The sequence below is a fragment of the Oratosquilla oratoria genome, chromosome 1, assembly GCF_046742065.1.
Source record: "Oratosquilla oratoria isolate Oo_2021 chromosome 1, ASM4674206v1, whole genome shotgun sequence".
Taxonomy (NCBI): domain Eukaryota; kingdom Metazoa; phylum Arthropoda; class Malacostraca; order Stomatopoda; family Squillidae; genus Oratosquilla; species Oratosquilla oratoria.
The window spans coordinates 32,294,407-32,366,495 of record NC_134777.1 but is presented as its reverse complement, the minus strand read 5'-3'; the positions used below and the strand labels follow the sequence as shown (position 1 = coordinate 32,366,495).

The 72,089-nt window shown below is 38.4% G+C and overlaps 1 protein-coding gene across 10 annotated transcripts; it reads right to left on the bottom strand.

The window, feature by feature from the left end:
- Positions 1-31,689: 31,689 nt before the first annotated feature.
- Positions 31,690-57,329, bottom strand: LOC143032590 (palmitoyltransferase ZDHHC3). Of its 10 annotated transcripts, none has more exons than XM_076197458.1 (7): positions 57,180-57,329; positions 56,344-56,438; positions 56,099-56,215; positions 48,187-48,479; positions 47,774-47,995; positions 45,565-45,777; positions 31,690-33,948 (listed from the first exon to the last, which is right to left on the bottom strand). In XM_076197458.1, exons 2-7 carry the CDS (start codon positions 56,405-56,407, stop codon positions 33,790-33,792), a joined length of 1,068 nt encoding a protein of 355 aa, XP_076053573.1. In that variant the 5' UTR covers positions 56,408-56,438; positions 57,180-57,329; the 3' UTR covers positions 31,690-33,789. The 10 variants fall into 10 exon arrangements, with proteins under 10 accessions (XP_076053573.1, XP_076053578.1, XP_076053588.1 ...); XM_076197463.1 differs by lacking the exon at positions 57,180-57,329 and adding an exon at positions 56,769-56,784; XM_076197473.1 differs by lacking the exon at positions 56,099-56,215 and having other exon boundaries at positions 57,180-57,327.
- Between the last annotated feature and the right edge of the window lie 14,760 nt (positions 57,330-72,089).

The following is a 72,089-nucleotide window of genomic DNA, read 5'->3' as shown; positions in this document are numbered from 1 at the left end:
CTGCCCATATTTCACATTTGTTACAGTTTCCTGGCCAAACACAACACACCTGTGCTTTGTCAGGTCCCCTACTCTCCCAACATGGCTCCATGTGACTTCTGGCTTTTCCCCAAGCTGAAAATACCCATGAAATGAGTGGAATGCAACAGACCAGCTGCATACCATCCCAAAAGAGGTGTTCCAGTGCTGCTTTCAACAGTGGCAGGATCGCTGGGAGAAGTGATTTGGGTAAATTTGTTGTATCTGGATATGAGTATTTTTTGTGAACAGAGGTTGGATACTTTTTGAACAGACCTTGTACTTCCTTTACCTTTTTTCTGCCACTTCCCCTACAGCAGCACCCACATACCTCCACAGATAATACAGGTATTATTATACTACAGAAGAACTGTAAAACATTGAATTCATTAGATCACAAGCACCAAGCACAAGGCATAAACTCAGTATCCTCAAACATGACAGCATGATGATGGCAGCCAATATAATGTGTGGCAGCCTCACAGAAATTATGAGCAACTAGTGCATGTCATGAATAGGGGAATTTAGGATTTCATACAGAATCAATCAATCTGTCACTCCAGGTCTCTTGCAGGAGACCCACAGCTCCCAGGTAACTGACAACACTCACCAAACTGGCCCATAAGTCACTCAAGGAAGAAATATTGTATTGCTGTCTAGGTATGGGTAAGGTGGGGCACACTAAGATAAAATGTTTAGTGACTTTTGTGTGTTGGTAGTTGCCTCTGTGGTCAGACCTATTCTGTGTTTACATACTCTTAGTGCTGGATGATGACCTGAACACAGTCATGCTAGTGTGGTTTTTGCTTCTCTTTGGATAAATTTTTATGTGGTGCCAATGTCTGGAGGGATTTGGAGAAGTGTTTGGTGGTCAGTCCAGGAGTGTCTGTTTTGTGACCTGGGTGCGAAGGCATTTTTGTATGGACATGTTGTGTGGTGCAAGTGGAAAGCTGTTGTAGCTGTCTGATTAGTTTATTGCTGGTGTAGTTTCTATGTTGCCTTCAGTTGATTGTGCTCATCTGATGTAATAAGATGAGCAAGTATGGCGGAAGGCTCTTGCATAAAACAGTGTACTTATAACTTTTATATTATGTTCTATGGTGAGGATTTCAGTTTTGTATGCAGAACTGGTTCAGTTGGTTTTGGTACATCCTGTTATCATTCTCAATGTTTTCATTTGTTTAGTTTATAAGGTGTCTATGTTATCCTTATTGTTGGGAACCATTCTCTGGAAGCATAGTTCAGTATTATTCTTATGAAATGTTTATAGATTGTGATTAGTTTCCTTCTGCTGTTCAAAGCCTGTGCCTGAGACTGATTTTAATATACAGTGGACTGTTGATTGACAAGTTTAATTCATTCCAGGAAATCACTAGTTAACTGAATTATTTGTCAATTAAATCTAATTTTCCCATAAGAAAAAAGTAATAAGATTTATTGTATTCTGGACCTTGAAAATATTGATTTTAGAAATATATTCCCATTGAAGATAAGCAGGTTCCTTTGCATAGTTAAAGTTAAAACACAATACTTAATGAGCTAACACAACGAGCACTAAACACTGAGAAGCAGGTGGGAGCAGGGTTGCCAGAACTGCCACATTTGTAACAAATTTGTTACAATTTATTCTCTGTGGTGAATTTTCTTATACTTGTTACAATGGTGTCATACTTGTTACTATTTACAATATTTGATAATTACTAAAATAATTATAAACATAAAATACTTTCAATATAATCTGTTATATTCCAAAAGTCTGCTAAATACTATCAACTGCATGAAATGCTAACCTCGGATGGGAGTGAGTCACATTTTGTATACAAAGAACCTAACATAGTCTCCTTGTGATTTGTTATGTAAAACATTGGTCATTAAGAGAGTATTATTTTTTTTTTTTTTTGGGGGGGGCCCGGTTATGTGAATCCCTCATTATGTGGATCCTCTATTATGTGAGGTGCTCATAAATCGAGGTTCATTTGTATTTAATTATTCTTCACTAATTTTCACTTATATATATATATATATATATATATATATATATACACACACAAGATTAGAATTCTAGAATTTTGGGGTTGTTTTCCAATGGAAAGATTTGGCTATTCAATTTTACTATTAGATGTTTCTTTCATTTATGGTTGTCTACAGTATGAAATGTTACTGATGATTTTTAGGGGAAGGGCTCCATTGTTCAAACATGTCTTAGTAGGCTTGGATGCTTTTCACTGCTATTTTGTGGTTACTACACTAGGGATTATCATCAAATCACTTGCATACATGAGCCCTTTGATGTTATGTTCTGAGTCTGGTGTTGGGAAATCACTTGTACAGTCTTTTAGTCCCAGAAATTTGGTTGTTTTGGGTTCTATACTACTGGCTCTACACCAGCAGTTCCCAAAGTGAGGAGTGGAGAGTTCTGAGGGAGGTGGGGTGTGTAATTTTGATTTGTAAAATACATGTTTGTTTTTAATCTTGCTTCAATTTGCTGCATACTATATATCAAGAAACAGGTATTTACCTAGTTTTACCTTGTTGTATTATACAGGAGGGAGCTATGTTCATGGTGACCCGTCTCTGTATCTTTCTCCATCAAGTTTTTTCTTAAAATCTTGAATAGTGTTTGCACATACTGTTTCTTTATCGAAATTATTCCAGGTATCCAGTACTCTGTGTGGGAAGCTATTTTTTTTTTTTTTTTTTTCCAGATCTCTTCTATAGTTATCCTTTTTGAGTTTCTTTTCGTTCCTCGTTTTTCTCTTGTCCCATTCTAGTAAATCATTCCTACCTAGGATTTCCATTCCTTTCATGATTCTATAGTCAGCAGATCTCCTCTTTCTCTTCTTTGTTACAGAGTTGGTAATTCCAATTTGGGCAATCTTTGTTCGTATGTTAATTTGGAAAGAGTTGGTGCCAACTTTGTCATTGCTCTTTGTATTTTTTTTTTTTTTTCTTGTTACTGTATACTCCAGTTTTGGTCTTATTAGTGTAACTATTATTTTTTTAATCATTTCCTCATCAAAGTAGTCAAATGCCACTTTCATTGACCTTAATATGTTGAAGGTTTCTCCAACTATTTTGTTGATATGTTTGTCTGGTGTCATGTCTTTGCTGATTATTACTCTAAGGTCTCTTTCCAAGTTCACTTTTTTGACTTCTTCACCAATTTTATAATTTCTTGATATTCTGTTTTTACGTTTTCCAAACTCCATTATACTACATTTCTTGATATTGAAGTTCACTTCCCACTTTTAAGTCCATGTCCAGATTTTGTCCAGGTCTAACTGTAGTGATTCACAATCCTCCTCTGTTTGTATGTTCTTTAGTGTTTTTGCGTCATCTGTGAAGAAATTCATATAACACTACTCCTTCATCCATGTCATTTATATATATGGGAAACATGATTGGAGCCAGTACTGAACCTTGCAGAACACCACTTATCATTTCTTCCCAATTTGAGTATTTGTCTCTAATTACTACCCTCATTTTTCTCCCAGTCAGGAAGTTTTCCATCCATTCCAATAATTTTCCTCCGATCCCACCAATTGATTCTATTTTTCTTATTAGTCTCTTCTGTGGTATCTTATCAAATGCTTTTTGTAGGTCTAGAAAGGCACAGTCTGCCCATCCATCCCCTCTCTTGTAATATTTCTATTAGTCTCAAATAGAAGCAGGCCAGGTTTGTTGTACATGATTTTCCTTGTCTAAATCCAAATTGATTTGGATTCAGTATAGTTTTTTCTTTCAGATGTTTAACCCATCTACTTTTGATAACTTTTCATATATTTTTACTACTGTGCTTGTTAGGGAGACTGGTCTGTAGTTGGTTGGATTTTCTTTGTTTCCTCCTTTATATATTGGTACAATATTTGCATTTTTCCAGTCCTGTGGTACCTCTCCTTCTTTGAGTATCTAATTATATTGTATATTTTATCTGTTAACTCCTTTTTGCATTCTTTCAGTATCCAATTTGCAATTCCATCCAGACCATGTGATTTTCTGACATCAAGGTTTTTTATTTGGTTGCTGATTTCCTTCTGTGTTACAGTTATTTCCTTCACTGGAGGGTATTTCTCTCTCTCTATTCCCTCACATTTAGGTGAGTTCTCAATTGTGTGTGTGAGTGGGAGGCACTATGAACTCACCTGGAAAAGTCTGGGAACCAGCTATGAAGTTCGTTAGCCATTTCTTGTTGTTGTCGTCGATGTTTGTTTTTATGATTTTATTTGAAAGTATATGTCTAGGAACTTATCAAATGTCTTGTTGATATTTACTGATACCATAACCATTCTTTCTGGTGGCACTTTCTTGTAAAATTCTTTCAGAACTTGTGTGATATCTGTGAGAAGTGTGCTGGAGGAGTTGACAAATGTAAGGTTCAATGGAAGTTGTTGTTCTTCAGATTTGTAAATGGCAGACTAAAGCATAGAGAAGGTAAATAAAAATTGAAAGCTGAAGAAGTAGTATATGAAGATGCAAGAATGCAAGCTGAAATGAAAGCCTCCAGTCAGTATTTAATAATGGATTAATAGTTTGAAGGAGAAAAGGGTGTGGGAAAGGAAGAAGTTATGAACAACATAAGAGTGAAGGTACCAATAAAATGTTTAAATCACTCAACAAATTGGAAGTGAGAAAAGACTCAGCCAGATGGGATATTAAACTGGATACTGAAAGTGTAGAAAACAATTTATGAATAAAGTACATGAACTGATAGCATGTTCACTGAAAGACAGAAAGGTGCACTGGACTGGAAACCTGCAAATGTGATATCAATAGTCAGAGGATGAAATAGGGAGGTACTTATAATTACAATCCCTGACTCAACTAAAACACCTGCACTGATGGACTAATGATGAATACCTGCATGTGATGCTCCTGCAAAATGGACAGCAAAGCTGCCCAATATTCAAAATTTGTCAACCCCCCTCAGCTTCATCAGGAGGTGCAGTCCTGAGGGGCTGGGACTTAATCTCCAGACTGGGTCCAAGATCTCCATCAACTTCAGCTGAATTTCTTACATTTTTTCACATATGGAGAGTTGACAACTGGCGACTGTTCTCCTCTCCCTACAACTTTCAGCTTGTGGCATGGAAACAGTCCCACACTAATACAACAAAGATAACAGTCCAAAGTTTCTTCCAGAGATATATTGGAGGTTTCAAGGACCATTGCCAGCCAGTATGGGGCTGCAGACTTTCCACTTAGTAAAATTTGAGGCATTGATTGATACCTGTACTGAATCAATGCCATTCCCAGCTGGTCATATTTGTTTTTCAGCATATGACCATTCTCACTTCAGTGTCCCTGCAACTTATGGTGTGTCCTGAATTTACATAGCAGCATACATTATGGATGGTCTATCACTGTCATTTCATTAAAGTTTCAAAAGCATACACAATCAATGAACCCCATTTCCCCAGTGTTTGGTTTCTATGTACACAAAAATTATAAAAAAAACAACATAAAATAATAATAATATATGTATATATATGTGTGTGTGTACATATATATATATATATATATATATATATATAATATATATATATATATATATCTATATATATATACACACACATATATATACATATATATATATATTCAACAGATTAATTTCAGGACTGAATGAACTTAATGATTACCTGTTAGAAGAAAAAACAGACATAATGGGAATTGTAGAGACTAAGGGGGGAAATACCATCCATCCATGTTGGGCATGGACTATACAATTACTGGATTAAAAACAGAGACAAGAAACAGGGAGGAGGATTCATGTTCTTGGCCAAGAAAAACTTGAATGTCACAAAAATTGCGGAGGGCAAAAGTAATGTAGAACTGATCATGATAAAAGTCAAAGACAAGAACATGAAAAGCAGAAAGTTTGTGGTGACTTATGTGCCCCCAGAAATGAACGCTTGGAAAGAGAATGAGCATACAAAAATGCTAGAAGATACAAGGCAATCATTAAATGAGATACTAATGGGCGGGGGTAATCTGGTAATTATGAGGGACTTCAATTGCAAAGAAATTTGTTGGGAGAACATGACAGTGAGAGAAGATTTGTGGGGTAATGTACTACTGGACATGACCATGGAATATACAATGACTCAGTGGGTCAGTGAAAACACCAGATACAGAAATAACAAGGAGCCGTCGAAACTAAATTTAATATTTATGACAGAACCTGAAATTGTGGATAAAATCCAATACAAGACACCAATTGGAAAGAGTGACCATATACTCATTGAGACTGAACTAAAGGGAGAAATATACATGGAGAGAAATGAAAAGCATAGGAAAGGAAGATTGATTTACAACAAAACGGACTTTGCAAAACTAAAGAAATTCTTCCAGAATGCAAACTGGGAAAAATTTTACATGGAAGAGACAAAAGAGGAAGAGAAATGGGATACCTTGATGGATAATTACAATGAGGGGGTGAATAGGCACGTACCAAGACAGAAGCTAGAGTGTACATTAAATGCTGGTTCAAAAAAAAATGCAGTGAGGCAAAAGATAGAAGGGACAGAGCTTGGAAAAGATGGAGAAAAGATATTAAAAAAAAAAAAAAAAAAAAAAAAAGGAAAATGACAAGTTTATATAAACTATAGAAATGAGTATGTTAAAGTAAGAAGAGAGGAAAAAAGGAACCATGAAAAGGATATTATAGATAAATGCAACGAGCAACCCAAGCTATTCTATTGATATGTGAATGGTAAACTTAAAAACAAACAGGAAATGGTGAAACTATGCCAAGAGAATATAGAATACACAGAAGAATTAGAAATGGCCTAAGTCATGAATAATCACTTCAAATCTGTCTTCACTAGAAAGCACAATATTGGGATGAAGGAAATGAAAGACGATCTCCCCACATGAGCGAGATAACAATAACACAAAAAGAAATAATGGAACATCTATCAAACCTTGACGTCAGGAAATCACATTGCCCAGATGGAATTGCAAATTGAATTCTAAAAGAATGCAAAGAAGAACTAACGGACAAAATACATGACATAGTAAGTTGCTCACTTAAAGAAGGAAAAATACCAAAAGACTGGAAAAATGCTAACATTGTACCAATATATAAAGGAAGAAACAAGGAGGAACCAACTAACTACAGGCCAGTCTCACTAACAAGCACTATAGCCAAAATTTGTGAGAAAATCATCAAGAATAGATGGGTAAAACACCTGGAAGACAACAATATAATAAACCCAAGACAATTTGGGTTCAAACAAGGAAGAACATGTACCACAAACTTGATATGTTTCTACTCAAGATTAAACATAGTGCAAGAAAGGAATGGATGGGCTGATTGTGCCTTCCTGGACTTACAAAAAGCTTTTGACAAAGTACCACACAAAAAAATTATTAAAAAAAAACTGGAACATATAGGAGGGATACAAGGGAACCTACTAAAATGGATGGAGGACTTCCTGATTGGTAGAAAGATGAGAGTAGTGCTCAGAGAAAAATATTGAGGTTGGAAAGAGGTGATCAGTGGAGTACCACAAGGATCTGTATTGGCTCCAATAATGTTTGCTATTTATGTGAATGACATGGATGATGATGTGAAATGTTACATGAGCTTCTTTGCAGATGACACCAAACTGTTAAGGAAAGTAAATACTGAAAAGGATTGCAAATCACTGCAGGAAGACCTGAATAAGGTGTGGAACTGGAGCAAGAAATGGGAAGTGGACTTCAATATTAACAAGTGTAGCATAATGGAGTTTGAAAAAACAAAAACAAAAATAGAATATCAGGACAATATAAAATTGGAACCATGGAGGTAAAGAAGATTTGGGTGTAATTATCTCAAACGATTTGTCCTATGATAAACAGATAAACAAAATTGTCGGAGAGTCCTACAACTTGCTAAGATCAATAAAAGTGGCATTTACATATTTGGACGAAGAAATTATTAAAAAAAATATTGGTCACACTGATAAGGCCTAGACTAGAATATGTGGCGACATTGTGGTCACCCAGTACCAAAAAGAATATAAAGAAAATAGAAAGAATCCAGAGAGCAGCCACAAAAATGGCACCTGCATTTGCAAACTTGTCATATGAGGAGAGATTGGCTAAACTGGAGTTACCAACTCTGGAGCAAAGAAGAGAGAGAGGTGACCTACTGACCATCTACAGAATCATGAAGGGCACAGAAATACTCAATAGAGAGGACTTGTTAAACTGGGACAAGAGAAGCACATGAGGACATGGAAGGAAAATAAAAAAAACATAGCTATACAAGAGATCTGAAGAAAAAGTTTTCCACATAGAGTGGTAGACACTTGGAACAAACTGGACAATGAAATAGCGTACGCAAAAACCATTCATGAGTTTAAGAGCAAACTAGACACTGCAAGATACAAAGGCAGAGTTTGGGAGAGTATGTGATAGAAGAAAGCTAAAGATAAATGTGGGTAAAAGTAAGGTGATGAGATGTACAAGGGGTGAAAGTGGCAGTAGACTGGAAGTGAACATTAAGGGAGAGCGACTGGAGGAAGTGGATAGTTTTAGATACTTGGGTGCAAGTGTAGCAGGAAAAGGTGGAGTGAAGGTGGAGGTAGAATGTAGATTGAGAGAAGCGAGTAAATGCCTTGGTGGTTTAAAGAGTGTAATGAGGAATAGACATTTGGGAATGGATGCGAAGAGGAGACTGTATGAAGGAGTGATTGTGCCAACAGCACTGTATGGGGCAGAAACGTGGAACATAAGAGAAGAAGAGAGAGGGAGTTTGAATGTGTTTGAGATGAGGTGTCTGAGAAGTATGGTGGGGGTTACTAGGCTAGATAGAGTGAGAAATGAGGAGGTGAGGAGGAGAACAGGGGTGAAAAAGGATTTGGGAGATAGGGTTGATGAAAGAATATTAGGATGGTTTGGACACATGGAAAGAATGAGTGAAGAAAGGCTAGTAAAAGAGGTATGGAAGGCAGATGTGGAAGGAGTGAACATGAGGGGACGTCCTAGGATGAGGTGGATGGATGGGGTGAAGGGGGCTTTGGGGAAGAGGGAAATGTCTGTTGAGGAAGGAAGGGAGAGGACGGAAGACAGAGGTGAGTGGAGAATGGTTGTATATGGATGATGTTGTGACTGCATGAGGAGGAATGGGCGGGGAAATGGGGGGTGGGGTAGTATGTGTGAGTAAATTTTGACGCAGCCCGAAGGGATTTCTCCCCGTCCTCGCCTTATATGCAAAGGGGGACGGAGAGGGGGGGTCGCCGATTAAATGAAGCGGCCTCGCTGTGGATGTACTGTGTCTTGCGACACTGCTTCTGACCCAGGGCGGTGGGCAGGGTGCAGGGATGACCCGTCATCCAGGAGGTGCTCAGATGAGAGGAAAGGTGGGAGGGGTGTGGAGTGTATTTAGGGATGAAATGGGTGGGAGTGTTTTTATGCCTTTCCCTTTTTGGCTACCTCCCTTGGAAGGGGGAAAAAGCCTTGGTATATGTATGTATGTATGTATGTATGTATTGTATATGTATGTATATATTTGTATCTGTAATATGTGTTTTTATGTGTATATATATATATATATATATATATATACACATATATATATATATATATACATAAATAAATACATATATATATATATATATATATATATATATATATATATATATATACATTTATATATATATATATATATATATATATATATATATATATATATATATACATATGTGTATATATATATATATATATAAATATACATATATATATACACATATATATATACACCTATATATATCTATATATATATACACATATATATATCTATATATATATAAATATATATATATATATATATATACATATATATATATATATACATATATATATATATACATATACATATACATATATATATATATGTATATGCTTATATATATATATATATATATACATATATATATATATATAAAATCACATAAAGGAAAATGACACTTCAGCAGGTTCACTTGCTGATTCCCAAAGATCATGATATTATTGATTCCTTAAATGATATATGTTTGGAATGGTGTATGAGTGAAGAAAGCTACATGTAAACATAGGCAAAAGTCAATTGATGCGAGGTAAATTGAATATTGATGAAGGTAGGTTGAATGTAAAAGGTAAGAGGCTGGAGGAAGTGAGGAGTTTTAAGTATATGAGATCATATGTGGTAGTGGACAGAATAGAATTATGGAGCAAAGTAGGCAAGTGAATGTCTGGATGGAATGAGAACTGTTATGAGCAATATGTATTCGAGATGAATACAAAAAAAGAGGTTGTATGAAGGAGTGCCTATACCCACAACTCTTTCTGGAGCAGAGACTTGGTGTATAAGAGAGGTAGAGAAGAGTATGAACGCTTTTGAGATGAAGTATTTGAGAAATATTATAAGTGTTACAAGACTGGATAGTTTGAGAAATGTGGATGTGAGACAGTGGACTGAGGTGGAATGAGCTGTCAGATAGAGTAGATCAAAGAGTGCAAACATAATTTGGGCATATAGAAAGAATAAAGAAAGGTCTAGTGAAGTGTGGAAAGTATATATTGATGGAATGAGTATGAGAGGATGAAGGATGACGAAGAACATCTATCATGGGGGAAGGGAGAGAGAGCATAATATAGAAGTGAATAGAGGGATTCCAAACTTAAAAAGATGAAAGGGCCAGAGGGGATATTCTAATCATTTTCAGAAATAATTTTGAACAGATGAGTGGGGCTTCCATACAATGAAGCAGTGGGAGTAGACCAGCTCTGTCAGGCCTTGCTGTACAAGACCTGTGTCTCATCACACTGACATTGACCCAAGCAGTGACCAAGGAAGACATGGATGACCCTTCATCCACAGGACGTAGAGATGGAAGGGTTGTTAAATGGATTCTAATTATGTATGGAGTTGGTGTGTGATTTGACTAGACTATTTCCCTTGTAGGGGGAAAAGGTCAATTGGTATGTACTGTATATTGTTATGCAGTTGTCCTCTGTGGTTCAAAGCAGCTTGCCCTCAGCCAATTGGCACACACAACACGAGCTTCGCTGGGACGAGAAAGCCTGCATATCTGAAAGGAGCGAACATGAGGTACAGCTCTGAACACGACAACGGCAACCAATCAGCGTGCAGGATGCAAGCTGCCCAGGCCATCTTGAACCTTGCTCACAGGTACATTTGGGCCACAAGAACTTGTCAGAAGCACTCATTGCCTCAGAACCCAACAGAGAACCTCTCTCCACTCAACACCTCAGAACCTGAAGGAGAACCTCCCTCTACCTCTTAACTCATTGCCTTAGAACCTGATGAAGAACCTCTTTATGCTCATCACCTTGTAATCTGACAGAGAACCTTTCTCCATGCATTGCCTTGGAACTTGACCTAGAACATTACTCAACTCTCTTGATTGACTGGCTTGGAACCCAAAGATGAACATTACCTCTCCCAGAAGTTGTCTATCTTGCCATCTCCCCAGAGCTGCAATCATGACCTTACAACCTCTCCATATCTCTCAGCTGCCGAGGCATGAACACTGAGCCCAGCAGCCATCTCTTTTTCTGTAGCCAGAGCTACCATTCGCTTTCTTTTGCAAAATATTCTCAGTGCTAAACCCCTGGCTAATCACCAGTCAAGCCACAGTCACATAGGTCACACATTCTAAAAGAGATATCAGGCACCTAGGCCTTCTAACTATAAATACAAACCTTCATCTTTTCCAACATTTGCCTTCCAGCTTGGCCCTACCCCACATCTCAACCTTCCTGAAATCTGGCGCCCAGCATGGGGCCCAAATCCTAATATATGATGCCCAGCATGGGGCCCCTGCCAATCCAGACATACATCTACACATGCATATTAAGGTGCCCTGAAGGAAAATTGTATGTGCAGCATGGTGGTATTGCAATGGGGTCACCCCAAGGTGTCCTTTTATCTTAAGTCTTCATGTCCTGAGATCAAGGATTTAACATTTTGTGATTGAGATGTCAAACCACAACTGTACTGTAGGTACATAGATGACACCTTTGCACATCTAGAGAGCTCCTTGAAAAACTACAACATTTATTCCAGTAGCCTCTTAGAATATGTTTCTTGCTGGCCTTCTGAATGGTTACTGATATCCCTTATGTTATGTCAATGGATGGGAACCAGAGTATATCAAAGATCTCCAAATCTTTTTCTACTTTATGTATTCTTGCTAATTTGCTTTTTTGTAGTTTATAAATGTTCTCTTGTATAAGGTTTTATTTTTCTTTCTGTGGTTACTTTTATTAGGAATTGGTCTGAGGAGAGGTCATGTGTTTGTGATACCAATGAAGTATATTTGTTGAATATTTAGTGTGTTTTTGTGGAGTGATTTTTGGGTGGGTGTGTTGACTATAGCTCCAAACATTTGTGTACAGCTTTATGTTGTTGTTGTTGTTGTTGTCGTTCCCTAGACTGTCTGTCCGAGCAGTCCCGTCTCCCCAAGGAAGGCCACAGCCGAAACTGGGTTTTCCCACAAATCCTTTATAGAGTGTATGTTGTGTTGTTTGCGTGCATGATTGTGTATAATGCAGTCTTCCATTATGTGTTGTATGGTATGGGGTGAAGTGTTACATCCTGGGCAGCTGTTCACAACACGGTCGTCCAGCCTCTTCCGGTAGCTTAGAAGTGCTGGGTGGTGACCGCATCGCAGTCTGGCCAAGTGGACTCTGTCCTTACGTGGGAGAGAGGATTCAGAAGGGTGGATATCAGGGGGTCTGGCATGCAGCAGTGTGTTGTCTTTCAGTGTGTTAATGGAGCGGTGAGTGATATGATTATGAATATGTTTACGGAGGCTGGTATTTGGTGGTTGTGGAGGAAGAGAAGAGAGTATCTGTGTGTAATAAAGGTCTTTGGGTGTAGTTTTAATGTTTCTTGGTGTGTGTGGGTGTTCTGCTATGTAGTGTAGCGGGTGTGATGTGTTTGTGGTGGCTGCAGCAAGTGTTTGTGTGCCTCTCATGTCGAGGTGGTCCTTGACTTTGAGGACTTTTGTTTCATGGTGTAAATGGTCTGTAGGTGTTGTATTTGTGCAGCCTGTAATTGTTTTTAGGGCTTTGTTTTGTATGATTTGAAGGGTGTTGTGGTGTGTCTCACTGAGATTAGGAGCCCATGCAGGACTCGCATAATTCATCACTGAGCGTATGCATTGTTTGTATATTGTTATATTAGTTTCTTTGTTTTGTCCAAATGTTGTTCCAGTGATTGACTTAAGTGCGTTAAGTCTAGGTGTGCATTTGTTTTTTATGTTTGTGAGGTGTTGTTTGAAAGACATGGATGTATCGTATGTTACACCAAGAATTTTCGGTGTGTTTGTGTGTGGTATTAGAGTGTTGTTGATGTAGAGATGAGGTATGTATTTGTGTTCTTTTGTCCAGTTGGTGAGAAGTGTTGCTGTAGATTTGGTTGGAGCTATTTTGAGTCTGTTTGTGATGAACCATGTGTTGAGTGTGTCAAGGTAAGGCTGGATTATTTCTGCAGCTTTGTCTGTGTTACGATGTGTGCATGTGATTGTTATGTCGTCTGCGTAGGAAGAGATTTGTATTTCTGAGGTGTCTGGCGTGGGTAAGTCATGCATGTATAGATTAAATAATGTGGGGGATAGAACTGAGCCCTGTGGTACTCCGTTCTTAATGTTTCTGATGTGCGATGATTGGCCATTATATGACACATGAGCATTCCTGCCTGCCAGATAATTGGCCAGCCATCTTTTGGTGTTATTGTGCATGTCTGTGTTATATATTTTATTTGTTAGGTTGTGGCGGGGGATAGCATCAAAAGCTTTACTAATGTCCAATGTTATAAGAAGTGTTCTGTGGTGGGGCCTATCTGAATTGATGCCATCTAAAATTCTTTGTGTGAGGTTTGTCAGAAGAGTGTTTGTGGAGTGTAGTGGCCTAAAACCGTGTTGTGAGTCAGCAAGGGGAATATATGGTGTGACAAGTTTAAGTATTAGGCGTTCAATGACTTTAGAGGGGGTGCAGAGAAGTGTGATTGGGCGGTGCGATGTTGGGATTGTTGGGTCTTTGTTCGGTTTTGGAATGGTGATTATTTTACCATCCTTCCAGATGTCGGGTATAGTGTTGTGTGAATAGCTGTAGTTTGCAATGTTTGTGAGTGCGTGTATACCTTGTGGTCCAATGTGTTTTAGGTGGATGTTGCTTATGTTATCAGGGCCACAGGCAGATGAGTGCTTGAGACTATGCATTATGAGTTTTGTCTGACTGTCTATGAAGGGTGTATAGTCTGAGTCTGTGGGAAAGTCTTTCTTACGTCGAATGGTGCGTCGGTCGTCAGGGTGAGATGTAAGATGGCTCGTCTGTGCAAAATGACGTATGAGTGCGTTTGCTTGTTGTCTGTTTGAGGGTAGATTATCTGTTGTTGTGATTATTGCTGCGTGAGAGCGTGTAGTGTTAGTGTTGGATAGTGTGATGCTGTTGAGTGTTTTGTACAATTTGCTGGTGTTTGTTTTGTGATCAAGTGTATTGATAAAGTTTTGCCAATTTTGTGTTTTTTGTTCATGTATTTTATTGGCAATCACAGTGTTTAGTGTTTGTATTTGGTCTGCTATGTTTTGAGGGATAGGTGTGGGGGTATCGTGTTTAAGTGTGTCACGTTGTCTGATGAGGCCTTGGATTTCTGGTGTGAAGTTGGGGTTGTGTGATTTTCTGTTGCCTCTAGGGATGTATCTCTTGTCTGCGTTTTGTATGATTGTATTAAAAGCGTGCACAGCATTGTTTATGTTTGTGATTGGTGTACTGTTAAGTGTTTCAAAATGTTGTTCTGTCTCTTCATTAAAGGCTTCCCAGTTAGCTCTCTTGTAATTGGTGTAAGTGTGTCTGTGGCCAGCTGGGGTGCATCTTGTTTTGGTGGTGATGATGATTGGAAGGTGGTCAGAACCAAGGGCTCCGACCACTCTCCATGATGTTGTTGGGGTTAGGCAGGGGGAGCAAAAGGTGATATCAGGAGAGGAGGGAGTGTAGAGGGCTTGGTATGGGATATGTGTATGATTATGCGTGTTGTTCATGATAGTCAATGAGTCGAATTGAGTCTGTATATCAAGCCCTCTGTCTGTGTCAGGGTTGTCGACAAACCAGGCAGACGACTTGGCGTTGAAGTCACCACCCATGATCAGGTTGGGGATTGAGGTTAGTTGGCTGAGTTGAGGTCTGAAGGTGTTTGGAACTGTGGGGGATGATTGGGGGGGAATGTACATGTTAACTATTGTTAGTGTTGAATTGTTGCCTGTGCGGATACGAATGGATTGGGTTTCTGTTGTGTTATCTGTGGTAGGGAGGAGAATTTTGGTTGTGGCACTTGTGTCCACAAAACAGATGGAATGGTGGATCAGGGTGATGAGTCCACCGCCATTGCCGTCAGTCCGGTCTTGTCTGATGGTGGTGTAATTATGAAATGATGGTGTTTTGTGTGAGTGTCTTAATTTTGTTTCTTGTAGAATTGCAATGTGTATGTTGTGTTGTTTAAGAAAGTGTTCAAGTTCATGTTTTTTAGTGTTAATACCGTCAATGTTGTGTTGTAATATGTTGATGTTGTGTGTTTTGTATGTGTTGTATGTTGCCGTTTGGGGTTGAGGTTGGGGTGGTAGTGGGGAAGGTGTAGGATCGGGGACAAAGGAAGGGGAGTACTAATCGGGGGTAAGGGCAAAGGGAAATTGGGAGTGGGTAAGGGTGTTGGCTGTGGTTGGGGAGGTGGGATTGGGGTTACTGGAGGGCAGGTAGAACATGTCCAAGTGTTTGTGTATTGGTTTGTGTCAGCAAGTGTTGTACAAGTGAGGTGGGCCCAGTTTTTGCACATATTGCACTGAACTGAGCCCTTTGTCTGTCTGCTCGAAGTAATGGGTTTAGAGCATGTTGGGCATGTGTATTTTGTGGTGGGCCCAGGATTGCTCTCTACATCACCGGCTAAAAGTAGAAGAAGAGGGGTGATCGCCGGAAAATGACCCCTCAGTGCAGAAAAAACGTAACATTGTGTGTTGGAAAAAAAAGGATTGTGGTACTCCCCCAGGTAGGCGTAGCTCCTCCTTGGGGATCGGTGCCATCTGCGTAGAGCTGATGGCCAGGGGTAGTTGCTGCTGATTGGCCCCCAACTTTTGGGGTTGGGGGGTGGTCCCACGACATAGACGTTGCAGCTCCAGGACCACAGCTTTATGTTGGCAAGTGTGATGCATCCAATGCATTCAAGATGTTGTATGTGTTGTCTTGTTGCATGTATGTGTTGCACTTGATGGATGTGTGGGAAATTCATAGGTTTTGTGCATGTAGAACATGTGTATGGGCATGATTTGGTTTCTGTGTCATCAGCTAAAAAGAGAGTGTAGGAGGGCAGGCACATAAGTACTGACCTCCATATGTGAGTAAAGATATTTGAATAAAATTAAATAAATAAAATAAAATAAAAGATGGGTAGATGGATGGGAAACATTGAGAGTACAGAGTAAGTTTCTGGGCTTGTCTTCATTACCAGGTAATGTCCCTTTGGGGTCACACCTCCTTATTGAAGCTGGGATGGTGTGTCACCTTGCAATACGATGGCACTGGGGTCTTAGTGAAGGGCGAGATCCTCCATCAGTTCTGTCTTCTCCCAGTCTAAGGAGTAACCTTTTGTAGGCATGATATAATATCACAATATATATATATATATATATATATATATATATATATATATATATATATATATATATATATATATATATATATATACACCAATGGCTTTTGCCCCCTTACAAGGAAGGTAGCCAAAAAACAAAGGAATACAATCCACTCCCACCAATTTCATTCCCACATACTCCATACCCATTCACCCCCTTCCCTCCCTCTTATCTTGGCTCCTCCTGGATGAAGGGTCATCCCTGCATCTCACCCACTCCCCTGGGTCAGAAACAATGTAGCAAGATCATTTAATTTAATTGGTGACCCCTCCCTCTCCGTCCCCTCATACAGAAAAGGAGATGGGGAAAAATCCCTTTGGGCTGTATCAATATATCATTCACACTTACTCCCACACCCCATCCACCACCCACTCCCTTCCATGCATCACAGCATCATCCATACACAACCAATCTCCATTCATCTTTATCTTCTGTCTTCTCCCTTCCTCAACAGACATTCCTCTCTTTCCTAATGCCCCTTTTACCCCATCCATGCATCTCATCCTTGGCCATCCCTTCATGTCATGTTCACTCCTTCCACCTCTGCCTTCCACATCTTTTACTAATGTTTCTTCACACATTCTTTCCATGTGTCCAAACCATCCCAATACTCTTTCATCAACCCTTTCTCCCAACTCCCTTTCCACCCCCCACTCTCCTCCTCACCTCCTCATTTCTCACTCTATCTAGCCTAGTAACCCCTACCATACTTCTCAGGCATTTCATCTCAAACACATTCAAACTCCTCCTATCTTCCTCTCTTATGTTCCATGTTTCTGCCCCATACAGTGTTGTCGGCACAATCACTCCTTCATACAATCTCCTCTTAGCATCCATTCCCAAATGTCTATTTCTCATTACACTTTTTAATCCCCCAAGGCATTTACTTGCTTCTCTCAATCTTTGCCTCATTTATTTTATGCTTTACTTCTCTTTATGTACATACACATATACATACATACATAAGACACAATATATATATATATATATATATATATATATATATATATATATATATATTATATTATATATATATATATCAGTAATTCATCCCATATACAGATTAACTGGGCCACAGAGGACCCAGACACAATTTTTTTAAGTGCAGGAACACCTGTACTTATTTTCTGGATCTTTGCAGAAACCCCTCCATGACACCCAACTAATATCAAACTAGTCACCAAGAAACAAACTGTCCTAGGCTATCCCTTACAGTATTCAATGCATACCTTTATTCATCACGGCGTGGTAAAGGAAGCAAGTTGAAGGGCCTGGATGAGGTGAAAGGGAGCAAGTCAAATATACAGTAAACTGCAAATATAAAAATATGAATATAAAAGAAGATTGTTGAACATACTATAGCTCAACATAGCTACATAAATATACAGGCATAGGTGCAGAGGGGATTGGTAATGATGGGAGTAGGAAACAATTGCCGAGAGAAAAGGAAGACAAATGTTATATACCGTAGTACTTTATAAATCAGTGATATTATTTATCTGCAGTGATTTTGTTTTGAGAATAAATTTCACTGGAGAAAAAAAATAATAATAATAAAAAAATCTTGCAAAAATATTTGTTTACATATAAGACTAGAATAAATCCCAAGAATTACTACTGACAAATCAATCTTGTTGGAAAATATATATATATATATATATATATATATATATATATATATATATACACATGAAAAAATAATGAATAAACAGAATTTCATGATCATTCATGACTCTTCCTAGACTGGGGGTCATTGGGGTCATCACATATGGTCACGTGTAATGTTTGTTTGAAAAATATGCTTAAAACATGCTCTGAACATTCTTTTTTTTATCATAAATTTCACTACAGCATTACACAATTCTCTGCATGACAATACAGGATGGACTGCACCTGTTCTGGACAACAGCTGTTAGGCAGGGTGACAGACTAGTGGAAAGTGATGCGAGTGCTACATGGTTAATTCAAATTGCTCATTACTCTTGTCAGCCTTGTAGGTGTGGGAGATGGATTGAGATCCAGACAGTGGCAAATACTAGGTGATCTGGATATGGGAGGGAAATAGCTGTCAATCACAAGTCCAACACATGCACGTCTGGCAGCATTAGCTGTCCGACGTGCGATGTTGCGTCATAATAATCGCATTATAAAAAATAAAGTCAGTGCTCAATCGTTCGTTCTCTTTCACCCGTGTATTTTGATAACCATAGAAAATATGATGAAGCCAGTTTAGAGAGAATGAAAGTTACGAAGGTATGACTACAATAAATATAATCAAGATGGCGACATCGGCATCATCGAGTACCCACTTGCTCCTCATACCGCCTATGTAGGCGTCACCGTATGGAAGTGGTTAAATCATATTTGAGAATGATGTCCGGCCAAATCTTCTTCCAAGCCAAAATAAGGGTTCTCTTGGTGACCTCCTCCCATGCCTTGTCAATCATCTTGAGGCAAGCTATGATGTGGAAATGGTCTTTCCAAAACTCTCTGGGAGTGAGATTGGTCCCCTCAGTAACTTCAAAGCAACACTCAAAGAGCACTTTATTGTAGAACTTCTTAAAGTTTGAGATGATCTGCTGGTCCATAGGGTAGTAAAGAAGTGGTGTTGGGAAGCAGGAACTGAATCCTGATTAATTGAAATTCATCAAGGAGGTCATCTTCTAAACATGGAGGACGGGCAGGAGCGTTGTCCATAACAAGCAAGACATGAAGTGGCAGATTCATCTCAAGCAAATATTTTTTCACAGAAGGACCGAACACCTCATTGATCCAATCAGCAAAAAAGTTACATGTCACCCAAGCCTTGCTGTTGGACCTCCACATCACACTTAGCCTGCTCTTCTGGATTTTACACTTTTTGAAGGCTAGTGGATTTTCTGAATAGTAAACAAGCAGTGGTTTCACTTTTAAATCATCACATCCATTGGCACAAAACAGCAGTATAAGACACTCTTTCATTGGCTTGTGACCAGGCAATGCCTTCTCCACTGTTATATAGGTTCACTTTGGCATCTTCCAGAAAAGACTCATCTCATCACAATAAAAAACCTGCTGAATCCACAAGCTTCCTAAAGTCGCTGATGAAGTTCTCTGTTGCCTTTGTGTCAGAGCTTACTGCTTCACTGAGCCTCACAATGCTGTGGATGCCAATTCTTCTTTTAAACTTCTTGAACTACCCACAGCATGCCCTGAATACTTCTTCATCTGTTGCTGCTCCTGGCATTTTCTTAATGAGGTCGGCAAAAATTACTTTCATCTTCTCACATATGATGCTCTTGTTAATAGTGTTGCCTTACATTTGCTTCTCATTGATCCATATGAGAAGCAACCTTTCAATATTGTCAAGAATACATAGCTGTTGCATAGATATTCTTGTCACTCCCTTTGAAGCATCTATCTCCTTAATCTTGTCCTTCTTGAAGATAACGCAAACTGTTGATGCAGTCCGATTGTATGTGCATGCTAGGTCAGCCACGCTCATACCTCATTCTCCCTTCTCAATGATTTCACATTTCACTTCTCTTATCCCTGTCTTCTTATGTTTTTTCCTCTGGGGGCATTCTTACAAGGGTTCAATTTTGCACTAAAAAAAATGATTGTCTGAACACAATTTTGGAAAATGTATGATCACACACAACACTAAGATGCTGGTGGAATGAGTTTTTTACCTAGTTGTATTTTACGGGACGAGAGCTATGCTCGTAGTGACCCGTTTTCATATTTCTCCACATCCAGTTTGTTCTTAAAATCATGTGCTAAACACAGATTGATAGCCGAGCTTCCCAGTAATACAAACAAAACTTTCACTTCCTATACATATGATACATGTCCAACTCCCATAGTTTCATACTGAACGTATATAACAAATTGATCTGTGATGTTATTTCATCACTAATCAATGATCATATTAATATTTGTTTCATTTCCAATTGTGTTTATTGATCCACTTAGTCACCACAATGCAATTATTACAATATGGTTGGAAAATATCCAGAATTGCACCTGCAGAACAATTTTATTACAAAAACATGTTTTCTACTGTTTTGGACAATTCTAAGACACTTATCTTCTATATTTTCATCGAAAATGTCATATTTTTGAGTTATGCACCTCCCATTTACAATTATACTGGTAAAACATTCAATTTTTTTTAAATAGAAACAGGGTTTTATACAACTTTGGATGATTCTACAACTCTTTAGTTCTATGAAATTTGTTAAAAATGCCTCATTTTCGAGATATGCCATCCCCTCCCCCTCACAATTTTGGGAGTGAGAGCCTGGGAGTTGGGAATCTGAGGTTTTGGGTGAAGTAAAAGATGAGTGGGTAATTCTAATCTAACCAACTAAACTAAACCTAATCTAGCCTTCCCAATTCCACACATGCATAACCTACCATTCACCATGTTCAAATTTAAGACAGGAGTTGCAGCAGCCCTGTAGGATAAATGTTAATTGGCAGAAAGAGTCCTGTGACACTCATGGTTACATACGATTGGCTATAAAGAAAACATGCATATATTCAAAAATGCACCATTTAATATGGAAATGCCATTGAAGAAAAAATTCTTAGAATACTCCAAAATAATAGATTGTCATGGTTTTATAATTGAATTTGCTGTGGGTGCAATACTGGATATCTTTTATGCACTCGTCAGCTGAGTTACTTGAAAACTACAAAATTTACTGGATTTTAAGAAAATGAAAATCAAGACTCCAAGGTCAAAATAAAAAATCCAAAATCTAGTAGAAAATTTCAAGCAGTGCCAACACTGGGCGAGAAGCAGAAAGGAATGAGCTAGCCATGAGTTACAAGGTGATGCTCCTCATGACTCATGGCTAGCTACGTAGAAAGGAGCCTTCATGTCAGGCATACAAATCATGAAAAATCACTTGTAAAGCAAAATGTCGCTCATTAAGAGTATTTTTTTTTTTTTTTGCTCATGTGAATCACTCATTACGCGAGGTGCTCATTTAGCAAGATTTGACTGTATGTGTGTGTACATATATATTCATATTCATACATAATTATATTGTATATATTTATACATATGTTGTTTGTATATATATATATATATACACACATACATACACCAACAGCTTTTTCCCCCTTACAAGGGAGGTACCCAAAAAACAATTGCATGAAATCCACTCCCACCCATTCCATCCCCACATACCTACTCCACTCACACCCTTCCCTCCCTCTTATTTTGGCTCCTCTTGGATGACGGGTCATCTCAGCATCTCGCCCAATGACCTGGGTCAGAAGCAATGAAGCAAAACACAGCACAAGGCTACTTCATTTAATTGGTGACCCCCCCTCTCCATCCTCTCATGCAGAAAAAGAGATATATATATTTATATATATATTGTATATATACATACATATACCAATGTATACATCCCCTTACAAGGGAGGTAGCCAAAAAACAAAGGCATAAAATCCACTCCCACCCATTCCATCCCTCATACTCCACCCCTCCCTCCCTCTTATTTTGGCTCCTCCTGGATGACAGATCATCCATGCATCTTGCTTACTGCCCTGGGTCAGAGGCAGTGTAGCAAGACACAGCAAGGTCACTTCATTTAATCAGGTCCCCCCTCTCCATCCCCTCATGCAGAAAAAAAGAAGACAGGGAGAAATCCCTTTGGGATGCGTCAAAATATCATTCACACATACTCTTTCACCCCATCCCCCCCCCCAACTCCCTTACATGCATCACACCATTATCCATACACAACCATTCTTCATCCTCCCCTATCTTCCATCTTCTCCCTTCCTCATCAGACACTCCCCTCCCTCCCAATGCCCCCTTACCCCATCCATCCATCCCACCCTTGTCCCATATGTCCCATGTCTGCAATACTTCCCAGTGACTTCCTGTCTGCCCTGTCATGGGCCTTATTTAAATCCAGGGGCACCCAAATGTCATCCCTGCCTTTTCTTGGAGCTTTCTCACTTGTCTGCTTTGCCACAGGGATCTGATTCATGCAACCCCTACCTGTCCTAGACCCACACTGTTCCTTGCCAGTTGCTCCCTGTTTCTCTCCTGGTCCCTCTGGGGCTGCTGCACTCACACTTGTGTGTGTGTGTATGTATGTATGTGTATATATATATATATATATATATATATATATATATATATATATATATATATATATATATATATAATATATATATATATATATAATATATATATATATACAAATATATATATATATATATGTATATATATATTATATATATATATAAATATATATATATATATATGCAAATAAATCACAAAAACACGATTCACAAAATGTGTAATAAAATCACAAATATATATGTATATATACTTACATACTCAAATGATTATATGCCCCATTAGATATTGTAATAATGAAATGCTTAAACTTTTGATGTTAGATATAGTGAAAATTTTAATCACACACACAAAGCAAATACAATCTTGGAAAAACAAATATCATAGGTTTGAGGATTTTTTTTAAGTAGACTAATATGAATTCATGAACAGACATCCACCACTGTGTGGAAAACTTTTTTTTTAGATCTCTTCTATAACTATCCTTTTTGAGTTTCTTTTCATGTCCCCTTGTTTTTCTTTTATCCCACTTTAATAAGTCTTCTCTGTCAAGGACTTCCATGCCTTTCATGATTCTGTAAATGGCCAATAGATCTCCTCTTTCTTTTCTTTGTTCCAGGGTTGGTAGTTCTAATTTAGACAATCTTTGTTTGTATGTCAATTTTGAAAGTGTTAGGGCCATCTTTGTCATTGCTCTTTGGATCCTTCTCTTCTTTTGCTTTTGTAACAAACTAATTTCTCATTAAGGGTCTTTGAGCTTTTACCCATTTCCAGTACTTTACTTTCCACAATTGGATTCAGGCATATATGGTCTAGATCTTATAACAATTAGCAGTCTCACTCATCTTTATTAATTCTATGATTTTTACATCATCTGTAAACATGTTTATGTAGCTTGTCATACCATCCATCATGTCATTTATCGATCAACAACATTACAGGTGTTAGAATTGACCTCTGCAGGCCTTTGCAAGTCATCACCCTCTATTCTGACATCTTACCCTTCACTACTGTTCTCATGTACCAATCTTTCAGGAAACCCTTTATCTATTGGAACATCTTACCTCTATGTCCTCCAATATGTTAGAATCGACCTTTGCAGACCTTCGCAATTCATTATCCTCTATCCTGACATCTTATCCTTTACTATTGTTCTCACATACCAATCTTTCAGGAAATCCTTTATCTATTGGAACATCTTACCTGTAAATATTACAATATGCTCCGATATCCGCAAAATTAATTGTGAAATATCTTGTCAAATGCTTTCTCTAGATCTACATGTACACAGTCCACCCATTCCTCTCTCTTTTGCAGCCCTCAACCATTCTTGAGCAAAAGGTCAGCAGATTTGATACATAATCTTCCAGTTCTAAAACCAAATTGATTATTTTGTGGCCTGAAGAAAATGTGAGAAGAAAGAAAATGAATATACAAGAATTTGAAGAGAAGATGAAAGAAAATTTCAGGCTTTACTAATAAATACAAAAATAAACCTCAACTACTTTACAGGTTTGTCAATGGTAAAATGAGTTACACAGAAGAAATCTCTAAGCTAAAAGTGGAAAGAAAACTATCAACATGCATCAACTCAGGTTGAAATATTAAACAAGTTTACAATCACAGGTAAATGACTGTGGAGAAGAGTGAGGAAAGAAATGTTGGGTTAAAAGATATAAAGGTTAAGGGAGTTTATCAACTAATGGAAACATTAGATAATAGACAATCTCCAGGGCCTGAAGGGATTTGAAACTGCAGCAAACAACTGGCAGAAAAGTCTTATAACTTAATTATGTGTTCATTACAAGAAAGGTCAGTGCCTCAAGATTGGAAGAGGGCTAATGTGATACCAATTCATACAGAGGAAATAGGGAGAAACTACTGATCAATGTCACCGACTAGCACAATAGCTAAATTGTACGAGAAAATTGTGAGATATAGTTGGTTTAAACACTTTGAGGGATTAATATTTTGGCAGACAATTATGTTTTAAAACTGGAAGATCATGTGTATAAAAATTTTTGAGCTTTTACTCAAGAGCACTAGATGTACTATGAGAAAGGGCTGTGTGGATTGTATGTATTTGGATCTGGAGAAGATCTTTGACAAGTTACCTCATGAATAACTATGGAAATTTGAGAATATTGGAGGACTTAAAGGCAACCTTTTGGAAAAAGGGATTTTATATGGACTCCATCTGGGGTATTGGCTGCATGTTATTGTGGGATTTAAAGCTGCTAAGTACCATGCAGCTGATACTTTAGGGCAGTGGTTCCCAAACTGGGGGAAATTTCCCCCTGGGGGGCAATTTGAACCTACCAGGGGGGAAATAATTACACTACCTGCTAACTAAAATAATCTCAGATGAATTTTCTCATGTCTGAGAGAGAGAGAGAGAGAGAGAGAGAATGCCTGTTTATCAGTATATATGTACATTTGAAAAATAAATTAGTAAATAGTCACAGTGTGTTTTAACTACTCTTTCCCTCATACACATGAAGGGGGAAATCTGGATGGTTGAACTGGATGCAGGGGGGAAATGACAGAAAAAAGTTTGGGAACCACTGCTTTAGGGTCTATATGGGGTGCCCCTACAGACCAGATCCACATCATTTTGTCTGTGGTAGAGGAAAACTCTACAGTATTCATAGAGAAAGGATGATACTTTATTATACTGCAACTGTCCCTCTGTTATGCTGTCCCCCCACTCTTGTTATTGTCCTGTACCACCGCTTCTCTGAATATTTATTTTCTCATTTTGCTGAACCCTGTGGTGGGGGAAAAGAATACTCCCACCAAGTCTTTCCACTTGAGTCGTATGAGGCGACAAAAACAGGACAGGTATAGGACTAGGCATCCTTCTCCATGTAGCCCCACAGTGGACATTCCTAAAAATAGTAAAGTCATAAGAGGGTCTAGGAGTTTTCCAACCAGTACCCTAAGGTTTGGGTCAGATGAAAGTAATGGGAAGAGATAGGCTGTATGTTTGTGAGAAGATGGATGTGTTGGCATAAAGTGAAACTAAGTTCAAAGGGAGGGACGAGTTTGAGTTTGGGAGTGTAGTTGAGAGGATCTCAGGAATGAAGAGAGGATGAGGGAGAGAAGGAGTGGCTATACTAGTAAGTGAAGAGATAGGTAAGTGTGTGGTGGAGTGGAAGGTTTCTTCAAGGTTAATGTGGATAAAGATGAAACTGGGAAGAGAGATGTGGGTTTTTGTAAGTGCATATGGGCCTGGTAGTGAGAAGAGTGTAGAAGAAAGGGAGGCTTTTTGGATAGATTTAAATGAGTGCATAGAGGGATTAGGGAGAAATGTCAATGTAGTGGTATTGGGAGACCTTAATGCTAGGGTAGGAAATGAACCAATAGATGGAGTGGTTGGTAAATGTGGAGTTCCAGGAAAAAATTGTAGTGAAGAGTTGATGATGGAGATGTGTCTAGAGAGATGATCATAGCAAATGTAGTGTTTAGGAAGAAACTCGAGCATAAGTACACATGAGAGAGGGTGGTGGATGGAAGGGTGGTAGATAGAGCATTAATGGAATATATAATGATAACCAGGAGTATAGCAGGAAGAGTTAAGGATGTACATGTTCTATGGGGGGAGAGTGGGGGAATATCAGATAATTTTTTGGCAGAAGCTAAGTTGAGAGTGGAGGATAGATGGTGAAAGAGGAAAAGGACAAAAGGTATGAAGATGCTTAAAGTGAACTACTTAAATGAAGAAAAAAAAAGGAATACAAGAAGCTGAGAGAGGAATGGGAGTGAAGGATAGAGTAGAACTAGGAGTGGAGGAGGAATGGGGATGGTTCAAGGAGGGAGTCACAAGGTGTGTGAAGATGGTGCGTGGAACAAGGAGGGCGGAAGGAAATAGAAGAAAGAAGGAAGGGTAGTGAGTGATGGGATGAGGAAGCAAAGAAGGTTGTAAAAGAGAAAAAATGAGCTTTCACAGATTGGTTACAAAATAGGATGAGAAAATCATATGAGAGGTACAAAATAAAGAGAAATTAAGCACAAGATAAAGATATTTTGGAAAGAAATTAAGCCAGGAGGAGGAGGCAAATCAAGTAGAGGAGAAGGCAAATCAAGTAGAGAAGAAAAGGTAAAAGGTGCAAATGGAGAGATGATGATGGAAGAGAAGGCAGTAAGAGGAAAATGTGAAAAGTAATTTAAGGAGTTGATAAATATGAAAGAGGATAAGGAGGGAATGGTAGTTGCAGTGGGTAGTGCTAAGAAAATGAGAGTGATGAGTGAGGAAAATGGAGGATAAATAGGGAAAGATGAGGTGAAGGCATGTTCAGATGATGAGAGCAGATAAAAAAACAAAAAAGAGAGAGAGAGAGGTGCAATGATTGTGGAGTGGCTGGTGAGGTTATTTAATGTTTGTTGAAGAGAGGGTAGAGTACTGGAGGACTGGAGGAATGCCTGTATAGTTCCACTTTACAAGGAAAAAGGGGACAAGTGTGAGTGTAGTAGTTTTAGAGGGATCAGTTTCTTGAGTGTAGTTGGGAAGGCTTATAGGAGGGTCTTGACTGAGAGGATTAGGAGAGGAACAGAGGGAGTAATTGGTAAGGAACAGTGTGGGTTTAGGACAGGTAAGAGTTGCGTGGATCAGATTTTTGTGGTAAGACCTATGAGAAAGCTTTAGGAAAAGGGAAGGATGTTTTTTGAGCCTTTATGGATTTGGAAAAGCCTTATGACAGGGTAGACAGGAAGGCACTGTGGGAGGTATTGCAGATATATGGGATAGGAAAGCTTTTAAGAGCAGTCAAGAGTTTTTTACGAAAGTAATAGAGCTTGTGTTGGAATCAGAAATGGAGAGAGTGGTTTGAGGTAAAGGTGGGACTTCACCAGGGATGTGGTATGTCACCTTAGCTGTTTAATTTATATATGGGTGGGGTGGTACAAGAGGTAAATGCAAGGGTAATGGGTCAGGGATTGGAGATGGTTAAAGAAAATGGAGAAAAGTGGGAGATAGGCCAGTTGTTGTCTGCTGACAACAGTGTGCTTGTAGCAGGATCAGAGGAGGGATTGAGGAAGTTAGTGACAGAGTTTGGGAAGGTGTGCAAAAGAAAGAAGTTAAAGATAAATGTGGGTAAAAGATGATGAGATGTACAAGGGGAGAAAGTGGCAGCAGACTGGAAGTAAGTGTTAAGGGAGACTGGAGGAAGTGGATAGTTTTTGATACCTGGGTGCAAATAAGGCAGGAAAGGAAGAAGTGGAGGTGGAGGTAGAATGTAGATAAAGAGAAGCAAGTAAATGCTAAGAGGAGATTGTATGAAGGAGTGATTGTCCCAACAGCACTGTATGGGGCAGAAACATGGAACATAAGAGAGGAAGAGGGGAGGAGTTTGAATGTGTTTAATATGAGATGCCTGAGATGTGTGATCGGGGTTACTAGGCTGGATAGAGTGAGACGTGAGGAGGAGAACGGGGGTGGAAAGGGAGTTGGGAGATAGGGCTGATGAAGGAGTATTAGGATTGTTTGGACACATGGAAAGAATGAGTGAAGAAAGATTAGTAAAAGGGGTGTGGAAGGCAGAGGTGGGAGGAGGGAATATGAGGGAGCAACCAAGGATGAAATGGATGGATGGGGTGAAAGGGGCATTAGGAAAGAGGGGAATGTCTGTTGAGGAAGGATGGGAGGGGACAGAAGATAGGGGTGAATGGAGAATGGTTGTGTATGGATGATGCTGTGATGCATGAAAGGGAGTGGGTGAGGGATGGGGGGTGAGGGAATGCGTGTGAAAAATAAATTTACACAGCCCGAAGGGATTTCTCCCCCATCTTCTCCATTTCTGCATGAGGGGACAGAGAGGGGGGGGTTGCTGATTTAATGAAGTGGCCTTGCTGTGGATGTGCTGTGTCTTGTGACACTGCTTCTAACCTAGGGCAGTGGGCGAGATGCCAGGATGAACCATCATCCAGGAAGAGCCAAGATAAGAGGGAGGGAAAGGGGTGAATGGGAGTGGAGTATGTGGGGATGGAATGGGTGGGAGTAGATTCTATGCCTTTGTTTTTTGGCTACCTCCCTTGTAAGGAGGAAAGAGCCTTTGGTATTTGTATATGAATTATTGAAAACATCAGATGTGAGAAAAACTCCTAGGCCTGACAAGATCTCCAACTTGATAATTAAGAAGAAATAGTACTTCAAGTTTGGAAAAGGGCTTGTATGGTACCAATTCAGAATGAGGAAACCAAAGAGAAATCAATGAATTCTGGACTAGTGTTCCCGACCAGCATGAAAGCTGAATTTTTTCAGAGGGCTTTTTCCCCCTCAGAAGGGAGGCAGCCAAAGGCAAATGGCATAATTCCACTGTGAATGATAGGTGGGTTAAATACATTGAAAAAATTAACATTTTGGCAGGTAGTTTGGTTGTAGAAGTGGAAGATCATGCATATCAAACCTGTTAAGCTTTTACTTAAGAGAGGTTGATGTACTACATGAGCTGGGTGGATTGTTTGTACTTGAATCTGGGGAAAACATGTGACAATATAATTCATAAATTGCTATGATGGAAAATGGGCATACTGAAGGTCAGTCAGTTTGTTAGTTGTCCCTGTTCTCTTGTAAAAGACCCAGTCCCCATGTAATTGGCAATGGCCTCTAGGTGGACCCATACATCACCCAGGAAAGAAATATTGTGTTGTTATCTTATGATTGTAAAAGTGGGTCATAGTTGTTGTTGTTGTTGTCTTTCTCTAGACTGTCTGTCCGAGCAGTCCTGTCTCCCCAAGGAATGCCACAGCCGAAACTGGGTTTTCCCACAAATCCTTTATAGAGTGCATGTTGTGTTGTTTGCGTGCATGATTGTGCATAATGCAGTCTTCCATTATGTGTTGTATGGTATGGGGTGAAGTGTTACATCCTGGGCAGCTGTTCACAATGTGGTCATCCAGCCTCTTCTGGTAGCTTAGAAGTGCTGGGTGGTGGCCACACCGCAGTCTGGTCAGGTGGACTCTGTCCTTTCGTGGGAGAGAGGATTCAGAAGGGTGGATATCAGGGGGTCTGGCATGCAGCAGTGTGTTGTCTTTCAGTGTGTTAATGGAGCGGTGAGTGATATGATTATGAATATGTTTCTGGAGGCTGGTATTTGGTGGTTGTGGAGTCATAGTAGAATGAGGTGCTCTATGTCTTCTTGTTGTACCTAGGGTAGTTTGGTACTGTTCAATCAATCTTTTACACCTGGTCTCTCTTGCAGAAGACCTGCAGCCTGAAGACCATTGGTCTTCAACTGGCAACAGACTACATGCTGATCCACAAGTCAATCAAGGAAGATATAATGTTTTGTTGTCTGAGGCATTGTAGTTTGAGGTCTTCTGTCCTGTGTGTGGTTGCATCTGTGGCAATTTGAATCTGTGGCCAGGCCTATTGTGTTGGTAGTGTTTCAATGCTGGATGGTGTCCTGAGTGCAGGCATGCTAGAATGGTTCTAACTAGTTGTGGGAGTGTTTTTCCTGTGGGGCTTATATCTGGAGGTTGTTGGTGGAGTACTTGAGTTTGGTGCTCTGTCTTGAAGGGCTTATTTAATAATCTGATGGTGTATTTGTTTTTATGTGGATGTTTTGTGAGGTTTTTACTGGCAGGGAGTACTGTGTATTGGATGTACTGTGTTTTGCTGCATTGTTTTTGACCCAGGGCAATGGGCACTAGACAGGGGTAATCATTCACGTGGAGCTAAGATGAGAGGGAAGAAAGGGTGGTAGATGGGGGGTGGAATGGGTGGGAGTGGGTACATGCCTTGTGATTTGCCTACCTCCCTTATAAGGGGGAAAAAGCCCTTGGTATATAGATATAGATAGTTTTGTGAGGTATAGGTGGATGTTATAAATGTTTTGGTATGCTGCTGGTGGTGCACGAGAAATGTAATGAAATAGGGGTGTGGAGTTTAGGGTTCTGGCATAGAATTATGTTCCTGTATGCAGGTATCCAATTGCGGTGGTTTTGGATCATCCTGCATGGTACTGCATGATGCATGATATTGTTTTAATGTCCTCATGTGGGAAGAATGTTTTTGTGGGAGTGATGTCTGTGGGGTGTTGGTGAAGTTAGTTTGGTGGTTTGTCTTGAAGAGCTTGTTTAGTGATCCAAGTGTGAATGTGTTTTTGTGTGGATATATTGTGTGGAACAAATGGCAGGTTGTTGTATTTGTTTGAGTAGTATGCTGTTGCTGTGATTATATGGAGGACTTACAAGAAACCTCTTTGAGTGGAAGAATGGTATCCTGAACAACTGATACATGAGGACAGTAGTATAGGATACAATGTCAGGAGGGAGGGAAGTGATTTGTGGAGTTCAACAAGGATCAGTAATGTTCTTAATATGTAAATGACATGATGGAAAGAATGATAATGTACACTAATATGTTTGCAGACAATACAAAAATCATAAGGAGAATAAAAGATGAAGGAGACTGCAAATTGTTACAAAAAGATATAAACAGAATCTATGACTGGAACGAAGTGTAGAAAATAGACATCAATGCCAAGAAATACAAAGTACTGGAAATATGCCAAAGTATAGAGACCATTAATGATTTATTCACTGGAAAGTGAAAATTATAAAAAATGAGGACTTTGAAGTGTTGATTATGCATGATATGTCAACTAACAAAAACATTAGTAAGTGTGAATAAGAGATGCAGACTGTTAGTGAACATAAAGGTCTTTCACTAGATGAAAGGAGAGATGAAACCCTTATGAGCCTAATCCACCCCAGATTGGAATATGAAGTGTCTCCATACAAAGAGGATATGAATAAGATAGAGAGAATACAAAAGGTAGCAACCAAATTAATCCCTAGCCTAGCAAATAAATCATATAAGGAGAGATTAGATGTATTGGCTCAGCCATTAAATGAAGGATGAGAAAGGGCTGACATGATTATGGTGCTCAGGTAAATAAAAAGATGGAATAAAACTGACATAATATCTCTTGGTTTGGAACAGGAGGGCAAGTCATAGGAATAAAATGGAAAAAAAAGTATATCAAGAAACACAGTTTTATGTACAGATATGTCATTTAGTGGAATGGCCTACAGGAGAACACAGTCCATCCTAAAATCATAAATAAATCTAAAGGAAAATTTGATTGACAGAGAAAGATATGGGACCCTACCAGCCTAGCTCTTTTTCTGTACATTACAATTAAGTAAATGCACGCCCAAGAAGAGTACTTCAAAGGGGACAGTGGAAACCAGGAGGTAAGATAAACTATTTTCTTCCCATTGTCAAATTACTGCAACTTTCAGGTAACACCTCATATACGCACAAGTGGGAGCAATGACGGGTACCTGTAAGTGGTCGTCCTGTGAAAGAGACATCAGACAGAATCACCTCACAGCGTCCATCTTCAAAATCCATTTATTCAATACAACTCCATCTATAGGTGCTGCCCTGTGGGGCTGACACTCTGTATCCAGACTGTACCTAAGATCTATCAACTTTGATTATATTTCCTCCACCTTTTCAAAGAGAGCTGACAACTGGCAATTACTCCCCTCCTATTACTAAAAATTGGTGACACAGAAAGTCCCACATTAATACAACAGGCAACAGTCCAACATTTCTTCCCTGAGAGATCTATGGGAGGGCCTGAAGACTGTTGCAAGCCACCTTGAGTCTCCAAGTTTCCAGTCAGTGAAACTCAAGGCTACAATCACTATTACTTTATGTGTACAAGCATACACTCAAACACACACACATACATGCTTATAAGATAATCACTGGTTTCGGTAATGTTGTGATACACATATATTAATAATTTTTTTCAAATAAATATAATTTCCATGACTGAACATGTTTTCATGAAGATGCTATTATACATTCTTTTCTAAAGAGTGAAAGTTAATCTAATAACTAATATTTTTCTGATGCACACAAAAATTATGCAAAGTTGGTTTTGTGAAACTGCAGCCAATTTCAGCACCATCCTTGTCTCCTTATTGACCAAAAACAGTCTCTTATTATGCAAAACTTAATTGTAACACCAATGCAAAATTCTGAAATGATGAGTACACACACTGTATTTGCAAAATGACGAACATTAAAATATATTTTGCAATCAATTTGTTCTGTTCATGATAGAGTTGTATCCATGGCTCCAACATTTCACATATTCCCTAAGCATCTGTCACATTTGTGAGAGAATGAAACAGTAAACATTCTGGCTTGCACTATCCACACACAAAACTATCACTTCACACTTACTTTGGTACAAATAATTGTAGTTCCTACCATTAAAGAATATTATCATCAGAATTCACTTATAAAAATCAGTGCACCATTAATGATTAACATCAGTAATTATATCATCAAAGACCAAAATTATGATCATAACACTGTTAGAAATGTGTAATAATGAAAATAATGATGATGATAATAATAACAATAATACTTCTATATATTATGTAAAAACTGTAAACAAAATTGTTATCCAGTTTAAATGCAAACAAGGACAAGTTTCACTGATAGTCAATATACTAATCACAAGATTGACAGAACTTGCACATAATGTTCATTTAACAAGGGAAAACAGTAAACATTAGGCTATGGCTATGAAATATTGTCTTTCCACTTTTAGTAAGTGAAGACTGGTCAGTTGCATAACTAGTCATATCTTTCACCAGTCAATTTCAACTTGTCAATATATATATTTACATGTCCTATTAAAGTCTTTATATTCCACATATGTCTGATTTTGTCCCAACCTTTCTACTAAAGACTTTTAAAGAACCCCTGTACATGAACAGGAACATTTCTTATTCCTTGCTTTATTCCTCCCTTTGACTATCACATAGTAACCCATGATATCCACAGAAACTAAGAGCATCACAGGAAAAGATACAGTGCTGCATCCACACGCTTGTCTTAAAATGAAAGAGTAGACTATTTTCAGAGCCATTCCTACTCCCCCTTCTTGGTCCTATCAAGACAGCACTACTCTGCTACAGGAAGGCTTGAGGCCTTCAGGGATAGGGTTTGTAACATGATGACCCAAAAGTTTGAACATATGACTAGACAGCATAGAGGTAAGAATGTGACCGTGCTGGTAATGGTGGTTGAGTGAAGGGACTAAACCAGGTGAGGGAGAACCGTCCAAACACTGCCTGGATACTTCGCCATCGGGATTTCCTCTCCCAACGTGCCTGTTCTTTCTTCAGTTGCTCGATACCCTGTAATGGAAAATAATCACATTAAGACTATTATCAATTCATCTATCTATATAACAAGAGCTTTTCCTCCTTATAAGGGAGGTAGCCAAGTCAAAGGCACATGGCTACTCCAACCCATTCCACTCCCATCCACCACACCTTCTCCCCTCGCTCATCTTAGCTCCCCATGGATGACACATCATCCTTGTATCCCGTCCACTGTCCTGGGTCTGAGGCAATGTAGCAAAAAACAGTACAACCACAGCAAGGCTGCTTCATTTAATCTTGGTTTGGATACATACAAAGAATGAGCAATGAAATATTAATAAAACTAAAGGTGTGGAAGGCAGAGGTGGAGGGAGTAAACCTGAGGGGACAACTGAAGGAGAGATGGATGGATGGCATAAAGGGGGTACTGAGTAAGAGAGGAATGTCTGTTGAGCAAGGAAGGAAGAAAGCAGAAGATAGGGATGCATGGAGAGTGACTGTGTAGATGATAGAGTTATGGAAGGAAGTGAGGTGCAGGGGATGGGGGGTTAGGGGGTGCATATGTGTGAATCATATTTTGACACAGCCCAAAGGGATTTCTCCCTGTCTTCTCTTTTTCTGCATAAGGGGACTGAGAGGGAGGGACCACCAATTAAGTGAAACGACCTCGCTGTGGATGTTTTGAGTAATTCATAGAGTATACATAAAAAAGTTATTTTGTATCTCGCTGATCCCAACACTCAGCAAGCAATGCAACATCATCAACAAACATTCTCCTGAACAACATTAGAAAACTGGAAAATAATTAAAGAAATATGAAAATCAAACCAGACACAGAAGCCAACCCCTTTTCACCAAAAATATAAAAGAGGTTATAAAGCAATTGAACAATCTCAAAGCTAAAGGCTCTGACAAGATCTCAAACATCCATTTCAAACAACTTGGCCAAACAGCAAGAAATGCCTTAACTGACAATTTCAACTGCTCCTGGTAACAGAACAAAACCTCAAACATCTGGAAGAGCTCACATAATCCCAATCTTGAAACCAAACCTGAAAATTCTGCATCATACAACCAATCTCACTACCATCCACAACATTCGAACTGATGGAAAGGATGCGTTATTCCTTAGGCCATGCATACTTACTCACATTGGATGCGGAGAGATATGAAAACGGGTCACTACGAGCATAGCTCTCGTCCCGTAAAATACAACTAGGTAAACACACACAGACATACAACATAAGCGTAGCCTTTGTACGCATTCTTCGTGACCACCACAGGATATCTACAAATAACCTCTGTACATCAACACAAAAAAATACATTGCCATATTGTACAAATATACATAACATTCTACATACATACATACATATACCAAGGCTTTTTCCCCCTTACCAGGGAGGTAGCCAAAAAGGACAAGGCATAAAATCATTCCCACCCATTCCATCCCCGAAAACACTCCACACCCCTCCACCCTCCCTCCCATCTTAGCACCAGAGGCACATAACATTCTATTAACATTATATTTTACATGTAATTTAGAGGTTAAAACTGTCATGCACTAATATGGGTATGTGTAGCTAGTTCCATTTATGAGAACATGTGGTAACCATGACCTTATGTGTCCACCAGGGATGATGTGCTGAGCCAAGCCAGGACATAGGTCAGTCCTAGTATAGGCCCTTGAATGTTAACAGTGTAGTGACCTGCTGGGTGTGAACTCTTCAATCTTCTTCAATAAACAGCCAAATATCTCCACTGTTTTTATGTCACCATATAACTGTAGTTCTTAGAGCTACAACAGCTGATGACTCGCAAACATTACACAATAAGTGTTAAAAGTATTCAATAAAGAAAAATCCTCAAGAGAAATAAGTTATAGTAGCCAATGTATAAATAAGGCTTTTGACAAGGTCCCTAGATACATACTATCCAAAATCATAATTGTGACAGACATTCATTACAATAACAAGAAATGGTTGACTATCTTCACAGAAAGAATAGAAAGCAGAGTAACCCAAAACAAACAAATCTCAAGGGTGTAATATTTTCACCATTACTGATCAATTTCTTCAAGAGTGATCTCCCAACTCCAGATCCAAAACTAAACATCAATGTTCTCTCATATACAGGGTGTTCAGATAAATTTTATAATTTCTTTTGTCTTCTGTCATCTCGGAACCATTTGAAGGATTTAATATCAGTAAAGTGCAACAGATAGCCGATTATGTGTACTATTGGTGGGCGTGAGTGCTAGAGCAGACTGGAAAGCACAGGAATAATGGACGAGAGTGACCTGCATCATCATGATTCGCACTGGATTAAAAAATTTGGATATCTTAGCTGCAGCTCAGTGCTCCTTAAATACCATGAGATGTGAGCTAGAGAATTGTGACAAAGATGTGGAAGCAGTGACTAGCAGGAAGGATCAGAGAAAGCATTCTGACTCTGTCCCCACAACGAAATTTGTCGAGAAGCTTGGAAAAAAAAATGCTGCAAGATCCAGGCAAGGCAATCCAGGCCTTGGTGAGAGATACTTGTTGGAGTGACAACTATGAAGAAAGCACTGAACAAGAATCTTTGCTACTCCTCACACAAGAGGCACAAGGGCCAACTACTCACCACCAAGGCCCCAGAGAACTGCCTTATGAAACCCAAGAAACTCCTCAACAAGGTCAAAAATCCAGTTGAGCCAGGGATGCTCTGGTTCTTCTTAGACAAGAAGAACTTCTGCCAGGACCAGTTGCACAACATGCAGAACAACAGGTGGTTAGCCTACAGTCCGCACAAAGTCCTGCGCTTCATGAAGGCCAAGTTCCCTCAAACTGTGATGGTCTTTGGTTGTGTTTCCAGTGAAGGCCACATCATGCTGCCCCACATCTATGAAGAGGGACTCAGACTCCCTTCAGATGGTTATATTGAGTTGCTGTCCACTGTTGTTAAGTGCTGGGTGGAAAGGGTGGCTGTGGGAAGACTATACATGTGGCAGCAGGACTCAGCTCCATATCACCAGTCCCAACATCTGGCCCCCCCAACTAGCCTGATTGCAACCCCATGGACTATTATGTGTGGGGTGTAGTTGAAAAAGACACCAATTGTACTGCCTGCAACACCAAGGACGAGCTGATTGCCAGGATCAAACTAGTGTTCAGACGTCTCTCATAGGATACTGTGAAGGCTGCATGCTGCAGGTTCAGGTCCTGCATGGAGGCCATGGTGGAGGCCCAGGGCGGCTTCTTTGAGTGAGCTGTATTTGGCAAAAGATCCTCTACTCTAAGAGATGCAATTTGAATTTTGAGAATATATCAATTTTTGGCCAAGATACAATTTTTTTCTTTCATTTCCGAAAGTGCCAAATTTATCCTGAACATCCTGTACTTGACAATAATAACCCAGCACATTAAGTACAAAATAGCAGCTAAGAAAACCCAAGCCAACTTGAACAAACAAGAATGAAGGCTCAATAATAACAAAATGCTCATACCTGACAATCATGAGGGGAAAAAAAAAAAATGTAGTAAAATTGGAAAAGAACCCTAAAATTCTAGGCTTAATATTTGATACTTGAACAACTTTCAGCCCACAAATCAAAGACCTGACAGCAAAAATCAACAATAAAACAAACCTATTCAAGTCCATCATGGGCACAGACTTTGGACAACAATAAATCTATCAACTTTCTACAAGCAATCCAAAAGAACCAATCCTGACTATGCTTCCACAGCAATTCCCGACACTCAGCAAGACAAACACAAACAATTTACAAACTTTATACAATGGAATGGAATGGATGGAAGTAGCTACCTTTCTTATAAGGGGGAAGAAGTCCTTAGCATATATATATAGACAGAATGGAGCACTGAGAGTAACAAAAGGATGCACCAAAACCACACAAATTGGACACCTGTATAGAAATCAAAATTCTCCCCATACACCACCACATGCAAATGACAGGAATACAATTCTATACCAGAACCCTAAATACCACACACCCTTCACACTACATTTCAAAAGTACCACCAACTGAACAGAAATATATATATCCTGCGACACTGCTTCTGACCCAGGGCAGTGGACAGGGTGCAGGGATGACCCGTCATCTAGGAGGTGCTAAGATGGGAGGGGTGTGGAGTGTTTTTGGGGATGAAATGGGTGGGAATGTTTTTGTGCCTTGTCCTTTTTGGCTACCTCCCTGGTAAGGGGGAAAAAAGCCTTGGTATATGTATGTATGTATGTATGTATGTATGTGTATATATATATATATATATATATATATATATATATATGTTGAGACATTCTGACAGGTTGATGTAAGCGGAATAGGAAACACAGGAGTCTTAGTCTTGAGTTTATTCCTGACTAGTTTCGCAGGTATGCTTTTTCAAAGGAAAAAAGCATACCTGCGAAACTAGTCAGGAATAAACTCAAGACTAAGACTCCTGTGTTTCCTATTCCGCTTACATCATATATATATATATATAATATATATATATATATATATATACATACATACATACATATACCAAGGCTTTTTCCCCCTTACAAGGGAGGTAGCCAAAAAGGAAAATGCATAAAATCATTCCCACCCATTCCATCCCTGAATACACTCCACACCCCTCCACCCTCCCTCTTATCTTAGCACCTCCTGGATGACAGGTCATCCCTGCACCTTGTCCACTGCCCTGGGTCAGAAGCAGTGTCTCAAGACACAGCACATCCACAGCAAGGCCGCTTCAAATACTATTCAAATATCTGTAACAATGTACCACCTATACCACACAAAAGCACATACCATATATCCTTGAGTAATACAGTAAAAGCCCTGGTATCCGGCCTTAAAAAAAAAAAAAAAAAAAAAAAAAAAAAAATCCCGCGTGTGTTTAAAATCCCTGCGCGTGGTTGTAGTTGCTCTCGCCGCCACCAGGGCTTCTCAGTCCCATTCACTTCTCCCGCCACGTGTTAGCCACCTCCGTGCACATGTTAGCCAACTCTATTTTATCATACCCAAAGTTGAGAAGAGGAAAGTGTGGTGCTTTCACTTAAGCAGAAGGTGAATATATGTAGAAGATTGAAGAAAGGCGAAAATAGAAAAATACTCAAGGAAGAATACGGCATTGGGTCATCTACCATTTACGATATCAAGGCCCAATCCAAAAAACTAAGAGAGTTTGCGAAGTTGAGTGACACGCCTGGAGCTGGAGAAAATTGCCACACGCTACAACATAAACGTGTGGAAATGCTGGACAAGGTGTTGTACGAGTGGCTTTGTCTTAAAAAGTCTGAAGGTGTAGCTATATTAGGCCCAACGCTGCAAGAAAAAGCCAAATATTTTGCCGAAAAGATGTCAATTGGAGAATCGTGCCAGTTTTCAGATGGATGACTTAAAAGATTCAAGAATCGCCATAGAATACGTCGTCTTGATGTGTTTGGGGAAGCAAAATCTGCTGATTCACCTTTTGCAGAGGAGTTTATAGAAAGGTACGTTAATTAACCTGTGCCTACACGGTAAAGATTCGCATCTCATATCTCAATTTATTTCTCGCATACACGGATGCATAGTGCATTTATATATATATATATATATATATATATATATATATATATATTTTTTTTTTTACTTTTCTTTCCTCCTTTCTGTCATAGGTTTGCAAAATTGGTTGCCGAGGACGATCTGAAATCGGAACAGATCTACAACGTTGACGAGACCGGCCTGTTCTACCACTGTTTACCGACATCTACACTAGCCAGTGAAGCAGAGGAAACCACCAAAAGATTCAAACAAAGCAAGGATAGACTGATGGTGTTACTGTGTACGAACATGGCAGGGACCCATAAAGTCAAATTGTGTGTCGTTAGAAAATACCGGAAGCCACGTTGTTTTAAAAATCTAATATACTTGCCAGTGGATTATCACCCACAAAATAACCCATGGATGGACTCAGAAACATTCAGTGAAAGAAAAAAAAAAAAAAAAAAAAAAAAAAGACTTCTAGAGGACAGCAAATTTATTCTCATACTCGACAACAATAAAGCTGAGGAACTGAGCAATGGAAACATTTTTATTGTGTATTTACCGCCGAACGTAACAAGTGTGATCCAGCCCATGGATCAAGGAGTGATTCAAAACTTAAAGAATTATCGGAAAAGTTCTATGCGCAAACTAGTTTATTTTGAGGACGGTAGCATTTCCGAATTCCAACGTGGGCTTAATGTTAAAGATGCTATTCTTATGGAATCACTAGCTTGGGAGGATGAAAAACAACAAACTCTAATGCGATGTTAGAGAAAATCATATCTGCAAATAATGTTTGAAGATCAGGAAGGGAATAAGAAATTTGAGGGTTTTCCGTCGGCAAGAAAGAATCGGTGGTGAAAGAATTGACAGATGGGTTGTCGCACTAAACTTTGCATTAGTGACGAAGCGATACAAGTGTGTATAGATATGGACAGTGACCGAGCAGCAACATTCTCACTTAGTGATGATGAAATTTTACAATCACTTCCCGATGAACACGCGAAAATGACAGAGGCAGATAGTGAAGAAGACGACCCTGAGATGAAAGTGTCATGGAAGGATGCAGCGAAGGGTCTAGCAGTATTTGTGAAATTTGCAGAACAGTGCACAAACAAAGAGGAAAAAATTCTAAGCTGAGACATCATATATTTTATGAAAGTTGGTACAAAAAGTTTAGTGAAAGAAAACTTGAGTGTAGAGGTGAATGCACCCTCTCAGCCACCAACACTGAACGCGGCCATTCACAACTCCGTCGTAAAATTATCAGATGATGAATTAGATAACTGGTAATGCTGTGATGATTATAACTGATGTATATTGATTGGATTTACTCTATACTGATAGAATTTACAATATATAGACATGTGGATGTGTTTATTATTAAAGCGAATTAAGATCTATTAATAAGTAAATGAACAATGTAAATAAATGTATTTTTTTTTTAATATCCCTTCCCGTATTTGGCATTTTCTCGTATCCGGTACGTCTTCGGGCCCATTGGTGCCGGATACAAGGGCTTTTACTGTAGTAGACTTTATATAAAACTCAACCCCTATTTGTGGCCAAAAAATCTAGAAATTTTCATATACCTTGTGTAAGTCAGCCCTACTTTCTGATATAATTTCTTAACCTCTTCCATATGATGATACCTACACAGGTGCGAGTGAATATATTTATTTTGTAGTTTTAGCTGAGTGACCCCCAAATTCTGTGAACTGGCTTGATCACATTTTCTGTGTTTATTATTACTAAGAGTGAAAGAGAACAAATAAATCATCAGTGATTCTATATCTTATAATGCAAGTATTATCATGCATCATCAAATTGTTGTGCATCAGGCATCCAATACTGCATGCGAGAATTCAAGTCGCATTGAAGAGGTTAAGAAAAGCATTTGTTAAAATTATCATAATGTGTGTGTGGAGGCAAAGGAAAGAAGATGTAAAATGGAGGAGTATGACAGAAAATTTTGAAAGTAATAAAAAGATGTTTAGGAAGAAAGTTAACTCCTACAGCATCAATGGCACACGTCATATACCGCAATTGTTTAATGGACTGAGCATCAGCAGGATATGTTGTATGCCACATTTTAAAAAATTCGCCAAAAATAAGCATCATGTCAAGGGTCAAATCTGTGGTAATGGCTAAGTAGTCCTATCCATTGGCTATAAAAGGCACTCAAATCTTTTTTATCTATTGACATAATTGGCAATCCTGGCAAAAAAAATTCAGGGGGTAACTTAGGGTATAAAATCGGCCTTTAGAACATACATACATACATATATATACCAAGGCTTTTTCCCCCTTCCAAGGGAGGTAGCCACAAAAGGAAAGGCATAAAAACACTCCCACCCATTTCATCCCTAAATACACTCCACACCCCTCCCACCCTTCCTCTCATCTGAGCACCTCCTGGATGACGGGTCATCCCTGAACCCTGCCCACCGCCCTGGGTCAGAAGCAGTGTCGCAAGACACAGTACATCCACAGCAAGGCCGCTTCATTTAATCGGCGACCCCCCCTCTCCGTCCCCCTTTGCATATAAGGAGAGGACGGGGAGAAATCCCTTCGGGCTGCGTCAAAATTTACTCACACATACTACCCCACCCCCCAGCCTATTCCTCCTCATGTCGTCACAACATCATCCATATACAACCATTCTCCACTCACCTCTGTCTTCCGTCCTCTCCCTTCCTTCCTCAACAGACATTCCCCTCTTCCCCAAAGCCCCCTTCACCCCATCCATCCACCTCATCCTAGGACGTCCCCTCATGTTCACTCCCTCCACATCTGCCTTCCATACCTCTTTTACTAGTCTTTCGTCACTCATTCTTTCCATGTGTCCAAACCATCCTAATATTCTTTCATCAACCCTCTCTCCCAAATCCTTTAGAACATAATTTAGGCAATTCTAGTGTATGAAACCAAGTATGAGGAGGTGAAGTTCTACTCTGACAGTCTGGCAGGTGCTATTTAGTATGTATTCAGATGTATAGAACTGGCAATTTCACACTGCCAATTTTCGTAATAAATACGTAATACAAAATGTGGCCGGGCAATAATGGTGTGATGGATGGTGGTCAGGAGGGGTCTGGGGAGCAGGAGGGGTCCCAGACCAAAGACAAGGATGTGGAAAATGTGGAGGAGGAACCATCCACCCCTCCAACTATGGACCCCCCATCCACCTCTGGCCCTTCAACCAGCACCCTCCTTGTGAGGGCTGGTCAGGGTTGCAAGATGCGGTGAGGTACAGAGATCTGGTACGGTTAGCCATCAGATAATGGTTCGTGAGAGGTATTGGAAGGGAGAAAGGGTGTCTATCATATGTAGCCCACTGTCAGCAATGGTTTTCTAGCAATTTTTTCAAGTAATTTTACTTTATTTTGTTTTTTGTTTTTTCATCATCATCAAAATCCAATGACAAAGTCTGGGAAGATACGTGGTAGGAGAAAGTTGAAGGTAAATGTGGGTAAAACCAAGGTGATAAGATATTCAAGGGGAGAAGATGGGAGTGAGCTGGAAGTCTTAAAGGAAAGAGGCTGGAGGAAGTGGTTAGCTTTAGGTATTTGGGGTCGCATGTGGCAGGAAAGGGGGAGTGGAGTTGGGGGTAAATTATATATTGAGAGAAGCAAGTAAATGCCTAGGGGCACTGAAGAGTGTCATAATATAAGCATCTGAGAATGGATGCAAAGAGTAGATTATACAAATGGGTGAGTGTGGCAACACTATGGGGCAGACTTGGAATTTAATCAAGGCAGAGAGGAAAAGTTTAAATTTGTTTGAGATGAAATGTCTGAGATTTATGGTAGGGGTTACAAGGTTAGAGTGAGAAACAAGGAGGTGAGGAGGAGAGAAGGGGTGGAAAAGGAGATGGCAGATAGAGCTGATGAAACATTATTGAGATGGTTTGGACACATGGAAAGAATGAGTGAAGAAAGATTAGTAAAAAAAAAGTGTGCAAGGCAGGTGGATGGAATGAACTTGAAGGGATGACTGAGGATGAGATGAATAGATAGGGTGAAAAGGCTGTTGAGTAAGAGGGTATTGTCTGTCAAACTAGGAAGGGAGAGGACAGGAGACAGGGGTGAGTGGAGAATGGCTGTGTACTGATGACACTGTTAGTGCAAGGAAGGGAGGGGCAGGGAATGGGGGGGTGAATAGGGAGTGGTTAAGTGTGAATGATTTTGACACAGCCCCAAGGGATTTCTCCCCACCTCTTTTTCTACACGCGGGGAGGGAGAGTGGGGAGTTGCTAATAAGCAAAGCAGCCTTGCTGTGTCCTCTGTGTGGTAGATGCATCAGGGGCAGTTTAAAGGTGATCAGATGAGAGATTTTGAATAGTTTCTCAAATTGTTGGTGTTTGTAAGGAGGGTGACCACATCGTTATGTCAGGGGATATTGGTTGTTGATTGTGTTTGAGAAGTTGTCTGGTTAGGCTGTTGGTGAATGAAGGTCTTGTTATTTGTAGTGTCAGTTTTGTTTCTTTTATAAGTACTATATGTTGTGTTAGCGTAGGAAGTAAAGCAGTTCTAGTGTTTGTTACCGAGTCCAGTTATGTTTATCTGTAGTATACATATGGTGTGCTTCTGCATTGGTGTGTTTGTGGGTGTGACTGTTGTCATGCTCTGGTCAAATCTTCAGTTCTTTGTGTATTGGTTTGTGTTGGTAAGTGTTGTACATGTTACAGAGGTACAAAAGCAGCAAATGTAGCATTTGGTGGAGTTGTGTGCACATTTTCTGGGTTTGGAGCATGTGAGGTAAATGTCAGGGTCTGGGTTCATTTCCATGTCACTGGCTAATAGAAGAAGTGGGAGGACAGGTGCCAGTATACTGACTTCATGTGAAAAAAACAGGAATACAGTTGTAGGAATGAAAAATGACTTTTTGGCCTGGTCCAGGGACCAGGGGACATGCCTCCTTGAGGAGGGAAAGAGTGATGTGTCCATTTGCTTTGCCAGTGAATCTTGCATTCTGCTCCCCCCCCCTTTTTTTTTGGGGGGGGGGTCCTCCTCTCCTTGCCCTCTTGATGCACAGTCCAGCTGCTTGAAAGCTGGATACTGCAGCATTTTTTAGAGGGGGGGGGGGGTCCTCCTCTCCTTGCCCTCTTGATGCACAGTCCAGCTGCTTGAAAGCTGGATACTGCTTGCTGCAGTATCCAGCAGTATGCAGATTCACACTGCCCCAGATGCAACAACCACACAGAGGGCACTGAACACCTCATACTACAATGCCCTACAATAACACTCCCTAGACAACAACACATCTTCCCTGAGTGACTTGTGGTCCTGCCCAGAGACTGTTGCTGGTTACCTGATGGCCACAGGTTGTCTGCAAGAGAGACCAGGGGCAACAGATTGACTGACCACCCTTGCATTTACCTACTATATTACCTCATTCATGTATACATTGAACAACCATGTTGACATAATACAATCAAGTACAGCTCCATCTTCTTAAACCACTCACTGTCACAATGCCCAAACATGACACAAACTCTACTACTCGTGTAAAAGCTTTTGACTGCCCTTAACAACTTCATTCTTATAATATATATCTGCAATAGCTCCTATAATTCCTTATTGACCCAATTGTAAGCCTTCTCCACATTCATTGAAAAAAAAAAAAAAAATCATAACCTTTGACCAAAAATTTCTTGTACGTCTTCCTTACTATAAAATTTTTATCCATACACACTCTTTCTTTCATAAACCTACATGGTTCTTCACTCTGTTACTCTCCTGATCTTTCCAATTAACCACTTCCATATGAGTATAATGGAATTTGGAAAAAATAAAAATAGAATAATGTACATACACCAACATACATATACCAAAGGCTTTTTCCCCCCTTACACAGGGGGTAGCCACTATTCAACCTAGGGAAAAAAAGGCAAACTGCAAATGTCAAGAATTAGGTGTATTCTTATGGGAAAATTAGGATATAAATCTGCAATTTCCAATTATGTGACATCTTCAGAAATGTAACCCTCATCTAATTAACAAGTTATCTTTACTATGGTTTCCACATAAAAAATATCCTGGAATATGATTAATTCATAATGTATTCCAAAAAGAAACATGAATCACTTTTTACCATAAAATCTACAAAAGCAAAGTCACAACAATACTTACAGTTTCATCATTCCATATGGCTTGTAGCTGTGTGAAGAACATGACAGCAGTGAAGATGGAGAACAGGAGACTTTCAAAGATGAGGAAGAGAAGAAGGACAACTGTTGCTGGAGGAGAGAAGGAGGAACATTCTCTCCATTCATTGCCTACACATATTATAAACTGATGAATGCCAAGGAAGAGGCCATGGAGACTTAGCAGAGCAATGTAGAGCTGAAAAATTGCAGATATGTATTACAAGTGTGCAGGTGAATTTCTAACAATACAAATGTATACAGTATTTACAAATATCAAGTAGCTCCCACACAAAATGGCAAATAGTCATCAACTTTCCCAGCCCATACAAAAAGGTTCAATCCTAATAGATAAAGGAGTAAGGATTAATTTGCACACTATTTTCTTGGAGTCTAATAAAATCATGAATGGCAGATAGCAAGACTAGTATAAACAGTATGGAATGCAGAAATAGGAAAGAGAGAACCTGGGTGGATGACCAAAAATGAAGTGAATGGATGGAATAAAGGGGGCATTGGATGCAAATGGAATATTTCTCAAGCAAGAAAGGGAAAGTGCCAAAGATATTTGTGAATGGAGTGGTAGTGAATGGATGCAAAAATGAAGTGGCCCAAAGGGGTTTCTTGTCTGCTCAGTATATTTCTCAAATGAATACAATAAAATTAATGAGTGCATATAAGGTTTAGAGAGAAATGTCAATGTGGTGGTGTTGGGAGATCTCAATGCTAGGGTAGGAGACAAACCAATAGATGAGGTGGTTGGGAAGTGTAGAGTTCCAGTAAAAAAAAATCATGGTGGAGAGATGATAGTGGTGATGTGTCTTGAGAGATGATGATAGCAGTTTAGGAAGAAAGTCAAGCATAAGTACACAGGGGAGAGGATGGTGGTTGGAAGGGTGGTAGATAGGACTTTAATAAACTATATAGTGGTAACCATGTTTGTAGGAGAGAGAGTGGGTGAATATCAGATAAAAAAGTATTTGGTATATGTATGTGCTAAGAGGAGATTGTATGAAAGGGTGATTGTGCCAACAGCACTGTATTGGGCAGAAACACAGAACATAAGAGAGGAAGAGTTTAAATGTGCTTGAGATGAAATGGCTGAGAAGTATGGTAGGGGTTACTAGGCTGGATAGAGTGAGAAATGAGGAGAGGTGAGGAGGAGAGTAGGGGTAGAGAGGGAGTTAGGAGATTGAGTTGATAAAAGATATTGGGATGGTTTGGACACATGGAAAGAATGAGTGAAGAAAGAGGTGGAGGGAGTGAACATGAGGGGGCGATGGATGGGTGGATGGGGTAAAAGGGGCATTGGGAAAGAGAGGAATGTCTATTGAGGAAGGAAGGGAAAAGACAGAAGATAGGGGTAAATGGAGAATGGTTGTGTATAGATGATACTGTGATACATGGAAGGGGGTGATGGAGTATGTGCGATTGATATTTTGACACAGCACAAAGGGATTTCTCCCATCTCTTTTTCTGCTTGAGGGGACAGAGAGGAGGGGTTGCCAATTAAATGAGGTGGCCTTACTGTGGATGTGCTGTCTTGCTACACTGCTTCTGACCCATGGCAGTGGGCAAGACGCAGGGATGACCTGTCATCCAGGAGCTAAGAAAAGTGGGAGGGAGGGGTGGTCAATGGGAGTGGAGTATGTGGGGATGGGGATGGGAGTGGATTTATGCCTTTGACTTGGCTACCTCCCTTGTAGGGGGGAAAAAGTCTTTGGTATTACAAGGAAGGTAGCCAAAGTCAAAAGGCATAATTCCACTCCCACTCATTTCCTCCCCACCCACTCCACTCCCATTCACTACCCCTCTCTCCCACTTTTCCTGGGTCCTTCTGGATGATGGGTCATCCCTGCATCTCACCCATTGCCCTGGGTCAGAGCAAGACACAGCAGGTATAATTGATAGGGGAGATTTATTCTAGTGATTTGCAGGGGAATGGATTGTTGGCACTGATTACAGTTTTTACATTTATTCATTCAAACATTCTTTCTTCAGCACATTTTCAAACACATCATGATTAGATTAAGTTTGTTATCATGAGAATTTAATGTACTATCCCCTTACATCACTTGCTGCTAAGCAGGACTTATATTGCCTCTACTCTTGACCCCTGCCCCAAATAGTAATGCTCTAAACCACTTGATAAAAATAAAAACATACATTTATAGTGTTATGAAAATTTCACTTACTGTAAAGAGTACAAAGTACTTCTGGTTATTTTCACCAACACAATTATTAACCCAAGGGCAGTGGTGGTCCATTTTTCGGATACATCGTTGACACACTGAGCAATGGTGAGCTCTTTCTGGCTTGATGCTGCAACACTTGGGGCATTTGAAAATAACTTGGCCTTCCCGTAGCCCCATTCTTTGTATGTTTTCACGAGTAGCATTGCCTTTGGGCACAGCTCCCTGCCAATGGATGTTACAAAATTTAGTATTTATGAAAAACTCATGGAAATCATGTAAAGACACAAGAATATTTTTTTCATATGAAAGAACCTCAAAATATATACATGAGAATAGAGAAACCAAATGTCTCACAATATCAAGAAAATTATCACAAGCATTTAATCACTGCAGTAACAACAGAAAATACTAACAGGGTCAGTGAACATTGCACGGAAATGTGATGCAAGTGCAAGGAAGGCAAAGACGTTGAAAATAAAAATGTTGATTGTGGTATAGTAGGGGTGGGTTGTTGTGCCCAGGATCACTGTAATGACCACAAACTCTGCATATGTGACAAGGAGCCATGTCATGACTGCACAGATGATTCCACAGATGTCTGTTATACACCACACTCTTCCCCCCAAGCACCGATTATGAGGGTCAATCTCCCCTGCGACTCCACGGGGTCCTAGAGGCTCATACATGCTGCCTGTCATACTACAGCCTGCAGATGGGGAAGGTAGCATTAAATGAGGAAAGTCAGAGGAATGTTTCATACATTTCATGCATATTTTCTGCAGTCATAAATTTCAAGCATATATTACCAATCTGAATAATCAATATAATTATCATTCTATAATCATAAACTGCTTTACAAACTCACTTTCTACACACAATTGATTTGTTTTGGTGCATGCAACTAAATTTTTAATGTGCAATCATTTACATATTTAGATTTAGATATTACTGTACCATTTTCTTCATTATATACCGTTCAATCTCTTCAACTCCAGAACCAAAACTAAACACCAATATTCTCTCATATGCAGATGACCTAACAATAATAACCCAGCACAGTAAATGCAAAATAGCAACAAAGAACACCAAGGCATACTAAAAACTTGAGCAATGGCTTAAAAATAACAGAATGGAAGTTCTATCCCAGAAATCAACAGTGACAAAGCTTACAACAGACAACCATGAATCAAAAAACACTCTACAGTAAAATTAGATAGCCAAATCCTTCCACTGGAAAAAAAAACAACTAAAATTCTAGGCTTCACATTTGGTACTCTTACGACTTTCAGACCACATATCAAAGACTTAACATCAAAAATGAACAAGAAAACCTTCTTAAATCCATCTCAAGCATCAACTCTAGACAACAGAAAGAAATACTATTAACCATCTACAAGCAATTCATAAGAACCACCCTTGACTATGCATCCAGAGCATGGTTACCGACAATCAGCAAGATGAATACAAATAATTTTCAAACTTTTATAGAATGGAGCACCAAGAGTCATAACAGGATGCACCAAAACCACCCCAATTGGTCATCTGTATACAGAAATTAAAATCCTCCCCATGGAACACTACAAGAAAATAACAGGAACATTCTTCACCAGAACCCTAAACACCACACACCCTTCACACTACATTTCACAAACACCAACAGAATGCAATACAAGAACTACACCAGCAGCATACTACTCAAAAATCTATAACAACATAACATCTTTGCCACACAAGGCATCTACACAAACACATATACACACTCCAATCACTGTACAAGCCCTTCAAGACAGACCACCAAACTCAATACTCCAACAACAAACCCCAGATTCATGCCTCACAGAAAAAACCCTCCTACACCAGATAAAGTGACATACTGTCATGACTGTGCTCAGGACACCATCCAGCATTAAAGTTGCCCACATATTCAAACTGTCCCAGATGCAACCACTACAGACAGGACACAGAATGCCTAATATTAACAGGCCCCACACTAACAATCCCTAGACAACAACATATCTTCTAGGGGGCTGTTGCGAGTTACCTGAAAGCCATAGGCTCTCTGCAAGACAGACCTGGCATAACTGACTGACTGATACCATTTTCATGGTATGAATGGATTCTTTAACCACTGAAGTAAAATGATTCATAGCTGGAAACTCCATTACACACATAAAATCTGCCATTTATTTCTAAGAAGAATTAGAAAGTAATAACGTTCAAGTACCGGACTTCAGGAAAGCCAATTTTGACATGAGAAAGTATACAAGACATTTGATCATTTACGGGACCTACCCAGGGGGCTGTGACCAGGTCAGATATATGGTCAGTCTGGACTTCATTAGCACAGTCAGCAATCATGTCACAGAGGGTAATAATATATGTATCTTGGGTCAGGTCACTCACAGGCACGGGGTCAACAGCCTAGTCAGTGATTTGGATGAAATGTATAGTAACCTAACAGCTTTAATTATAAATGTACAAAATATTTATTCCCCTCAAGTCAATATGGAAGAATAGTAATAGTCCCAAATGGATGATGGAGAGGCTGAAACATGAGATCGGAGTGAAAAGAGTACTTTACATAAGAATAAAAATGGGCAAACACACCTTAGACCCAAATATAATGATGTGGTAAGACTGGGTTGATGAAAGAGTATTAGGATGGTTTGGACACATGGAAAGAATGAGTGAAGAAAGACTAGTAAAAGAGGTATGGAAGGCAGATGTGGAGGAAGTGAACATGAGGGGACGTCCTAGGATGAGGTGGATGGATGGGGTGAAGGGGGCTTTGGGGAAGAGGGGAATGTCTGTTGAGGAAGGATGGGAGAGGACGGAAGACAGGGGTGAATGGAGAATGGTTGTATATGGATGATGTTGTGATGCATGAGGTGGAATGGGCGGGGGATGGGGGGTGAGGTAGTATGTGTGAGCAAAATTTGATGCAGCCCAAAGGGATTTCTCCCCATCTTCTCCTTTTATGCATGGGGGGATGGAGAGGGGGGGGTCGCCGATTTAATGAAGCGGCCTTGCTGTGGATGTGCTGTGTCTTGCGACACTGCTTCTGACCCAGGGTAGTGGACAAGGTGCAGGGATGACCCGTCATCCAGGAGGTGCTAAGATAAGAGGGAGGGTGGAGGGGTGTGGAGTGTATTCAGGGATGGAATGGGTGGGAATGATTTTATGCCTTTTCCTTTTTGGCTACCTCCCTTGTAAGGGGGAAAAAGCCTTGGTATATGTATGTATGTAAGACTGGTTAAAAAGAATACGCATATGGCAAAATGTAACTATGAAATTAAGGTTGCCAGACAAGCAAGACCCAACCCAAAGGTCTTCTTTCATCTCTACAGAACAAAAAATAAGGAAAGGATAGGCCCAATTTAAAATTACAAAAATGTCATCACAGAATCAGAGGATAAAACGAGTGAGGCGTTTAACAAATATTCTCTCGGCCTTTACTAAGGAGAGATTAGATATGGTACCTGACTGTGATCCAGCTTTCAGTGGGGATGAAGAGAGTAAACAATCTAATATCAGGATTAGTAAGGTAGAAGTAGTCAAGCAGATTGAAAGACTTAAAGCTAGAAAATCCCCAGGTCCAGACAAAACTTTTCCGAGAGAGCTTAAAGAATGTAAATTTGAAATCTGCAACCAGTTAACAGAAATACTTAATAAATCAGTAGGCACTGGTTTTGTGCCTATCGCTTGGGGGCAGGCAAATGTTCTTGTTTTTAAGAAGGGAGATAAATTGTTTATGTGCAACTACAGGCCAATCAGTTTGACATCAGTTATAGGTAAAATGCTTGAACCAATAATAGTTAATAGGCTCAGAGAACACAGTGAGAGGCATAATTTGATGCGTGACGCACAGTATGGTTTTTGTAAGGGTAAGTCTTGTGTGACTAATCTTCTATCCTTTTACACTGAAGTATATAGGGCATCAGATAAAAATGATAGTTACAATGTTATTTACCTTGAATTAGCAAAGCGTTTGACAAGGTGCCCCACCAGAGACTACTAAATAAAATCAAAGTCCATGGCATTGGAGGAAAAGAGTTAGAATGGCTTAGAGCTTGGATCTGTGACAGAAAACAGTGGGTCACCATAAATGGTGTAAAATCCAGGTGGGGTAGTGTTTCTAGTGGGGTCCCCCCAGGGCTCGGTTTTGGGTCCCTTGTTGTTCATTATATACATAACTTGGACAATGGAATTAATAGTGATGTTACTAAGTTTGTGGACAACACTAAAATAGGATGCCTAATTAGGTCAGGAGACGATGCTGAGATTCTGCAAGATGATCTTAACAAATTGTTCACATGGTCGGTGAAATGGCAAATTAACTTCAATATCTCAAAGTGCAGTATGTTAAATGAAGGGCTACACAACTCCAAAAATAGATATAGCTTAAATTACATGTTTTTAGAGAAAACTGAGAGTAAGAGAGACTTGGGAGTTCTAGTGAGTCCTGACCAGGAAACAGTGCATCAGTGCTAGGATTAAAGATAACAGAGCATTAGGTTTCATTGCTAGGACAGTTACGCAAAGGTAATTATCAAACTCTAGCATTAGTTAGACCCATCTTCAACTATGTGGTCTCCATCTTATAGAATGGACATCAATTCACTAGAATCAGTACAAAGGAGAATGACCAAAATGATATATGGGCTCAGAAATTTACTTTACAAAGAGAGGCTTATGCACCTTAACTCTCTGGAAAGATGCAGAATGCAGGGTGATCTAACAGAGGTGTTTAAGTGGATCAAAGGCTTTAACAAGGGTAATACACACAAGGTCAACATATTAGGACAACAGGGCAGGACTCGCAGTGAAGGATTCAAACTTGACAAATTTAGATTTAAGAAGGAAAAAGGCAAGAATTGGTTTACTAATAGGGTGGTCAATGAATGGAACAGACTTAGTAACCATGTAGTGTGCACTGAAACTATCAGTCATTTTAAGAAATGGTTAGACAACTTTATGGATGGGGATGACAGGTGGTAATGGACATGGAACTGCTAGTGTAGGCCTAATGGTCTCTTGCAGTCTCCTTTGTTCTTATGTACCCAGATTTTTAAATCCTCATTGATGGAAAAGCAGCATTATTTAGGACAAATGCATAAACATGAAAAATAACATGAACTGCCCCAATCTTATTTATATGAATCACTCCAGAACTCCTGACTTCAGATGTTTGTATCACATCTTACTGGGGCACAGAAAATATGTCTTTCAATGACAACAAAGATGGTTCCTCCACCTCTCCACTTGACACAACCTCCACAAAAGCTATTTATCATTTTATTCATTCATCTATTCCAAAAGTTATTTATTTATTCATTTATCTATTAAGTTATTTTCCATATGGCACACAACTTTTGTCTTCTGACATTCTAGTAAATTTGACTTATAATTTCACATATCAACCACTGCTAAAACCCCCCTTCATTACTGATAGGATGCCATGCAGATGAATAAAATAGCTTGATGGCAAACCTGAATAAAAAGACAAGAGCCACCCAGTCTGGAAGAAATTAACTGAAATAGATATAATTCCTTCCTTACTATAGAGATGCTTCAGAGATTGGTTATATGGCTAGAGGCCGCCAGAATAACAGAAATGCTACCTGGTACACAATGGGTTAATCCTCTCTTTACAGAGCCCTGTCTGTAGCTATATAAAGCAATCTGAAATTAGCTGGAACTTAATTTCAGAAGGGTGTCATTGTGACAAAGGGGTTAACTGTGATAGTCTTGATCCCTTCAGCACTGGGCCTTGCCCTCAAAAGAAATTAAATCATCTGGTATTAGATAAATGTCGAGATTAAAGACAACATTTAGTTACCTGGGAGCCATGAATCCCCTACAAGAGAGAACCAAGGCAACAGACTGACTGACACAAATAGGTAAATACACAAAACAAAGCCAGTCCAAACCCTTCCAATAACATGGACACTCTACCCTTCCACAGTCTTTCTCTATTTCCAACAATGAAGATGGTCTACAACTATGTGACAGACGAGAACACACCCACAACCACAGCCCTACATGAATTTGAGGATAAGTATGTTAAATTGAAGAGTAGGAGATGGAACCTAACAAGTGTTGCTCCTTTCCTGTATACTACAACTAGGTAATTACAGTTTCTCCTAAGGTTCTCCATCAAGGTGGGAGCTGTCCACAATAGTGTGACAAGCTGCAACTAACTAAACAAAGAGACTTTGTTAGGAGACCATCCATGGTTAAGTTAAAGGTACTGCCTTACTACTGCCCTTGGATACAAAACCTGGCTCAATTACAGCATAACAGAAATCTCTTTTACAATGTTAATAAGTAGATAACTGTGATATGGTTTAACGTCACAATCTCCCCCCTATCTGGAGGCTAGGACAGTGCCCCTTTACAGAGGACTTTGCAATGTGGAATTTAATGAACCATGCCCTTGGTTCAACTTCACTGGTGGTGGGGTTTGAATTGCCATCCCCTCGACCATCACCGCAAGTAACGATGCCCTAACTTGCTCAGCCAGCGAGCTTCCAAGTAGATAACTACCAACAGTAAATAAACAGAGATGATGTCAAACTCCTTACCTCCATCTGGAGGTACAGTACCAAGGAGTTGGCAATTGGTCTCTGGAATTGGCCCAAGATCTTTCTATCAAACTGCATTTCTTCTACCTTTTCATATATAAAGAGCTGACAACTGGTAACTGCTAATCCCTGTTACTGTTCTCATAGACTCCACAAATGCATGGGCCTCTTTATCAATTAATGACTGCCTACATTTAGTGGGAGTAAGATCACATGAAAAAAGATAACTGGAAAACCTACACAATTCAGAGTAGCAGCAATGATTTTGTCAGAGGCACAAGTTTCTACCATTAAAGGAATAGCCTCCTCAACTGAGTGAACAACAGCTTTCCCAATCTCTTCTTTGTAGTCAATAAAGGTTTATATAGCTTCAGAATTGAGAGGAAATTTGTCAGCAACAACAACAAGTCTAATCTCATCATAAATTAAGGAAACTCACTAAGAGTAGTACGAAAATATTCCAATAACACATCATAAAATCATAAAGAGATCTTGTCTCTATATAAATTTCAACTGTATTTTCTTACACCTTTTCACACATGGTGAACTGACAACAGGAGACTACTCCCCTCCTACTACTTCCAGCTGTTGACATAGAAACAATCCCATACCAACAGTACAAACCCCACTCCAAAGTTTCTTCCCAGAGAAATCTGTGCGAGGACCCAAGGACTAATGCCAGCCACTGCGGGGCTGTGGGAGAAATCTTATCAAAATCTGAGGTAATGATTATTTAAGAGATCTTGTCTCCTGAAGGTGGCAATTCTTTCAATGGCCACAATTGTTCAACATCTAATTTCAACTGTGAGTTATAGTATAAACTTGTAATGATGAGCACACAATTCTATACAAGAACTTTTTAAGCCCTTTTTAAGCCCTCCCATCCCTCACACAAGTACAGCTCAACAAACAGAAAAAATATATACATATTATTCAAACATCTGCAATAACCCACACCTTGTATCAAACAACACATCCTTACAGATCAATGCTGTCTTATATGATAGCTAAAATGTGTGAAAAAAATGCAATACATGGATGAATTACTTGGTGGAGAAGAAACCTTGGTTCACAATCAATTTGGATTAAAAAATGCCAACCTGTTATAGAACAAATAAGAAAAAATAATTCAGGCTAATAATAAATTAATTTAAGACAAATTCTAATAATTACAGATATAGAAATATGACACCATGAGCATATATTTAATCTTGTATACATTCATGTAAATACACACTCAGATCACAAAACAAGCATTCCACATAGTCCTTCATAGTCTACACTTCACCAAGCTCCCTCCAGACATCAACCCAACTTGAAAATCCCTCTGGAGAAAAGTATTAAACATACTTCCACAACTGAGTTCAAGTCACCTACCCACATTAAAATAGTACCAACACACAATAGCCCCAGAAGCAACCATCATACACAAAACACTGAGTACATTCTACACTCCCTTACTCTCACCTAATACAGACAACACAAAATCCCTTGTCTGAGTAACTTGTGGGGCAAACCAGTGGAAGTAACCAGTTACCTAGAAGTCACAGGTTTCCTGCAAGAAAGACCCAATGCAACAGATTGATTGATCTATATCTCAATGGTTTAAATGTCTGTCCAGTAAGTCTGATTAATATCTACTAACTTACTGGCTTATTTTTATACCATATACCTATCAATTGTCAGATTTTTATCTATGACAACTCCCAGATCCTTTTCATACTTTGTCTGATATATTCACCTAGTTGTAGTATGTGGGGTTTGAGCTGGGCTCCGAGGGTCCAATCTCTATATCTCAAACTTTGTCTTGGATTCATCAATGTTGTTGGCTTCATCTTCTTATTCAACAAACTAACATCTATTTGAAGAGCAGTATTCACCATCATTTGATAGTTTGCACTTCTTTTCAGCCTGGTCCATTTTATTATTATCCAATTTCATATACACAATATTTACAGTTATCTGAATGAAATTACAACCTTTTACCATTAGTTTTACCCCCTCCTTTCCTCTGTTGGTCTGTTTTCCTGGTGTTATCGATAGCTATCATCTACCCCTCTTCACTCTTCACCTTTCCATCACTAAATAAGCAAGTGAATAATGGGAATTTATGAAAATAGTTAATTATTGTCAAAGTAAACAACAGCCTATCCACACTCAAAGATGACCAAAATTGCTAATAAACCTTATGCTTATCTGTGACCTGTATAACATTATACAGAACTTATACTTCTTGGAAATATTTCTAATGTGTAACAAAGAACTGATAAATAATAAGTGCTCATACCCAAAATCATAAATATTGCATTAACAGAACTCTTTTCTTGAATCTACCCAACACATATCTATATATATATTACACACTAAGTGATATATAACAACATGAAACTACAAAATCTAACAGAATTTACCTATCAAAAGGGGAGGTATTCCTGACCCAGCATTTTCTTCCTGTCACTGAAATGTCAAGGTATCACTACCGAGCTGTGTATGCCTACGAAGTTTACGCTATTGTTACTATTGTAACGCATGAAGGCGAAGTTACTTCAATCATTTACTTTCACCTTACTACATGACTACTGCATTGCCAAGTTCTCAAAACAGCGTGCAATTACACTATCAAAGTTAAATTCTATAGCATTCAGTCTATCAATGGTCTGATCACTTCTTGTTTCCAGAACTGATGGGTGGAGGGCCTTAAATTTACTACAGTTTACATTTTCTCCTCTCCGGTAAGTTTTGTGGTATACTAACGAGCCAACTGTTCTAAATGCTGAAGTATATTTCTTAATATTTATGCACACCACTCATGGATGACCTACCCTCATCTTCATGGTAAAATTTTGAAGTGAAAAGTACTTCCTGACTAGACGCTGGAAGAGAAATAGGTGAACGCTGTTTCCAAAACAACAGACAGCATTTCTAAATGTGTGCTACGAGAGCAGAGTTCCCGATATAATTTCGTTAAGTCTTTTCTAATCGTACTAACTAACAATGGTGCAAGAAATATATGTTTATACTTCTGTCAGTTCAGTTTTTCGTATTAAGTCAAGTATGAACTTTCGTAAGATGGTTTTAAATCCACCCACATTTTAAATCAACGAATACAAAAATGGGGATTGTATTGATTGAGTGGCGTGCAACAATGCAGGAAAACGATGAGGAAGATAGATTATTATGCAATTTCGGCCTGTCATACCTACATATCAGTCACTCTGCCAATTGACTTGAATAAGGTAATGCATTGGGTCATACAGGTTTGAAGTTGGACACGTGACCACAAGAATTTACCCGGCATTAATTTAAGGTGTGGTTTAATTCATGTCAATAATAGCGTAATATGATGTACTAATTTTGTGTTCAACAAAATGCAACAAAAAAATACTGTTGGAGCAGCAATGCAAATCCAACCAAACAAGAGTTCCTTCACTTATACTTCGAATATAAACACTCATTCATCTTATTGTTTTGATAGGATTCATTGAGTATTGACTCACAATGCCTTGTAAATTGTAAAAAAATATATATTTTTCTAAGAATGGCGACTTCTACAGTCAATATTAACATGATTCTGGTTTCTGGTCTAGAACGCAACTACTTTCCAAATCTCTAACTCTTATGTGTTTTCTTGCTGACAATAGATTCACCAAAGTTTCGATCGTACACACACACACACACGAGCTCTGAGCTCTCATCCGGGAGGGAAATAGCTGTTGATCACGAGCCATACGTGATCCATGACCATAGTGAATCACGCACGCGCACACACACACACACACAATGTAGTTTGGAAAAAGCAAAAACAGAATATCAGGAAAATATACAATTGGAACCAAAGAAGTAGGATCCGAAAAAGATTTGGGAGTAATTATCACGAACGACTTGTCCTATGATATACAGATTAAAAAAATTGTCGGGGAGACTTACAACTTGCTAAGATCAATAAAAGTGGCGTTTACATACTTGGACGAAGACATGATAAAAAAAATATTGGTTACATTGATAAGGCCTAGATTAGAGTATGCGGCGACATTGTGGTCCCCCAGTACCAAAAAGAATATAAAGAAAATAGAAAGAATCCAAAGAGCAGCTACAAAAATAGCACCTGCACTTGCAAACCTATCATACGAGGAGAGATTGGCTAAACTGGAGTTACCGACACTGGAGCAAAGAAGAGAGAGAGGTGACCTATTGACCATCTACAGAATCATGAGAGGCACAGAGGTACTCGATAGAGAGAACTTACTTAACTGGGACAAAAGAAACACAAGAGGACATGGAAAGAAAATCAAAAAACATAGCTATAGAAGAGAACTGAAGAAAAACAGTTTTCCTCATAGAGTTTTGGACACTTGGAACAAACTGAACAATGAAACAGTATGCGCAAAAACCATTCATGAGTTTAAAAACAAACTAGACACTGCAAGATACAAAGGCGGGACATCATGAGCATAGCTCCCCTTCCCGCAAAATACAACTAGGTAAATACACACACACACACACACACACACATATATATATATATATATATATATATATATATATATATATATATATATACATATAAATATATATATATATATATATATATATATATATATATACATATATATATATGTCTTTTTTTGACGGCGCAGTGGTTAGTCACTGTTACTTTGATACGTCTGAGCTGAGGTTCGAGCCCTTGGCTTCGCTTCGTATCAGTTTCCATATATGTCTCCGACGAGCGCATTGTCAGTCTCGTTAGTGATGACATGGAATTAAAAGTAAAAAGTTAATGTGGTTGAAAAAAAAAATATATATATATACATATATATATATATACATATATATATATATATATATATATATATATATATATATATATATATATATGCATGAGAAATCACATAAACTCGTGATTCTAAATATGCGGAAAAACCACCAAGGAAAAAGAAAAACTGATGACCAAGCGCTTTCGTCTATTCAGACATCCTCAGGGTACATAGAAAAGAAAAAGTACACAAGAATATATACAAAGAGTATGAGGTCAGGGAGGGAACCAGGAGAGGTTGCAGGATCTAATGTCAACCTGACCCGTTCGCGGCAGCGGACGTTTGGGCTACTACTTTTTTCACAATAAAATTGTCTAATTTATACATACCATGACTTAAATTTAAGTTTGTTTGTTTGTTTTTCAGTTTATTGTTTACAAATCTGTAGAATAGTTTTGGTTGATCTTTACACTTTTCTATAACATCTTTTTCATATTTTCTTTTTTCCTCTCTGCACTTTTGTACATATTCATTTCTATAACCAGTATATATTTTCCATTTTTCAGGTCTTCTGTCTTTTTTCCATCTGTTCCAGGCTTTGTCTCTTTTGTCCTTTAACTCCCTACAACTTTTGTTGTACCAGCATTTTACATATTCTTTTTCTTGTTTTTGTCTTGGGACATACTTTTCCACTCCTTTTTTGTAAATTTTTGTCAAAATATTCCATTTCTCTTCCACTGTTGTTTCTTCTTTGTATATTTCTTCCCAGTTTTCTTGTTGGAAGAATTCTCTTATTTTATCAAAGTTTGTTTTTTCATACATCATTCTTCCTTTTCTATATTGTTCATTTCTTTTCATATATTTTTCTTCATTAAGTTCCAGTTCAATCAATATGTGGTCACTTTTACCTATTGGTGTTTTATATTCAATCTTGTCCACTATTCTAGGTTCAGATGTAATTATTAAGTCTAGCCTCGATGGTTCTTCTTCATTTCTATACCTAGTGTTCTCTTGTATCCATTGTGTCATTGAATGGTCAGTAATCATCTCAAGTAGAGCATTTCCCCATGAGTCATCACCACTCTTTACTGTCATTTCTTCCCAGCAGATTTCTTTGCAATTAAAGTCGCCCATCATAACTATTCTTCCTCCGTCTTCCATTATTTTAGTTAATGCTATCTTTGTGTCCTCTAACATACTTTTATGTTCACTCTCCTCCCATGAGGCTGTTTTCGGAGGCACATAATTGATCACAAATTTTCTGCTCTTCTTATCTCGGTCTTCCACTTCTATCATAATCATCTCTACTGTATTCTTTCCATATATGACACCTTTCACGTTTATATCCTTCTTAGTCAGGAACATAACTCCACCCCCTTGTTTTTTCTCTCTGTTTCTAATCCAATAATTGTATGTATCATGTCCAACACTGTTGGGTGGTAGTGGGCCTTTTAATTTTGTTTCTACAATTCCCATTATGTCCGGTTCTTTTTCTTTCAAATAATCATTCAGTTCATTCAATCCTGTTATCAATCCATCTATATTTGTGTAAGACACTCTTAGTTTTCTGCCACTTCCATTGTATTCTCTGTTTCCCTTATGTTTTTCTTTAGTATGTCGAACTGCTTTATTTTCATGTTCACTACTCTCCAATAGAATCTCTCTTTCTCTGACTCCGTTCTTTCCTCGTTTTTTGCCTTAGCTTCAATTCTTTTCTGCTTTTCTGCCTCTCTTTCCTCCTTATTCATTTCTCTTTTTATCCATACCTTTTTATATTGATCATTTGTTGCTAGTTTCCCTGTCTTGGATAGAATTTTCTCTGCTGTTGTTTGTGACCTGAATTTAATCTTAATTGGTCTGGTCTTATCTGTACTATATTTTCCGAGTCTGAATTTTTCCTCAATTTCCTTTATAATTTCTGGTTCATCTTCCTGGACTAATTTTAGTAAACTGCTTACTCTTTCATTTTCCTCCTTGATTCTTGCAGTTCTATCTGGGTTATGTTTCTCTTCCATTCCTAATATAATTATACATTTCTTTTTGTCAGCTAATTCTCTTACTATATTCTCCTTCTGTCTCATCACTTTAATAACTGAGTCTTCATTATGTTCTTTCAATTGCTGTTTGACTATGTCAGTGAATGAAACCTTATTCCCTTCTTGAGTTATTCTCCAATTTTTAGCTTCTGTAGCTAGTTTCTCTCTGTTTTCATTACTATTCTTCTTCAATTTCTCATTCTCCTCCTTTACATTTCCTAACTGTCTTTTTAGGTCCTCTATTTCTTCAGTTAAGTTTCTGTTAGCCTTCTCTAGTTGTTCCAACCTTTCAATTCTTTTAAAAATGGAGTCTACGTTACCTAACTTACGCTCCAAGTCCTCGATCACCTTATCAACTCTCTCCTCTAGTCTTATCAGTCGGGGGGGGGGGGGTTGTGTCCCCCCCACCCTCTTTAAATCCCTGGAACATATTCTCGTCACTTTCTTCTGTATTGCTCCTCTCTATACTTCTAATCTTTACATTTTTATTAGACATTTGATCCTCGCTAAGTCTTTTGTTTACCTTCCGCTTGTCTGGCTGGTCAAAGTCTACTCCCTCCTCATTTCCTTCCATTTCCCTCAGTAATCCCTCCCCTTTTCCTCTTTCCCTACGTTCCCACTACTCCACGAGCAATTTCCCCCCCACCCTGCAAAAACACTAGGCACTTCTCTTTGCGTTGGGATCCACAGACTTCACTTTTCTTCAGAACGTCTTCTAAGCCGTCCATTCGTTGAAGTGTGTGTGTGTGTGTGTGTGTGTGTGTGTGTGTGTGTGTATTTACCTAGTTGTATTTTACGGGAAGGGGAGCTATGCTCGTGGGGTCCCGTCTTCATATCTCATTTTATCTAAACTATTTTTAAATTCATGTATCTGTTGATCTTTACACTTTTCTATGATATCTTTTTCATATTTTCTCTTTTCCTCTCTGCACGTTTGTACATATTCATTTCTATAACAGGTATATATTTTCCATTTTTCAGGTCTTCTGTCTTTTTTCCATCTGGTCCAGGCTTTGTCTCTTTTGTCTTTTAACTCCCTACAACTTTTGTTGTACCAGCATTTTACATATTCTTTTTCTTGTTTTTGTTTTGGGACATACTTTTCCACTCCTTTTTTTTTTTTTTTTTTTTTGTAAATTTTTGTCAAAATATTCCATTTCTCTTCTACTGTTGTTTCTTCTTTGTATATTTCTTCCCAGTTTTCCTTTTGAAAGAATTCTCTTATTTTATCAAAGTTTGTTTTTTCATACATCATTCTTCCTTTTCTATATTGTTCATTTCTCTTCATATATTTTTCTTCATTAAGTTCCAGTTCAATCAATATGTGGTCACTTTTACTTATTGGTGTTTTATATTCAATTTTGTCCACTATTCTAGGTTCAGATGTAATTATTAGGTCTAGTCTCGATGGCTCTTCTTCATTTCTATACCTAGTGTTCTCCTGTATCCATTGTGTCATTGTATGGTCAGTAACCATCTCGAGTAGAGCGTTTCCCCATGAGCCGTCTCCACCCTTTACTGTAATTTCTTCCCAGCAGATTTCTTTGCAATTAAAGTCGCCCATCATAACTATTCTTCCTCCCTCTTCCATTATCTTGTTTAATGCTATCTTTGTGTCCTCTAACATACTTTTATGTTCACTCTCTTCCCATGAGGCTGTTTTAGGGGGCACATAATTTATCACAAACTTTCTGCTCTTCTTATCTCTGTCTTCTACTTCCATCATTATCATCTCTACTGTATTCTTTCCATATGTGACACACTTCACGTTTATATCCTTCTTAGTCAGGAACATAACTCCACCCCCTTCCTTTTTCACTCTGTTTCTAATCCAATAATTATATGCATCATGTCCTACACTGTTGGGTGGTAGTGGACCTTTTAGTTTTGTTTCTACAATTCCCATTATGTCTGGTTCTTTTTCTTTCAAATAATCATTCAGCTCATTCAATCCTGTTATTAATCCATCTATATTTATATAAGACACTCTTAGTTTTCTGCCACTTCCATTGTGTTCTCTGTTTCCCTTTTGTTTTTCTCTTGTATGTCGACTTTCTTTAGTTTCATATTCACTACTCTCCAATAGAATCTCTCTTTTTCTGACTCCGTTCTGTTCTCGTTTTTTTCCTTAGCTTGAAGTCTTTTCTGTTTTTCTTCCTCTCTTTCCTCTTTATTCATTTCCCTTTTTATCCATACCTTTTTATATTGTTCACTTGTTGCTAGTTTCCCTGTTTTGGATAAGATATTCTCAGCCGTAGTTTGTGACCTGAATTTAATCTTAATTGGTCTGGTCTTGTCTGTACTATATTTCCCTAGCCTGAATTTCTCTTCGATTTGTTTCATTATTTCTGGTTCATCTTCCTGAACTAATTCTAGTAAATTTCTTACTTTTTCATTTTCCTCTTTGATTCTTGTGATTCTATCTGGGTTATGTTTCTCTTCCATTCCTAATATAATTATACATTTCTTTCTGTCTGCTAAGTCTCTTACTATATTCTCCTTCTGTCTCATCACTTTAATAACTGAGTTTTCAGTTTGTTCATTCATTTGCTGTCTGATTATGTCAGTGAATGCAACTTTGCTATTTTCATGATTTTTTTTCCAACCCTCCTTGTTCTCCTTATTATTCTCCTTTAAGACTTTATTCTCTTCTTTTACTTCTTTTAATTGTTTTTTTAATTCTTCAATTTCCTGAGTTAAGTTTTTGTTCGCCTTCTCTAGTTTTTCCAATTTTTCAACTCTCTACACAATGTTGTTAACGTGACCGAACTTAAATTCCCAGTGCTCGATCATCTTATCGAGTTTCTCTTCTAGTCTTGTTAATCGGGGGGGGGGGGGGGGTTGTGTCCCCCCCCACCCTCTTTAAATCCTTGGAAAATATTCTCATCATCTTCTACTGTATTGCTCTTATCTATACTTCTAATCTTTACATTTTTGTTAGACATTTCATCATCGCTAAATTGGTCCGGCCCTCGTTTGTTTAGATTTCGTCTGCCTGCCTGGGCCAAGTCCTCACCTTCCTCATTTCCTTCCATTTCCCTCAGTAATCCCTCCCCTTCTCCTTTTTCCTTACTTTCCCTACACCACGAGCAATTTCCCCCCACCCTGCAAATACAATAGGTACTTCCTTTGCTTTGGGATCCACGAAATTTCACTTTTTCTTCAGAACGTCGTCTATGCCGTCCGTTCGTTGAAGTGTGTATTTACCTAGTTGTATTTACCTAGTTGTATTTTACGGGAAGGGGAGCTATGCTCGTGGGGTCCCGTCTTCATATCTCATTTTATCTAAACTATTTTTAAATTAATGTATTGTTTTGGCACACACCACTTTCTCATCTAACTTGTTCCAACTGTTTATTACTCTGTGAGGAAAGCTGTTATTTTTCAAGTCTCTTCTATAGCCGTCTCTTTTTTTATTTTCTTTCCGTGTCCTCTAGTATTTCTGTCATCCCATTTTATCAGATTCTCTCTGTCAGTAATTTCTATGCCTTTCATGATTCTGTAAATAGCTATCAAATCTCCTCTCTCTCTTCTTTGCTCTAGTGTCTGTAGTTCAAGTTTTTCTAGTCTCTCTTCATATGATAGTTTTGAGAGTGTTGGTGCCAGTTTTGTAATTGCTCTTTGTATTCTTTCAAGTTTTTTTTATACATTTTTTTGTACTTGGTGACCATATCGTTGCTGCATATTCCAATCTTGGTCTTATCAGGGTGATTAGGATTTTCTTCACCATTTCTTCATCCAGGTATGTAAATGCAACTTTGATTGTTCTTATTAAATTATAAGTTTCTCCAAAAATCTTATTTATATGTTTCTCAGGTGACATATTATTCATAGCAATGACTCCCAGGTCCTTCTCATTTTCTACTTTTTTTATTCCTTCTTCTCCCAATTTATATGCTCCTGTTATTCTGTTTTTGCTTTTTCCAAATTCCATTATACTACACTTTTTTGTATTGAACTCCATCTCCCACTTCCTACTCCATTCCTGTACTATATTTAGATCTCTCTGTAGTGATTCACAATCTTCTTCAGTTATCACTCTTTTCAGTAGTTTTGCATCATCTGCAAAGAAGCTCATATAGCTTTCTATTCCTTCATCCATATCATTAATATATATAGCAAACATTATTGGGGCCAGAACTGTTCCCTGCGGAAAACCGCTTATTACTTCATCCCATTTTGAGTGCTGGTTTCTTATCACTACTCTCATTTTTCTTTCTTGCAAAAAGTCTTCCATCCAATTTAGTAGTTTTCCCTGTATTCCTCCTTCAGTTTCTAATTTCTTAAGCAACTTCTTATGTGGAACTTTTTCAAAAGCTTTCTTTAGGTCTAGAAATGCACAGTCCGCCCATCCATCTCTGTCTTGTATTATATCTATTAGCCTTGAATAGAAACATATTAAATTGGTGACGCATGATCGTCCTTGTCTGAATCCAAATTGCCTTGGATTTAACACTTTGTTTTTTTTCTAAATATTTTACCCATCTACTTTTGATAATTCTTTCACAAATTTTTGCTATTGTACTTGTTAGAGAGACTGGTCTATAGTTGTTAGGGTCTTCTTTATTTCCTCCTTTATATATAGGTACTATATTTGCTTTTTTCCAATCTTCTGGAACTTTTCCTTCTTTCAAGGAACTATTTAGTATGCTATGTATTTTGTCTGCCAGTTCATTCCTGCATTCTTTCAGAATCCAGTTTGCTATATCATCTGGTCCATGCGATTTTCTGACATCAAGATTACTCAAGTGTGTCAATATTTCATTCTTTGTTACTTCTATTTCTTCCATAGGGGGGACTTTCTCTTTCCATTCGATCTCTTCAGGTTGTATGTTCTCCCTTGTAAACACTGATTTAAAATGTTTGTTCATAATTTCCGCCATTTCTATTTCCTCAGTGTATTCAACTCCCTCCTGTCTTAATTTCTCCAAGTCTTGTTTGTTTTTCAATTTATTGTTTACATATCTGTAGAATAGTTTTGGTTGCTCTTTACACTTTTCTATTATATCTTTTTCATATTTTCTCTTTTCCTCTCTGCACGTTTGTACATATTCATTTCTATAACAGGTATATATTTTCCATTTTTCAGGTCTTCTGTCTTTTTTCCATCTGGTCCAGGCTTTGTCTCTTTTGTCTTTTAACTCCCTACAACTTTTATTGTACCAGCATTTTACATATTCTTTTTCTTGTTTTTGTATTGGGACATACTTTTCCACTCCTTTTTTTGTAAATTTTTGTCAAAATATTCCATTTCTCTTCCACTGTTGTTTCTTCTTTGTATATTTCTTCCCAGTTTTCTTGTTGAAAGAATTCTCTTATTTTATCAAAGTTTGTTTTTTCATACATCATTCTTCCTTTTCTATATTGCTCATTTCTTTTCATATATTTTTCTTCATTAAGTTCCAGTTCAATCAATATGTGGTCACTTTTACTTATTGGTGTTTTATATTCAATCTTGTCCACTATTCTAGGTTCAGATGTAATTATTAAGTCTAGTCTCGATAGTTCTTCTTCATTTCTATACCTAGTGTTCTCCTGTATCCATTGTGTCATTGTATGGTCAGTAATCATCTCAAGTAGAGCGTTTCCCCATGAGCCGTCTCCACCCTTTACTGTCATTTCTTCCCAGCAGATTTCTTTGCAATTAAAGTCGCCCATTATAACCATTCTTCATCCATCTTCCATTATTTTATTTAATGTTATTTTTGTGTCCTCTAACATACTTTTATGTTCACTCTCCTCCCATGAGGCTGTTTTCGGAGGCACATAATTTATCACAAACTTTCTGCTCTTCTTATCTCTGTCTTCCACTTCTATCATAATCATCTCTACTGTATTCTTTCCATATATGACACCCTTCACGTTTATATCCTTCTTAGTCAGGAACATAACTCCACCCCCTTGCTTTTTCTCTCTGTTTTTAATCCAATAATTATATGCATCATGTTCTACACTGTTGGGTGGTAGTGGGCCTTTTAATTTTGTTTCTACAATTCCCATTATGTCCGGTTCTTTTTCTTTCAAATAATCATTCAGCTCATTCAATCCTGTTATTAATCCATCTATATTTGTGTAAGACACTCTTAGTTTTCTGTCACTTCCATTGTGTTCTCTGTTTCCCTTTTGTTTTTCTCTTGTATGTCGAACTGCCTTAGTTTCATATTCACTACTCTCCAATAGAATCTCTCTTTCTCTGACTCCGTTCTGCTCTCGTTTTTTTCTTAGCTTCAAGTCTTTTCTGCTTTTCTTCCTCTCTTTCCTCTTTATTCATTCCCCTTTTTATCCATACCTTTTTATATTGTTCACTTGTTGCTAGTTTCCCTGTTTTGGATAAGATATTCTCTGCCGTCGTTTGTGACCTGAATTTAATCTTAATTGGTCTGGTCTTATCTGTACTATACTTTCCGAGCCTGAATTTTTCCTCAATTTCCTTCATAATTTCTGGTTCATCTTCCTGAACTAGTTTTAGTAAACTGCTTACTTTTTCATTTTCCTCATTGGTTCTTGAGGTTCTATCTGGGTTATGTTTCTCTTCCATTCCTAATATAATTATACATTTCTTTTTGTCAGCTAAGTCTCTTACTATATTCTCCTTCTGTCTCATCACTTTAATAACTGAGTCTTCAGTTTGTTCTCTCATTTGCTGTTTAATTATATCAGTAAATGCAACTTTACTGTTTTCTTTTATCGACTTCCATCCCTCTCTGTTTTCTTTACTATTCCTCTTCAATTCCTCATTCTCCACCTTTACTTCTTTTAACTGTCTTTTCAGGTTTTCTATTTCATCAGCTAAGTTTTTGTTCGCCTTCTCTAGTTCTTCCAATTTTTCAACCCTTTGTAGAATATTGTTAACATGACCGAACCTACGCTCCAAGTCCTCGATCATCTTATCGACCTTCTCTTCTAGTCTTGTCAGTCGGGGGGGTGGGGGTCCCCCACCCTCTTTAAATCCCTGGAAAATATTCTCATCACTTTCTACTGTATTGCTCTTATCTATACTTCTAATCTTTACATTTTTATTAGACATTTCATCGTCGCTCAGCTGATCGGGGGGCCGTTTGTTTACCTTTCGCCTGTCTGCCTGGGCCAAGTCTACTCCTTCCTCATTTCCTTCCATTTCCTTCAGTAATCCCTCCCCTTCTCCTCTTTCCCTACTTTCCTACTACCCCACGAGCAATTTCCCCCCACCCTGTATATACAATAGGCACTTCTCTTTCCGTTGGTATCCACAAAACTTCAATTTTCTTCAGAACGTCTTCTAAGCCGTCCGTTCGTTGAAGTGTGTGTGTGTGTGTGTGTGTATTTACCTAGTTGTATTTACCTAGTTGTATTTTACGGGAAGGGGAGCTATGCTCGTGGGGTACCGTCTTCATATCTCATTTTATCTAAACTATTTTTAAATTCATGTATTGTTTTTGCACACACCACTTTCTCATCTAACTTGTTCCAACTGTCTATTACTCTGTGAGGAAAGCTGTTCTTTTTCAAATCTCTTCTATAGTTGTCTTTTTTTATTTTCTTTCCGTGTCCTCTTGTATTTCTGTCATCCCATTTTATCAGATTCTCTCTATCAGTAATTTCTATGCCTTTCATGATTCTGTAAATAGCTATCAAATCTCCTCTCTCTCTTCTTTGCTCTAGTGTCTGTAGTTTAAGTTTTTGTAGTCTCTCTTCATATGATAGTTTTGAGAGTGTTGGTGCCAGTTTTGTGATTGCTCTTTGTATTCTTTCTAGTTTTTTTATACATTTTTTTGTACTTGGTGACCATATCGTTGCTGCATATTCCAATCTTGGTCTTATCAGGGTGATTAGGATTTTCCTCACCATTTCTTCATCCAGGTATGTAAATGCCACTTTGATTGTTCTTATTAAATTATAAGTTTCTCCAAAAATCTTATTTATATGTTTCTCAGGTGATATATTATTCATAACAATGACTCCCAGGTCCTTCTCATTTTCTACTTTTTTTATTCCTTCTTCTCCCAAATTATATGATCCTGTTATTCTGTTTTTGCTTTTTCCAAACTCCATTATACTACACTTTTTTGTATTGAACTCCATCTCCCACTTCCTACTCCATTCTTGTACTTTATTTAGATCTCTCTGTAGTGATTCACAATCTTCTTCAGTTTTCACTCTTTTCAGTAGTTTTGCATCATCTGCAAAGAAGCTCATATAGCTTTCAGTTCCTTCATCCATATCATTAATATATATAGCAAACATTATTGGGGCCAGAACTGTTCCCTGCGGGACACCGCTTATTACTTCATTCCATTTTGAGTGCTGATCTCTTATCACTACTCTCATTTTTCTTTCTTGCAAAAAGTCTTCCATCCAATTTAGCAATTTACCTTGTATTCCTCCTTCATATTCTAATTTCTTAAGCAACTTCTTATGTGGTACTTTGTCAAAAGCTTTTTTTAGGTCTAGAAATGCACAATCAGCCCATCCATCTCTGTCTTGTATTATATCTATTAGCCTTGAATAGAAACATATTAAATTGGTGACGCATGATCGTCCTTGTCTGAATCCAAATTGTCTTGGATTTAGTACGTTGTTTTTTTCCAAGTATTTTACCCATCTACTTTTGATAATTCTTTCACATATTTTTGCTATTGTACTTGTTAGAGAGACTGGTCTATAGTTGGTAGGTTCTTCTTTATTTCCTCCTTTATATATAGGTACTATATTTGCTTTTTTCCAATCTTCTGGAACTTTTCCTTCTTTTAAGGAACTGCTTATTATGCTATGTATTTTGTCTGCCAGTTCATTCCTGCATTCTTTCAGAATCCAGTTTGCTATTTCATCTGGCCCATGCGATTTTCTGACATCAAAATTACCCAAGTGTGTCAATATTTCATTCTTTGTTACTTCTATTTCTTCCATAGGGGGGACTTTTTCTTTCCACTCAATCTCTTCAGGTTGTATATTTTCCCTTGTAAACACTGATTTAAAATGTTTGTTCATAATTTCTGCCATTTCCATTTCCTCAGTGTATTCAACTCCTCCTTGTCTTAATTTCTCCAAGTCTTGTTTGGTTTTTCAATTTATTGTTTACAAATCTGTAGAATAGTTTTGGTTGATCTTTACACTTTTCTATAACATCTTTTTCATATTTTCTTTTTTCCTCTCTGCACTTTTGTACATATTCATTTCTATAACCAGTATATATTTTCCATTTTTCAGGTCTTCTGTCTTTTTTCCATCTGGTCCAGGCTTTGTCTCTTTTGTCTTTTAACTCCCTACAACTTTTGTTGTACCAGCATTTTACATATTCTTTTTCTGGTTTTTGTCTTGGGACATACTTTTCCACTCCTTTTTTGTAAATTTTTGTCAAAATATTCCATTTCTCTTCCACTGATGTTTCTTCTTTGTATATTTCTTCCCAGTTTTCTTGTTGAAAGAATTCTCTTATTTTATCAAAGTTTGTTTTTTCATACATCATTCTTCCTTTTCTATATTGTTCATTTCTTTTCATATATTTTTCTTCATTAAGTTCCAGTTCAATCAATATGTGGTCACTTTTACCTATTGGTGTTTTATATTCAATCTTGTCCACTATTCTAGGTTCAGATGTAATTATTAAGTCTAGCCTCGATGGTTCTTCTTCATTTCTATACCTAGTGTTCTCTTGTATCCATTGTGTCATTGAATGGTCAGTAATCATCTCAAGTAGAGCATTTCCCCATGAGTCATCACCACTCTTTACTGTCATTTCTTCCCAGCAGATTTCTTTGCAATTAAAGTCGCCCATCATAACTATTCTTCCTCCGTCTTCCATTATTTTAGTTAATGCTATCTTTGTGTCCTCTAACATACTTTTATGTTCACTCTCCTCCCATGAGGCTGTTTTCGGAGGCACATAATTTATCACAATTTTTCTGCTCTTCTTATCTCCGTCTTCCACTTCTATCATAATCATCTCTACTGTATTCTTTCCATATATGACACCTTTCACGTTTATATCCTTCTTAGTCAGGAACATAACTCCACCCCCTTGTTTTTTCTCTCTGTTTCTAATCCAATAATTGTATGCATCATGTCCAACACTGTTGGGTGGTAGTGGGCCTTTTAATTTTGTTTCTACAATTCCCATTATGTCCGGTTCTTTTTCTTTCAAATAATCATTCAGTTCATTCAATCCTGTTATCAATCCATCTATATTTGTGTAAGACGCTCTTAGTTTTCTGCCACTTCCATTGTGTTCTCTGTTTCCCTTATGTTTTTCTTTTGTATGTCGAACTGCTTTATTTTCATGTTCACTACTCTCCAATAGAATCTCTCTTTCTCTGACTCCGTTCTTTCCTCGTTTTTTGCCTTAGCTTCAAGTCTTTTCTGCTTTTCTGCCTCTCTTTCCTCCTTATTCATTTCTCTTTTTATCCATACCTTTTTATATTGATCATTTGTTGCTAGTTTCCCTGTTTTGGATAGAATTTTCTCTGCCGTTGTTTGTGACCTGAATTTAATCTTAATTGGTCTGGTCTTATCTGTACTATATTTTCCGAGTCTGAATTTTTCCTCAATTTCCTTTATAATTTCTGGTTCATCTTCCTGGACTAATTTTAATAAACTGCTTACTCTTTCATTTTCCTCCTTGATTCTTGCGGTTCTATCTGGGTTATGTTTCTCTTCCATTCCTAATATAATTATACATTTCTTTTTGTCAGCTAATTCTCTTACTATATTCTCCTTCTGTCTCATCACTTTAATAACTGAGTCTTCATTATGTTCTTTCAATTGCTGTTTGACTATGTCAGTGAATGAGACCTTATTCCCTTCTTGGGTTGTCCTCCAATTTTTAGCTTCTGTATCTATTTTCTCTCTGTTTTCATTACTATTCTTCTTCAATTTCTCATTCTCCTCCTTTACATTTCCTAACTGTCTTTTTAGGTCCTCTATTTCTTCAGTTAAGTTTCTGTTTGCCTTCTCTAGTTGTTCCAAC

What these genes read in the sequence shown, in the direction of transcription:
- LOC143032590 (XM_076197458.1), bottom strand. Translation starts at nt 56,407, where the DNA reads ATGATAGCTATCGATAACACCAGGAAAACAGACCAACAGAGGAAAGGA. An exon ending in AGGAGGGGGTAAAACTAATG is followed by an intron (nt 56,216 to 56,343) that starts GTAAAAGGTTGT and finishes CTCTTCAAATAG; the next exon opens with ATGTTAGTTTGTTGAATAAG. An exon ending in GTGCAATGTTCACTGACCCT is followed by an intron (nt 47,996 to 48,186) that starts GTTAGTATTTTC and finishes ATCCATTGGCAG; the next exon opens with GGAGCTGTGCCCAAAGGCAA.